This window comes from Pleurodeles waltl, chromosome 5 (genome assembly GCF_031143425.1).
Source record: "Pleurodeles waltl isolate 20211129_DDA chromosome 5, aPleWal1.hap1.20221129, whole genome shotgun sequence".
Taxonomy (NCBI): domain Eukaryota; kingdom Metazoa; phylum Chordata; class Amphibia; order Caudata; family Salamandridae; genus Pleurodeles; species Pleurodeles waltl.
The window spans coordinates 1,185,108,403-1,185,180,491 of NC_090444.1; positions in this window are offsets into that span (position 1 = coordinate 1,185,108,403).

Consider the following 72,089-nt stretch of genomic DNA (forward strand, 5'->3'; position numbering starts at 1 on the left):
TACTGTCGTCAGTGGATCCCAAATTTCTCGGTTATCTCCAAACCCTTGATGAGACTGACAGTTAAGGAGGTTAAGGATGACTCAGATACTCTAATTATGTCTGAGAAATAGATGAGGGCGTTCATTGAGCTGAGGGAGTGCATGTGCAGGGCTCCAGCTTTAGGTATACCTGATTACACAAAGCCTTTTATCCTGTTTTGTCATGAATGTGATGCTTGTTTTTTGTCTGTCTTGACCCAGGTCCATGGAGGTGCAACCCGACCGGTAGCATATTTTTCAGCTACTTTGGACCCAGTCGCAGCAGCCTTGCCAGGTTGTTTGCGTGCAGTTGCAGCAGTTGGTCAAAGCCTCACACAGTGTAAAGGCATTGTGATGGGACACTAAAGATACCCAATTGGAAGAGAATGATTACATTATCTTTGTTGATGGCTCGTGCTTGAGAGACTCAGTAGGAGTACTGAGAGCTGGAAACGCTGTGTGTGCAATCACTGGTATCCTAGAAGCATCTTGGCTTGAAAGAGTATACTCTGCTCAAGTGGCTGAATTGGTTGCTCTTACTAGGGCATGCCATGCAGCTGACAAGCTGAAAGTGACTATCTATACCGATAGCAGATATGGATTAGGAATTGTCCATGATTTTGGCCAGCTATGGTCCCAGAGGGGTTTCATGACCTCTTCTGGTTCTCCAGTGAAAAATGGGGAAAGAATTAAGGAGTTGCTGTACGCGATTCAGTTACCTCTTGAAATTGCCGTGGTGAAATGCAGTACTCATGTGAAATCACAAGACTTTGTGTCAATGGGAAAAGGGAGCTGCGAATCAAGTTGCAAGGTTTTGCGCACTGAACTGTATATCGTTCAAGGATCAGTGGGAATTGTTACCTGAAACAGAAAATGAGACATGCTGTCAGAGTCACCAGATCCTCGGGGTCTGCGCACGTTCCCAACATGTCCACCACTGAACAGCTCCAAGACTCTGAGAGATAAATCATAGAGGCTAAGAGAGTTCAAGAGGGGAAGAGGGGATTAGGAAGGGAAACAGCTGGGAAGGAGACCTGTAGTAAGAAAAAGGTTAGAACACACAATATGAAAATTATATCTCCTGAAATCAATACTAAACTATGATTCTAAGCATAGTCATTCTGAAAACATGAACAATCTAAGAATTAAATTTAAAATGAATAAGTTTCAAGATGGCCGGATACCTGTAAGGGAATCAAGATGGATTAAATGAAAACTTTCTTATTCAAGTACTTTCCTTTACATGAGAATCAGAAAAACATTCTGACTAAATTTTAAACCAGTCATATAAATCCTTTTTTGAGAATGCATACTAGGACCATACAATATTGCATCTAGAAACTCTGTGTACTCTTAAAATGTTTCAACACAAATTGCGCATACTGTAGATTTATATCTATATATAGTAAACACCATAAAAGGATTGTGCACCATGAATAACACAATATGGATTCAGGAAAACAAATCACATAACTTGTCAACGCAAATGTTACATGATAAATATGTTAGAATAGTGGCATACAATAAACAACATGAATTAAACTCGAGGAGAGAATCGTGCGTCTTGACGATTCGAGTGTCACCATGTAAAATGCCAAGAAATGGTAGTACGCAAATTAATATCAAAGTCAAATCATCATTAAACGAATCGCGCGTCTTGCCGATTCGTAAACCACGATGTAAATGCCAAGAAATAACAGCTCACAATGAATACCAAGATCAAAGTACAATGAAACTAATTGCGTGTCTTTTGCCGATTCTTAAGCCACCATGTAAATGTCAAGAAATGGTAGCGTGCAATGAATAACAAGATTAAATTATCATGAAACGAATTGCGCGTCTTGCAGATTCGCAAGTCACCCTGCAAATGTCACAAACACTCAAGCGAATATTTCACACGCGGAAAGTACTCTGTCAAATCCTAAAAGAATTAGGCCCAAGAACATGGGAGTTCTCGATAACGGCATCGGGAGGCCAGCACAACCACCGTCTTACCGCCCAGAACAAGGATCTCCAAATGAAGAATGAAAGTCAGATGTCTGGAAGATCAAATAGGCCACTGGGATAGGAGCTCAGGAAGTAGCTGCTGCTCTGCACCGGGACCTCTGAATAGTGAGCACTTAGAGATGGGCTGGCTCCTTTTTATAGAGTCTTGGCCCAGGCCACAACCACACCCAGGCATGTTGCAGAGAAAGTCTCCAGAAGGCCCTGGAAAGGGACCACCCCCTAACACACTCTGAAAGCCTGCAGCAATACATAGCAAATGAACAGCATTTGTAAGCACATTAAAAGTAAGTCTTCAGGATTGAACTCTGCAATGCAAAAGGTTAAACAAAAACATATCAGCACAATGCATAAATTATCATTGTTTTGAGAGTGCTTGATTTTTGCATTCTAGTCGCCAATAGAGCGCGCACTGCCCTGGTGTTGACAGTACTCCCCTCTCCCAGACGCGCTCTAGGGCCTGGTTTGCCTGGATTAAGACAATGAAAGCGTTTCACAAGTACTGAAGCATGAACATCATATGCGGAAACCCATGAGTTACTTTCAGGACCATAACCTTTCCATGAGATTAAGTACCATAGATTACGCCCTCGTAGTTTAGAATCCAACACTTTCTTAACTTCATATTCTTCTTTTCCCTGTACTAGAACAGGAGCTGGATGAGGGTGGACCTTTTGGACTGCCCTTTCCAATAGGGAAGTGTGGAACACTGGATGAATCCATAAGGATCTGGGCAATTGTAGTTTATAGGTTACCTGGTTGATTTGCTGAAGGACTGCGTAAGGACCTATAAATTTGGGATTAAACATGTGCTTCTTCTTGAAGTCTATATGTTTTGTGGAAAGCCACACTTTGTCACCTGGTTGATATTGCGGTCCCTCACAATGTTTCTTGTCATAATACCTTTTGTATTTTTGTTTGGCTTTTTCTAAATGCTGTTGAATCAGTTTCTGGGTTTGATGCAAATGCTGATTGGTTTCTGGCACAGCTGGAGTAAGAGAACTTTCTTGAGGAATTGTGATGGGCAGGGTGTCAGGATGATAGCCAAATAAACCAAAAAAGGGTGTAACGCCAATAGAAGTATGGAATGAGTTATTGTAAGCTAACTCAGCTAACCAGAGCATAGATGTCCAAGAATGAAGTGCCTTTTCAACTTAGGCACGTAGGTATTGTTTCAAAGTCTGATTTAGTCTCTCCATTTGACCATCTGTTTGAGGATGGTGACTAGTAGATAGCGTAGATGTCACCTGGAGTGTTTTACACCATGTCTTCCAGAAATTGGAGGCAAATTGCGACCCCGATCGGAGAGGATAACTTTTGGCAGTCCATGATAACGAACCACTCTGTTCAGTAAAATAGTTGCCAGTTCACTAGAAGTGGGCAATTTTTTACAGACAATGAAATGTCCATATTTCGTGAGACTATCTACTACCACCAGAATTACTGAATGCTGTTGAACCACTGGCAGACCGGTAATAAAGTCTAAAGAAATGTGCTCCCATGGACGACTTGGGGTTGGAGGCGGATGTAACAACCCTTTTGGTTTTGAATGACTTGTTTTAATGCGAGCACAAACTTCGCAGTTGTTTACCATTGCTTTTACATCTTTTGTTAGGGTAGGACACCAAAAATATCGTTGGATCAGTTCAAGAGTTTTAGGAGTACCTGGGTGACCTGCTGTCGGTATAACATGCAACCAATGAAACACTATCTTGCGAAGTTTGGTAGTGGGTACGAACAAACGAGTGTCATGAAACAGTAGTCCTTGCTTGATTGACCTTTTGGGATCTGCTTGGGCCCATGTTTGCCATTTTTCAACAGTGAAAGAGTTGCGAATTTCTTCAAAGAAATCTTCAGTTTTTATGATACATAGAACCTTGTCTGGAGCAATGATAGCTCTGGAGGCTTGAAATGCAGGCAACGTGGTAGACTCTTGACGGGACAAGGTGTCAGCTTTGTGATTATCTTTACCAGGCCAGAAGGTTACTACAAAATCAAATTTGGAAAAAAACAGCATCCAGCGTAATTGCCGAGGGGTCAAAAGTCTGGCAGAACTCATGAATTAAAGATTACGATGATCAGTATATACTGTGACAGTGTATTTGGCACCCAACAAATGATGTCTCCATTCTTTAAAGGCGTCACGAATCGCCAGAAGCTCTTTTTCAGCAATTACATAATTCTGTTCGGCCCTGTTCAACTTCCGAGACCTATAATCTACAAGATGAAGTTGACCAGTGTCTTTATTTCGTTGTGATAAGACGGCTCCTATTGCTATATCTGAAGCATCAGCTTCCACTATGAAAGGTCGATTCGCATCAGGATGAGTCAAGACTGGGGCAGTGGAGAAAGCTTTCTTCAAAGTCGAGTAGGCTTGATCAGCCTCTGGGGACCATACAAACTTTTCTTTCTTTCTTAGTAGCTTAGTGATTGGAGCCACTGTCTGGGAGAAATGATTTATGAATCTCCGGTAAAAATGTGCAAACCCCAGGAAACATTGTACATCACGAACAGTCTTTGGGGTGGGCCAATCAGATATGGCTTTTACTTTCTTTTCTGCCATCACCATACCTTGAGGGGTAAGAATAACCCCTAAACACTCAACTGTGGTACCATGAAACTCACACTTGGTTAGTTTGCAATATAAATGGTGCTTTCGAAGGGCTGCAAGAATTTTCTTGACATGTTGGACATGTTCGTTTTCATTGTCAGAGTAGATCAAAATGTCATCGATATAGACTATGGCAAATATGTTGAGGTACTCTCTAAGAACGTCATTCAAGAAAAATGTAAATGCTGCTGGAGCATTACACAGACCAAAAGGCATGACGGTGTATTCAAAAAGGCCATATCTTGTCTTGAACGCTGTTTTCCATTCGTCACCCTCTCTCATTCTGACCAAATGATAAGCACCTCGAAGGTCAAGCTTTGTGTAGATTTTTGCTCTCTTTACTTGTTCCAATAATACCGGAATTAGGGGTAAAGGATATTTATTCTTGATGGTGACTTTGTTCAAACCCCTATAGTCGATGCAAGTTCGAAGTTCTCCATTAGCTTTTGGAACAAAAAACAAAGGCGAAGCTGCAGGAGACTTAGAGGGGCGAATGAAGCCATTCTCCAAAATCTGATCTTGGTATTTTCGTAAATGTTGATTTTCATGTTCTGACAGGGCATATACACGACAGTTGGGAAGTATCGCACCTGGGGCTAGATCAATTTGACAGTCATAAGATCTATGAGGAGGTAGAGTCTCTGCGCCTTTCTCATCAAATACATCTTTGTAAGATGAATACTGTTTGGGCAGCTGAATTTCTTTCTCCGCGGCAGTAGCTATGTAAGAGTTACAAACTTTTGGTACTTGAATCTTTTGGAGACATTGTTCGTTACATAGCGCAGATGAGAACACAATTTTTCATTCTGCCCAATTGATCTCTGGAATGTGATGAGTTAACCATGGCAAGCCGAGAATAATCCCATATTGGGGAGCATGGATCACATCAAGAATGATTTTCTCTTTATGTTTCTTTTTTTGATTCTTATCTTCACAAATCATCGACAAGGGGATAGTCTGAAGAGTAACTGGACCTCCAGACAAGAGTTTTCCATTGACTGCCTGGATGATTTCTGGGGTCTTCTTTTCAATACATGGGATCCCCCATGCACGAACCAACTGGACATCAACAAAGTTCCCAGTAGCCCCAGAATCGACTAGAGCTTTTTTTAAATAGATCTTTTTCTTGACCTGAACTCTTATTTCCAGTTTAAGATGTCTAGATTGTGAAGGGTCCACGGTGACACCCAAGAGCAACCCTTCTCTGCATCTCGGGTGTTTTAGTTTTCCAACACGACTGGTGCATTGGATGTGACCTTCTGGACCTTGCTTGTTCTTTGGTTTGATTGGACAATCTTTGGCAAAATGACCCTTCCGCCCACAATAAAGACATTGCCCATTTTTTCTGCGTAGGTCCTTTTCATCTTTGGTCAAAGGTCTTCTGATGGTTCCAATTTCCATCAGTTCCGGCGTTCTCTCTTTCGGAGTTCTTGAGTCTCTGTTATCATGAACACGACATGAATATTTTTCAATCTTGTTGCTCGTTCCTTTACGTTCTGCTAAACGATGATCAAGCCTCAAGACAAGGTTTATTAATTCTTGACAGTCTGCAGGTTGTGGGTCGATTTGCACTAAGATATCTTTTAGTTCCTCTTTGAGTCCCTTGTAAAACAAGACCGCTTGTTTTTCTTCAGGCCAGGATGTCTCGGCAACCAGCCGGTTACAGTTGGCTAAATACAACACTAGGGGGGTCATTCTGACCTCGGTGGTAAAAGGCGCTTACCGCCGGTCAGAAGACCGCCATAACATCGCCGCGGCCGCGGTATACCGCCACGGTCATTCTGACCCGCAACTGGCAAACCGCCAAAAACCCGACATCCACAAAAGTCTGCCACACCAAAGGTCAGCGAAAAAATGGCGATGACCAAACCTCCACCGTCACGCCAACAGAAATACGCCCATGCCATTACGACCCACGAATCCACGCAGCGGTCTTTCAAACGCGGTATTCCATTGGCGGTACACACCGCCGCGGTCAAAATACACACACCCTTACAAAACACAACCACATTGGACAATTTGAAATACACACACCTGATACACATACATACACCACTCCCACACACTCAATACAATATAAAACACACACCCACATTACCCACAAACCCTTACTTCCACAATTGCGAATCAAGGACAGAGAGAGACAGCACTGCTTAGAGTAGACCATCACACAGAGACTAATCACAACATCACCCACACAATTACAACGCACAAAACACCATACACCACCACACACATCACTCCACAACACATACAACATCCCTCACCTCATCCACACCACCCCATGGCACTCCAAAGACACCCCAGGTTTTCTGACGCAGAACTCAGGGTCATGGTGGAGGAAATAGTACGTGTAGAGCCCCAGCTCTTCGGGGCACAGGTGCAGCATACAACAATTGCTAGGAAGATGGAGCTATGGCAAAGGATAGTCGACAGGGTCAACGCGGTGGGACAGCATCCACGCAATCAGGAGGATATCAGGAAGAGATGGAACGACCTACGGGGGAAGGTGCGTTCCATAGTATCAAGGCACAACATTGCAGTGCAGAAGACTGGCGGCGGACCCCCACCTACTCCCCCAGAATTCACAGCATGGGAGGAGGAAGTCTTGCACATCCTGCATCCTGAGGGCCTCGCAGGAGTAGGCGGAGGAATGGACTCTGGTAAGTCAAATCTTAACTACTACTTCCCACCCCCACCCCATCTGCATGCCAGCACATACCCCCACCCTCACTCCCACCCCATCACACCAACTCCTTCCAAATGTACCACCATCACAACCCACCCATCCCAACACCTAGACCTGCATGCGACCACAAAGCATGGACACCCATCACCAAAGCATGCCCACTGCACATAACCATCTCCCCCACAAGCCACCCTCACAAAAGCCCCCACACGGGAATGCCTGCACTTGGGTACACGGACACCCATCCATCCCACGAAATGCCACACACAGAACCAATAACCATACCCTTATACCCCTGCAGGACCCGAACGCCACCACACCGCCACGGAGGGTCCAGAGATGTCCATCCCACCCCCAGAAGAGGCCCCCAGTGATGACAGCAGCTCTGTCGACCTGGACCCAGATGACCAGCCCGGCCCATCGGGGACCTCTGGACAGTCGGTTCCCCACAGACAGCCACAGGCTACACCAGACCTAACCCCCTCTGGGAACACCAGCACAGCTCCCACCCAGCGGGCCCATGCCTCTGTCTCCAGGACACGTCAATCAGCGGTGTGTCCGCCACTACAGGGCACCCAGGTTGACCCACCACCCCAACAACAACAGGGACCAGGGGGCAGTGGTAGTGGGCACACCGTCCAGGGGACAGAGGCCCAGGGAAACATGGGAACTGGGAGGGCTGCTGTGCGACAGGGGGGGGGACAGGCCCAGGGAACCGACTCTCCAAGAGGCCCTCACCACCATCATGGGAGCATACCACCACTCCCAGGAGACGATGGCGACAGTACTGGCCAGGTTCCAGGAGATCCAGGCACAGCAGGAGGAACGGTACATGGGGTTCAGAGAGGAACTGAGGAACATCGGTTCCGCAATGGGGACCATCGTCCTGGCCCTTAACCAGATAGTCACCACATTGCGGGACCATGTGGCACCCCAAAGGGCCCCTGTCACTAGCCCAGGCCAGGAACAGCCTACCACCTCCGCCGGCGCTAGTGGACAGGAGGCCCCCACACAACATCAGGCCACCAGAACCCCACCTCCTGCTGAAGAACAACCACCCCGCAAGCGGAACCTGAGATCACACAAGAAGACAGAGTAGGATTGCAAGACCCCGCCAGCATAAGATACCCCCTGATGTCATCCCACTGTCCCACATTGTCACCCTGTCCAACCTTGAACTGCCCCTGCTCCATCCTTCCACAGGCATATGGACAATGCACCTGTGAAACTGAGAACTGGACTCTGCCATGGACATTTCTCCACCCCCACCAATCACCGTTTTACTATAGCACTTATAATAAATCACTTATTGCACTTACAATTACAGGAGTCTGCTTTTATTTTACTATTATGTATCACACATAACGGTGCAATTATGTTCTGTTACATTGTAATGACAACATACCAATGACAACAAGCTGTAGTCCATGGGCAAACAAAGCAGAAGTCACGCAGTTGGTCAAACAGTGAAAAGTGAAGGGAAAGTCACAATTCAGTTAAAAGGAAATGGTGGGAAACACAGAAAGTACAGACGCAGGAGGCCTGAAGTAAATGTAAAATGGCGTGGGTGAATCTTACCTGTGTGCTACTGAATATACTGTTGTATAACTGTATCCCTGTTGGCCGTGTCGTCCCCGTCGTCTTCCTCCTCTTCACTCTCCACAGGCTCCACAGCTGCTACAACACCACCATCTGGACCATCCTCCTGCAGGAAAGGCACCTGGCGTCGCAATGCAAGATTGTGAAGCATACAGCAGGCCACGATGATATGGCACACCTTCTTTGGTGAGTACATTAGGGATCCACCTGTCATATGCAGGCACCTAAACCTGGCCTTCAGGACCCCGAAGGTCCTTTCTATTATCCTCCAAGTTCGCCCATGGGCCTCATTGTACCGTTCCTCTGCCCTTGTCCTGGGATTCCTCACTGGGGTCAATAGCAAGGAGAGGTTGGGGTAACCAGAGTCACCTAATAACCACACACAGTGTCTCTGTAGCTGTTCCATCACATAGGGGATGCTGCTATTTCGCATAACATACGCGTCATGCACTGACCCAGGGAACTTGGCATTCACATGGGAGATGTACTGGTCTGCCAAACAGACCACCTGGACATTCATAGAATGATAACTCTTTCTATTTCTGTACACCTGCTTACTGCCTTTGGGGGGTACCAAAGCCTGTCACTAGCCCATCAATGGCACCAATGATGTTGGGGATATGTCCAAGGGCATAGAAATCACCCTTCACTGTAGCCAAATCATCCTCCTCATGGAAAACAATGTATCTCCGCATGTATTTCATCAGGGCAGACAACACTCTGGACAAAACCTTAGAAAACATAGGCTGAGACATCCCTGATGACATGGCCACTGTTGTCTGAAAAGACCCACTTGCCAAAAAATGGAGTACTGAGAGAACCTGCACCAGAGGGGGAATCCCTGTGGGTTGGCGGATGGGGGACATCAGGTCTGGCTCCAGCTGGGCACACAGTTCATGAATAGTGGCTATGTCAAGTCTGTAACGAAGTATAATATGTCGTTCTTCCATTGTCGACAGGTCCACCAGCGGTCGGTACACGGGAGGATTCATCCTTCTCCTCGCAAGTCCCAGCGGACGGTGCCTAGGAAGGACAACATGGAGTACAGAGTGAAGCAAGCCACAGGTTCGTTCACACAGCTTGCACAGTAAATGAATCGCAATGCAGTGAAAGGCGTGTAGGAGTGGCAATACACGGCCTAGGCCTGTGTGACGCAGTAGAAATTAAGCCATGTGGGCCTTTGAAATGGCAGCTGCCTGACCTGTGAAGTGTGACAATGGGATGTGAGGTCAATGCGCTGGCGTGGCACACCGTGGCGGTAGGCGGTCGAAGACCGCGGTGCGAAGCCGCATTGGTTAACATTGAACCCTATGGGTCTCAGGAGCCAATGACGAAGTGCGCCGGCGGTCGTGGTACGCACCGCAGCGGTGCGCACCGCCGCGGGCGTGACCGCCATTTTCTAGCTGCTTAATCACTCGAGACCTGATCATCCACAGGAGAGGACCTATACTGCAAGTGCTGCTGTGACCTCGGTCTGGGAGATACTATGGCTGCTGCGCCGGGGGAAAGGGCCCCTGCCTTCACTTCAGAAGAGTTGGAGAAATTTGTTGATGGGGTCCTCCCCCAGTATGCGCTACTCTACGGTCCTCCAGACCAACAGGTGAGTACACTGGGTGCACGTTGAATGGGCTATGCCTGTGTTGAGTGGGGTGTATGTAAGATGGTGGGGAGGGGAGCGAATGAGGAGTGCAACGCACGACAGATGAGAGCATGTGCCACATGGCAAGGTTTGGGAGGGGGGGCCACTCACATCTACCATGCAGAAAAGTGATGATATTTCCTTTCCCACCCTGTACATGTCACATAGGTCAGCGCCCATCAGAAGATTGAGATTTGGCGTGCCATCGCCAAGGACGTCCGGGCCCTGGGGGTCCACAACAGACGGGGCACCCACTGCTGAAAGAGGTGGGAGGACATCCGCCGCGGGACCAGGAAGACCGCCGAGTCTCTGCTGGGGATGGCCTCCCAACGTAGGAGGGGTGCCAGCTGCCAATTGACCCCCCTGATGTCCCAGATCCTGGCGGTGGCCTACCCCGATTTGGATGGGTGCGTGGGGACATCACAGCAGACACAAGGGGGTGAGTATCAGCACATTCTGCTATCTTTGCGCGCAGTGGAGGTGTATGGGTTGGGGAGGAGGGCTGTGGGTGACTTTAGGCCAGGGCGCTTTCTGTAGGCTAGTCCCCTCCTTTAGGCATGGCCCTGTGCCCCCGCCCCCCACCTCTGTAGGGTGCCAAGTCGAGCTATCCATGGTCCTGCATCACCCATGTGTGCATTTGTTGTCCATAGACCTGTAGGCCTAGTCACAAGTACTGACTAGTGTACCCCGATTGCGTGGCGTAGTGCAGGGGGCTTCTGTGTCTGTCCTCTCCGCCAACGGTGTTGCCAATGCATGCACTTAACCTGTCTTCATTTCTCCCCCCACCCATTTTCTTTATCTTCCTGTGCATGTGTGCATTAGCATCATCAGGCGGAGGAGAATTGGCATCGGAGCACGAGGGAGCTGCAACTCACATGGCCCCAGAGGGCCATGCTACAGACACCGAGTTCACCAGTGAGACGGAGGGCGAGGGGAGCTCCACAACGGGGACCCGTGGAGACGTCAGCGACACTGACACGTCCTCGGAAGGGAGCTCCCTTGCGGTGGCGGCAACATCCGTGCCCACCGCCACAACAGGTACAGCCACCACCCAGCGCACCAGCCCCGCCCTCCCAGCAGCCCCTCAGCCTTCGCTCCGTGCCCGCTCGCCCAGGAAGGCGGGCATCTCCTTCGCCCCAGGCACCTCAGGCCCTGCCCCAGTTACCCCTGCTGCCCTCAGTGAGGAGGTCATTGACACTCATTGTTGGGCAGTCTACCCTCTTGAATGCCATCCAGGGTTTAGAAAGGGAGGTGCATCGGAGCAATGCATACCTGGAGGGCATTCATTCGGGTCAGGCTGCCCATCAACGATCGTTCAATGCTCTGGCCTCAGCACTGACGGCAGCCATTGTCCCTGTTTCCAGCCTCCCTCTTCTAACTGCCTCCACCCAGTCCCAGTCTCCTGTTCCTCTGCCTATCCCATCCACACCATCAGACCAGCCTGCACACACCTCAACACCCAAGGGCAGCTCATCCAGACATAAGCACCACAGATCCCACAAGCATTCACACAAACAACATCCAGATGCAGACATGGCAACAGTCACTACCACCTCTGTGTCCCCCTCCTCCTCGTCTCCCTCCTCCCTCCCTGTGACGTCTCCACTCACACCTGCATGCACACCACCATCAGCCAGTACTTCCATCACCAGCTCACCCTCCAGTACAGTCCGCACACGTGCAGTCACCACCCCCACTGCCATTTACACGTCCCCTGTGTGCTCTCCCAGTGTGTCTGTCACCCCCTCTTCCAAAACACACAAACGCAGGCAGCCACCCACCCAACAGCCATCCACCTCACGACAGCCTACGTCACAAGCACCTGCACCCAAAGACAGCACACTTGACTCTCCTACAACCACATCCTCTTCCTCCACTCCCATACCCACTGCACCTACCCTTCCCATTGCTCCTAAAAAACTTTTCCTCTCCAAAGTTAACCTCTTTGCATCACCTGACCCACCCCCCCCCATCTGGTAAGAGTCCTAAGAGCACCTCAGCCACCACCAGCCCTGCATCGAGGGCGACCATTGTGCACGGGTTTTGGAGTCCACCTTTTCCGAGTGCAGATACATCGGCCAGCAGCAAGGGGACAGCCATCCCACCCCCTGGGAAGAGAACCCGGAGGACACCCACGGGCCCAGGACTCCATTACAGGAGGGGCCAGCAACCGCACGGTTGGAGGGCGACTAAGCGGGGAGTCCTGGCCAGGTCGGCTCCCTTGAAAGACAGGACAAGCACTGCTGAAGAGGGCCCCGACAAGACAGGCACCGCTGAAGAGGGCCCCGCCGTGAAGAGCACCGCTGAACAGGGCCCCGCCAAGACAGGCACCGCTGAACAGGGCCCCGCCAAGACAGGCACCGCTGAAGAGGGCCCCGCCAAGACAGGCACCGCTGAACAGGGCCCCGCCAAGACAGGCACCGCTGAAGAGGGCCCCGCCAAGACAGGCACCGCTGAAGAGGGCCCCGCCGTGAAGAGCACCATTGAACAGGGCCCCGCCAAGACAGGCACCGCTGAACAGGGCCCCGCCGTCTCAAGCACCGCTCCGCTGGGCCCTTCCTGTAAAGCACCGCTCCGCTGGGCCCTTCATCTCAAGCACCGCTCTGCTGGGCCCTTCCTGTCAAGCACCGCTCCGCTGGGCCCTTCATCTCAAGCACCGCTCCGCTGGGCCCTTCATGTCAAGCACCGCTCCGCTGGGCCCTTCCTGTCAAGCACTGCTCCGCTGGGCCCTTCCTGTCAAGCACCGCTCCGCTGGCCCCTTCCTGTCATGCACCGCTCCGCTGGGCGCTCCGCTGGGCCCTTCCTGTCAAGCACCGCTCCGCTGGGCCCTTCCTGTCAAGCACCGCTCCGCTGGGCCCTTCCAGTCAAGCACCGCTCCGCTGGGCCCTTCATCTCAGGCACTGCTCCGCTGGGCCCCGCCGTCTCAAGCACCGCTCCGCTGGGCCCCGCCGTCTCAAGCACCGCTGGCCCATTGACAGTGCAGGTTCTGTGTCGAGCTGGTGTTCACGCTGCACTCTGAGCACCCTGCCTCCTCCAATACCAGTGGAGTCGGTTATCCATCTGATGGACTGTGGCTTTGAACTCCCCAGGATGGCACAGTGGGCAACCCACCCACTGTAGAGACTTGAGAGACTGTGGCTTTGCACTCCCCAGGATGGCACAGTGGGCAACCCACCCACTGTAGAGACTTGAGAGACTGTGGCTTTGCACTCCCCAGGATGGCACAGTGGCCAATCCACCCACTGTAGAGACTTGTGAGACTGTGGCTTTGCACTCCCCAGGATGGTACAGTGGGCATGGAGGCCCCTCGTGGATCTGGCGTCGTGGACTCAACTGGCTGAGGTGCCCCCCCTTCCCTTCCCCCTGAGGTGCCTGTAGTTCTATCATCTGATGCCCCAGCAGTGTTCTCTCCAACGGTATCTGGTCTCCTGTGTGGGCTTTGCCCATGTGTTTGTGGACATTGGCCCACGGACTGTGGAACTTTAACAAAATGAGCTGGACTTATTGCCTATGTATTTAGATTTCGCACTGTTCATTTTTTTTTTTTATATTTCAAATAGATGATTTTCCATGACTTCAATGAACCTCTGAGTTGTTGCTCTGCATTGGTGTGTAGATAGTTGGGGGGCGGGGGGGTGGGTGTGTCGCGTATGTGTGTGCCCGTAAGCTTTCCTCCTCCCCCCTCCCCTGTGTCGTAGGTGCAGTACTCACCGTTGTCGTCTGCGCCGGCGTTCGTACTCGTGGTAGATGAGCAGGTAGACAATAGCTGGTAGGATGTTTAATTCGGGTTCCATGCTGTCCAGGTTCCTCGTGGAGTGTGTATAGGTGAGCGTTTTCCCGTTCGTAGTCTGTTTCCGCAGTGTTTTTATCGGCGGGGCTCCCGCCCCGGAAAAGGTGGCGGATTGGTGAGTTGTGATAGGGTGGGCGGTACATTGTCTGCCGCCTGCCTGTTGGCGGTGACCGCCGCGCTGTTTGTCTGTCCCGCCATGGTGGTCGGAGTGTTAAAGTGGCGGGCTGTGTTGGCGGTTCCCGCCAGGGTCAGAATTCCTTTTTTTTAACCGCCTGCCTGTTGGCGGGTTGGCCGCCGCTTTATCACCGACCGCCAGGGTTGGAATCACCCCCTAGGTCTTGATTCCCTTGGCGTAAATCTAATAATTCACGATCTGCTGACTGTGTTACAGTTCTACGATCAAAAACTCTCTCAAACTGACGAACAAAATTTCTCCAGTTGTACAACAAGGGACTATTTTTACGCACAAGAGGAATTGCCCAAGTAGCTGCATCCCCAGCCAAATATGATAACAATAAAGCTACTTTGGACTGGGCATCAGGGAAAGTATGTGGTCTGCAGGTGAAGTGTAGTCCCACTTGAACCAGGAAAGATTGCGCTTTCAAAGGGTCACCTGAGAAACGTTCTGGGGGAGCTAAAGGAATTGCGGAAGGAACAGTTAGGGAAATGTTTGTCTGATTAGTTCCAGAAGCCTGAGAAGAAGTACTTGGCCAGGACACACCTGTTGGACTTTGTTCCTTCTTCTCTACCTTATCTTGCAACTGACTCACTCTGTCAGCTAAGCTAGTTGTCAATTCTTTGGATGATACCACCTCTGCCTGGAGCTGGGTGATAGCCATGACTAACTCATCTAGCGTGGCCATGCTGAGAACATACACAAACCAGGAGGATAATAATTTGTGGGCTCACTATTCTGTCAGAGTCACCAGATCCTCGGGGTCTGCGCACGTTCCCAACACGTCCATCACTGAACAGCTCCAAGACTCTGAGAGATAAATCACAGAGGCTAAGAGAGTTCAAGAGGGGAAGAGGGGATTAGGAAGGGAAACAGCTGGGAAGGACACCTGTAGTAAGAAAAAGGTTAGAACACACAATATGAAAATTGTATCTCCTGAAATCAATACTAAACTATGATTCTAAGCATAGTCATTCTGAAGACATGAACAATCTAAGAATTACATTTAAAATGACTAAGTTTCAAGATGGCCGGACACCTGTAAGGGAATAAAGATGGATTAAATGAAAACTTTTTTATTCAAGTACTTTCCTTTACATGAGAATCAGAAAAACATTCTGAGTAAATTTTAAACCAGTCATATAAATCCTTTTTTTGAGAATGCATACTAGGACCATACAATATTGCATCTAGAAACTCTGATCTTCTGTGTACTCTTAAAATGTTTCAACACAAATTGCGCATATTGTAGATTTATATATATATATATATATATATATATATATATATATATATATATATAGTAAACACCATAAAAGGATTGTGCCCCCATTAATAACACAATATGGATTCAGGAAAACAAATCACATAACTTGTGAACTCAAATGTTACGTGATAAATATCTTAGAATAGTGGCATACAATAAACAACATGAATTAAACTCGAGGAGAGAATCGTGCGTCTTGCCGATTCGAGTGTCACCATGTAAAATGCCAAGAAATGGTAGTACGCAATGAATATCAAAGTCAAATCATCATTAAACGAATCGCGCATCTTGCCGATTCGTAAACCACGATGTAAATACCAAGAAATAACAGCTCACAATGAATAACAAGATCAAAGTACAATGAAACGAATTGTGCGTCTTTTGCCGATTCTTAAGCCACCATGTAAATGTCAAGAAATGGTAGCGCGCAATGAACAACAAAGTTAAAACACCATAAAAACGAATCGCGCGTCTTGCCGATTCTTAAGCCACCATGCAAATGTCAAGAAATGGTAGCGTGCAATGAATAACAAGATTAAATTATCATGAAACGAATCGCGCGTCTTGCCGATTCGCAAGTCACCCTGCAAATGTCACAAACACTCAAGCACATATTTCACACGTGCAAAGTACTCTGTCAAATCCTAAAAGAATTAGGCCCAAGAACATGAGAGTTCTCGATAACGACGTCGGGAGGCCAGCACAACCACCGTCTTACCGCCCAGAACAAGGATCTCCAAATGAAGAATGAAAATCAGATGTCTGGAAGATCAAATAGGCCACCGGGATAGGAGCTCAGGAAGTAGCTGCTGCTCTGCACCGGGACCTCTGAATAGTGAGCACTTGGAGCTGGGCTGACTCCTTTTTATAGAGTCTTGGCCCAGCCCACAGCCACACCCAGGCATGTTGCAGGGAAAGTCTCCAGAAGGCCCTGGAAAGGGACCACACCCTAACACACTCTGAAAGCATGCAGCAATACATGGCAAATGAACAACATTTGTAAGCACATTAAAAGTAAGTCTTCAGGATTGAACTCTGCAATGCAAAAGGTTAAACAACAACATATCAGCACAATGCATAAATTACGTTGTTTTGAGAGTGCATTGAGTTTTTGCATTCTAGTCACCAATAGTGCGCGCACTGCCCTGGTGTTGACACATGCACAGGTTACGCATTGAGGGTGATTGACACAATGGAAGAATTAAAATTGTTGCAGGGACGTGCCAGCAGAGAGGAGAAATGCTCTTGGCTAAAAATGCAGTGTGTTCAAAGACCAGATGATTTGTGGGTTTCAGATGAGGGGAGAATGGTTTTGCCGAACAGTCTTCTGTTACAATTTGCAAAGTTTTACCATGGGCAAGCACATATTGGGAGGGACGCCATGATCAGGTTGTTCAAAATTGATTGGTTCAATCTGAAATTCAGACAAGCCGCAGAAGTGATTTGTCACCGGTGCATCATCTGTTAGCAGATGAATGCGGGGAAAGGGACTGTGGTGAATTTGAGCCACATTGGGAGAGCAGGAGGTCCGTTTAGCAGAATGAAATTGGATTTTATTGAGATGCCTGTGTGTGCAGGTCTGAGATACGTGTTGGTGATTGTGTGTATCTCTAGTCCCTGGATTCAAGTTTACCCCACACGTAGGAATGACAGCCTCACAGTAGCGAAGTTGCTGCTTAGGGAATTGATACCACGTTTCGGGTTTCCAATCTCTTTAGAATCAGATAGAGGAAGTCACTTCAACAATGATGTGGTTAAGCTCTGGTGTGCCGCCCTGAACATTGAACAGAAGTTGCATTGCAGTTACCACCCGAAGCATCAGGACTAGTTGAGCAGATGAATGGTACTCTAAAGTCGAGAATGGCAAAAATGTGCGCAGCTACAAATTTGAAATGGGCTGATGCATTGCCCTTAGTGCTAATGTAAATGAGAAATACAACCAACAAGAAAACAGGACTGTCTCCTCATGAAATTCTCATGGGCCGAGCTATGAGATTGGCCGCAGTGCCTGCGAATGCTCTTGTGAATAGTACAGATGATATGGTGTTGGACTACTGCAAGGGTCTGGCTGACGTGGTCCGCTCTTTCTCTCACCAGGTGGAAGCAACCACACTGCCACCGATAAATGATCCAGGTCACAACCTGAAAGCTGGTGACTGGGTTTTTGTCAAGAAATACGTGAGGAAGTCATGTTTGGAACCACGTTGGAAGGGGCTGTATTAAGTGATACTGACAACTACTACTGCTGTGAAGTGTGCGGGAATTCCAAACTGGATCCATGCCAGTCACACAAAGAAGGTGACATGTCCAACTGATGAGGAAATTGAGTTGTCGAAAATAACAGCTACAGAAAAGGAAGTCTCAGGGCCGGAGAAAAATCGAAGGGGAACTGAGACTAGAGGAGAGCCCGTTGAGGACGGCTTTGTCACTCAAACAGTAAACGAGATCCAGACGGGTGACGGTGAGCCTATCTCAACTGAGGCACCAGGAGGACCGACCCAAAGAGAGGTTCTCCCAGAAGCAGTCAGATATGGATTTGAAGTTGAACCCCTGACAGACCCAGAAGGCAAAGGAGTTGAGGCGGAAGGAAGTCAGAGTGCCCATACTCCTACTGAGCCGCTTGCAGGTCCAGCAAGGGATAACACCATAGCACAAGAGGAGGGTGTTGAACCGCAACCAGGGAAGCCAAACTATGAAGGGAAACTGAATGGAGATAAGTGGCCAGAACAGCAAGTGACAAAAGGAAAGGTGGTTGTTGATGATTGAGGAGGAAATAGATACAACAAGGAAAGAAGGTCTGAACGAAGGAGAGTTGCAAGGTGACCGCAAATTGAAAAGAAAGAGAATAGCAAACAGAAGATACGCAGGTCCTGAATGGGCTTCTGCAATGTCAGCTGAGTGGCAACAAGAGTTCTTGACATTTTGCTTTGATCGAGAAGTTCCAGGTCAATACTATGGTACCTGAGTTTGGCCACAAGGAGAAGAGACTGTGTTAAGCTGCAATTGAGTTGAGAAACCAGAGGAAAGGGACTGATAAGTTACCGAATGTGTCATTGTTAACCTGAATTGCCTTTTGAAAACTGATTGTGACAAGCTGCTAACCGAATTGACAAAGACCCTGGGAGCGAATGAGAAAGCTGAAAATACGTTCTAAAGGGAGACTTTGCTTAGCCTTGCCGAAAGAAAAAAAAAAAAAAGGAGCTTTTACCCATCCTCAGTTGATTTGTTGTTTACGTTTGTAGCACTTTACTTTCTGATTCTTTACAGATCATGCCTAGCACGGAGATGATAGTGAGAGGAGTAAGCGTTGTAAATATTTGGGTGTTGCTCTGGGCGTTGTGTGTGTGATATTCATTATAGCTTTGTTTGTGGAGATGCGATTGGTGGACGAGAATGAAGCTAACAATTCCACAGTTTCTGAGACTGCTTCACTAACACCTTGGGAGAGGTTTGAGCAAGATACGAAGTATCTGCATGAGAAAACTAACACAAAAGGGGAACTGTCTACTAATGTTTTCTATTGCTTGCTGAGTGAGTATGTTGACACTATGGATGCGAAAGCTTGTTATGTGTGTACACAAATTCCTGTTTCGGTACAAGAGGGGGTTACATATCAGAATTTGCCACTAACTTATGGGATAAGTTGTAGTTTGCTACTAACTCGTTTCTATAACCAAGAAGAAGTGCAATATTTTTACTCTAACTCTGATCTTGCATTCTCTTATGTGTCTATCATGGAAGACTTGAATAGTGTAGCTAATTTTATGCCATAAAGCTGAATAAAGGGTTCTTTGCACACCGCAATAATTTAACATGCTTGCTTACACCTGTAGAAAAAAGCTTTTTAGATCACACTGAAGATAGAAGAAGGGCTTTAAAGGGGAAATTAGGAAAAGGCTTCCAGCAACGATCATTTCTTAATAGTGGTAGTTACAATGGAATCAGGGAACAAGGGAAACTAGCTTTAGACGCTCAACATGTAGGTAAGCTTTACATAACATGACCAAAGTCATATTATGATAATGTGTTTGTGGGAACGAGTGAATGTAAGCATGTGTTTTTGTTTCAGAATAAATGGACATTCATGTTAAATGGAATGGATCAAGCGATCCCAGGGGTCTATTATATTTGTGGACTTAATGCTTATTACCGTCTTCCAAAGGGATGGTATGGGACATATTATTTGGGAATAGTTTTCCCAAAGATTTACCAGCTAGAGGATTTAAAGAAATTCACGAAAGTGACTGAATTACTTCTTGCTAGACAAAAGAGAGAAACTGCTGCTGTGTAGTAGGGGACATATTTGGAGCGATGATTCCTTCAGTAGGGGTTGTCTTAAACTCCATAAAGATTCGGAAGTTGTCTACTATTGTGGATAACATATTGACTAATTTCACGGGAGCTATACTCCTGATGGATACTGAACTTGCTGCGGAGAGGCTTGCTTTAGACATTCTTTTAGCGAAAAGTGGCGGAGTGTGTATGATGCTTAATGAGTGTCACTGCTGTGCCTACATACCTGACAATAGTAATGAGATTAGAAGTATGCTTACTAACCTAACAAGAGATAGTGCAGATTTGAAGGAATTGAAGGAACCAGGAGTTTGGGAAAAGGTTGGAAAGGGACTTGCTCATGTGGGAAGCTGGTTTAGTAGTATTTGGCATGGGATATTAGGAAAATTAATACAGGGAATAGTGATTATTCTGGCTTGTTTATTTGGGCTATGGTTATCATGCAAAATTAGCAAAAGGATTAAAGCAAAATTGGCAAAAAGTAATGCGAGGAGGGAAGAAAAGAAAAAGGAGAAAATGTTCAGAGCAAAATATGAAATGGCAAAACCAAGGGAAGAAATAGAAATGAAGGAGATAAGAAAATTAACGAATTGTGAAGAAAGGATTTGTGTGATGACAAGAGTCATCAGAGGAGGGATTGCTGGAGTGTAGCATTTATATTCAATATTAACGTGATATGCTTGCAAAGTAATGTATAACGAAATTGAAGAGAAATGGAAGTAATGCACTACTTATGTCCGCGTTTGAAATGTGCCCATGGGGAGTGGCCACCAATGTATACGATGATTAATGAACTTGGCTAATAATGAATTATTAATGTACTAATGTGTGATTCTGTTTTAGCATTATGAGTTATATGTTAAGGGTTTGTTGAATTTATCATTAGGCCTTAGTTAGCAAGGGTCTGGGCCTAGCTGCCTGGCCTCATATTAAATGTGTTTTTCTAACGTGCCATGTGATGTCTTCCTGAAGGACATAAAACTGTACTTTTCCAGAAGCTAGAGATGAGTGTAACCATAGTAAATTCTTTCTCATGAGACCTGACTTGCTCAAGGAGACATTCTTGCTGAATGCAACAGAGTAATTCGCAACAGGTACAAGGTCGCCCAAACTGGTAAAGACAATGGAGCTACTGACTGAAACGAGGTGTGTAACTTTTCTATACCTGAAATTCTACCCAGTGAAGATGTAAATCACAGGAGCCAATAAACTGCATGAGAACTGTTTTGAGTGAAAATTCTAGTAAGGTGATCAACGGACTATTGGATAGAGATAATGATGCACCAAATGCTGGCCAATTGGAAATTAGAGACTTGTCTGGCAAATTCAATTTAATGACGTGTCACAAGGAGAAATCAGCCAACTTTTCTGCGAGTCATTGCGTGCCTTTTATCCCGCCACTCTGCCCTGCCTTGGGACTTTGTTGCCTGATATCCTAAACCATCCTCATTCTTCCCTTTTTCCTATAGCGTACTTCCTCTCCTTATGAGGGCAGTGTTCCTTACTGCCCTGTCTTGCCGAGACTTTGCTTATCCTGTCCTGACTGATGGCGAATCGGCTGCTATCCTGAGGACGAAGACTGATTCTGTATGCTGACCAATTACGGAGGGTAACTATATGATGATGAAATTGTAATTGTCTGTTTCCCTTTTCTTTCTAGGTATCAACTGTTCTTTTGATAGAGACCATAGTTAGATGTTTTCTAAATTTGTGTTACAAAATTGTTTTGCATGAAGCCCAACATGCTGATGCTAATTTGAGGTTAGTTAAGGAGATCACTAAACGGATACAAATAGGCAAATGACGGAATCTTTGCTTTGTTGAATAACGTGCAAATGATACTCTGCTAAAATTGATTCATGTTGACGTGCTTTGTTCTAATGTTCATGAGCTTTTCTCTGCTTAAGTCATATTCAAGCTGCCACATAGTGACACTGTTAATGTGTTTTCTGGCATTGAGACTAATAAACTTGCTAGTAGAGTGTAACCAATAGGGAATAAATCTCATAAATCTTACTAAACTCGAGTGTGGTTATTCATGGCTAAAAGTCATGTTGTGTTTCAATTCTTATTAGTGCAATTAACTAATTTGATTGATTTGTTATGGTGAATATTGATGAGGTTCTTGATCTGGTGATTGAAATGCAGAATAGATATCTCGTCTTAAGATGTCTCCAATCAGGGTCAAAATGTTCATTGTCCTAAAATGAGTCCCCGTTCAAGTAAAGTACCTAGGTTGGGACGCGTTATCAACTTGCTAAAGGAATGTTTTTTACCTTGAGGTTCTGAGTGACATCATCCAGAACTGGAGCTTTGCTTTTGTTTACTTCGTGTCACTGAGAGCCCTCAGTTACAAAATCCCAATTATTGTGTGTGTGTGTATATATATATATATATATATATATATATATATATATATATATATATATATATATGTATTATATTCACTTTAAAAAAATGAAGATTACAGGGACGTTACAGTTAGGCTCACATTTTAAGCGTACAAAACCATAGAAATTCATCAGCTATAGTTAGAGTTACCTAAAGTAACTATAACTCATGCCCTAAGGTAACTATAACTTGTGCATGACTTTGTCCCTTTTTTGGATCATCGCCTGTTACTGTATTCTTTCATGAGTGCTCACTTTATGCCTTGTCATAGTTGCTGTGCATTCAAAGACAGAGGTCAAATATCATTTTCTGTCTCCTGAGGGAGCTTGGTGTTTACTTTTCTCTCTCTAACTTCAAAGTGAGAGAATTTATCTGACAATCTAGGGGTGTAAAAGGAAAGGTTTTTTTCTAGCACACACCAAAATTTAAATTTATGTAAATAAACTGTGCAAATATTTCAGAATATATCAGATTTAGGAAAGCATAAATGAAGCACATTTTTTGTAATTCTCCAGTGTACTGGAAACATTGAGTATACTCAAAACAAATCAATACATTGAGTAATGCCATCTCCACACATTATTGTTTGTATGCTGTCTAGTTTTATCAGTAAAATCATGTGTCACTCTACTCTACTCTACAAAACTCTATGCTACTCTACTTTATTCCACTCCTTGATAGGTAATGCCACTCTATTCTACACCACTCTGGTCTATTCTGTGCCACTATGCTCTACTCTGCTTTACACTGCTCTACTCCAATCTACTCCCACTTTACGCCACTACACTTTATGTCACTGCACTCTACGATTCACTACTGTACTCCAATTTACAACACTCTGCAACACTCTACTCCACTCTGTGCCACTCCACTCTATCCCACTCCACTCTACTCCGCTCTATGACACTCCATTCTACTCAACACCACTCTATAACACTCCATGCCACTATACTTGTCAACACTCCACTTTAAAATGTTTCACCCTACTTCGCTCTAGGACACTCCATTCTAGGACACTTTACTCCACTTTGCGCTATGTCACTTCATTCTACTCCACTCTTTACCAATCCACTCTACTCCACCCCATGACAGTTTACATCTGACTACAACACATTACTCAGCTCTACTTATTTTTTTTTCCAAGTCAAAATTTTGTCTGTGCAAAAAACCATATCCAACGGAGTTCCATTTTCAGAATGTTCCATCAGGTGGATATTCCCCTTACCTAAATGTTATGAATATGAGTATTCCTTAAAACTGAGAGTTTAACAATTTTCCATGACAACTACAGGGATTGAATTTGAATCCCTCTAAAGTCGTGAATTTGATCCAAACAAAGGAGTAATCTTAAGTGAGACAGTTTTGTACCTCCCTGTTGGGTATTGTGAACTACGCCCACTGTTTCCAAACATTTCAGGAAAACATCATAATATCATGCTTCACATTATCCCTATTATGCTAGTAAATGTTCCAACTTGTAAGCTAGTGGCTTCATAAAATGGACAATGTTTTAAAACTAATACATTTGTTTCGACAAAACTAGGAAATGATGGTCAGGAGATGTGCACTGTGAGCCCTACACCAGAGACAGAGAAGACAGGAGAGGGTTTTTAGACTGTCGCCCTATTTGATCAGACAGAGGGGGAGGTGTATGCCAGATACAGTGTGATCAAGACTATGGCACATGACTAAATTTATGAATGAATGTCTACAGGACCTCATACATTGGCAAATGTGTGCTATATAAGATCCATCCATTGACCATATAATTAGAGCCTATGCTAACAAGGTAGACTGAACCCAGCCAAGTCATTCCTGTACATGCTCAGCTTTTGTGCTTCCTACACCTCTTAGCATCAGAGAGGTATAAATATAAGAGTGCCCGTTCAACAGTATTTTTTTTTTGGATGCAATAGTGTCCAGGATCAATATACATGTCACTTTTTCAATCAGTCCAGGTAATTTACAGACAACAAAAGTGCAGTTTTACCACATTGTGCATTTTTCATATGCCGCTGCCTCAACTGCAGAATATCCATACAAGAACAGGAAAAACATCACTAAATAATCAAGTGGGGTGCAATGCTGAATACATTAACACAGACATTGTTGCCTGTTACCCTGACAGACTTGTGAGGTCTCTATTTTGCAGAGTTAACCAGGCCTGCATGTTTAATGAGTATCTGCACAAGGTGTAGGGAGTCACAGATAACACTCAACAGACCCACCAAATGTTTGAAAGTGATTGTTGGAGTAGCATTGTCATCACCTCTGTGTTTCCCCGTTTTAGGGTCAAGCGCAAAGCACTCTGGCCCCTGTTGTAGTCTCTCTGTGGGCTTTTAACCATGCCCATGTCAAGCCCATCAGTTTGGCTGGCTCGTGGGCTTGCCTTTTAAAATTAGTTTGATTTAATTAGTGAAAGGCGTGCATATGTAATGCCTTTTCCAGTGTTTAGCCTGCCTCGAGCGCACTGGCCACCTACTGAAAACATACGAGGCTCCATGTTTTTCGTATGGTTTCTGCATTATTTTTTCTCTTTATTTCATAGGTAGCACGATCTCGCTGGGCAGTAGTCGAGGGCTTTGCATGACATCGACCCTGTTACATGAATATTTGCACTTTTGCCAGTTACAAGGAAAATTGCACTTTTGCCGATACGTTACACTGCGAGCGAACTTCCGTTTCATTTGTGTGTTTACTTTGCGCTTATGGTGGCCGTCGGCTCTCTTGTGTGAAACTGTGTTACTTTTCAGTTTATGTGGCAAGAAAAGTCTGGTTAGAAGTTTACAACACTAATAGCTTTAACTTGAGTAAACGTGAGACTCATTGCATTGCAAATGCTTGTTCTGCAATACCACTACATGTTGTTTCTACTGCATCAGAAATGTCACTCATACTGCCTGTCGTGGACTCAAAGCCATTACGTGCAGTTTTCTATAATTCCTATTTACTTTGAGATACTTCATAAATAGCCTTATGCTGTTTCTCATGGACTCCCAGCATAGCATTTTCTTACTTCCGAAACTTTGATGCCAATACTGCTGCATCTTCTTTTTGGCATGCTATTCCTGTTAGTCCTCTAATACATGGCCATACAACAGTTATTAATGGCTGGGCGTCACCCTGGTACTCTAACTGTGGCAGATGGGATTGTTGCCAAAGTGATGACAGCTATACTTGGTGGCTCAGTCACTCCCTCTGCTGCCTCCATATCCTTTGGTACGCTTGCATGACTTCCAGAGTCTGATGTACTTGCTTCACTTTTGTAGGTTTGTAGTCTGTGCACTGTCTCTGACCCCTCCTGATGTGTCTCTAGAGTGATAAAACAGGCCTTTAAATTTTGTTCTCATCTTATCACATTTGCTGCACAGTCAAAGACAAAGGTCAAATGTCAGACTCTGTCTTCCAGGGAACTTGTTGTTCACTTTTCTTTCTCGGACTGCAAAGTGAGAGGTTTTATGTGACAATCATGCTGGCTACTGGGGGTGTGCTGTACAATGTAATTTTTTTATGACACCCAACAAAATGTAAATGTCTGTAAATAAACCGTGAAGATATTTCAGAACATGTCAGAATTAGGGCAACACAAATGAAGCACTTTTTTTGGTAATTCTGAAACAAATATTTTAATACGATGAAAACAAATCAAGGTGAGGACATTTCCACACATTATCGTTTGTGCGCTGTATACTTTCCTCTGTAAAACTGTATGCCTGTGCAAATGTAATGGTCATTTCAATTGAAGATGTGTTGTCTGTAATGCCAGTACACCTCCACACTATGCATACTTCCATTTACCCTATTCCACTCTGCTCTGCACAACTCCATACCACTGCACTCTACTCTGCACCACTCCACACGAAGCCGCTCCATGCCACTCCACAATGCATCACTACACTCTACTTTGCACCACTCCAGTCTACACCTCCCTACCCTACATGCTCTATTCTATGCCAATGCACTTTGCCCACACTACTCTACTGTGCATCACTGCACTCTTTGCCACTGCACCCTACACCACTCCCCCTCCTTGCAAACTCCACTCTATGCCACTCTACAGGGCAACATTGCACTCTGTGCCAAGGCATTTTGTGCCAATGCACTCTACTCCAAGGCACTCTACTCTGTACCACTTCACTCTATGCCAGTGCAGTCTACGCCAATCAACTCTATTCCATTGTAATCTACTCTGCACCACTGCACTCTATGACCACTCTCCCCTACACCACTGTACTCTACTGTTCACCACTCCACTCTACTCTGAAACAATCCACTCTGTGCCACTGCACTCTGTGTCAGGCAATCTACTCTGCACCACTCTACACTGCATGAAGACAAGCCGCTGCATTTTACTCTAACCACTGCATTCTACACCAATGCACTCTACACCATTTTACTTAAAACCGAGGCACTCTCTGTCACTGCACTTTATGCCAATCTTCTCTGCTCCACTGCACTCTATGCCACTATACTCTACTCTGCAACACTCTGCACCAATGCACTGTAAGCCAACTGTACTCTATGCTATTGTATTCTATGCCACTGCTCTCTACATCACTCTACTCTGCACTACTCTACTCTAAGCTACTGCACTCCATGCCAATACACTTATGGCACTCTACTATATATTGTGGCACTCTATGACAGTCTGCTCTGCAACACTGTACTCTCTGCCGCAGCATTCTCTGCCACAGCACTCTACTCTGCCCCACTCTACTCTACACCACTCCCTGCCAATGCCCTCTGTGCCACAGCACTCTACGCACTCTACGCACTCTACGCACTCTACTCTACATCGTTCCACCCTTCACCACTGTACTCTACCCTGTACCAATTCCACTCTACTCTGCACCACTCCACTCTATGCCACTTCACTCTACACCACTCTACTCTGCAAGACTGTACCCTCAACCACTGAATTCTATTCCACTCTTCTCTACACCACTGCACTCTATGCCACTTCACTCTACCCTGCACTAATCTACTATACACCACTCTAAAGTACTCTGCACCAATGCACTGTATGCACTAAAGTCTTCATTGCTCCACTCTACACCACAGTACTCCACTCCAATCCACTCTAAGCCACTCTAATATATCCCACGCCTTTCCACTCTATACCATTCCACGCTATGCCACTGCAATCTATCCTGCGCCAATTCACTCCACACCACTCTGTTCTATGCCACAGCACTGTACGCAATCCACTCCACACCACTTTACTCAAAACCAATGCCTCTCTACTCTGTGCCACTCTACTCTGCGCCACTCTATTTTGAGCCACTGCAGTTTATGCTTCTAGACTCTATGACACCTCACTCTACTCTGCACCACTCTACTCTATGCCAAGGCACTATACTGCCAAGCACTCTATGTCACTTCACTCTATGCCACTACACCCTATGCCAACCCACTCTATGCCGCTCTAATCTACTCTGCACCATTGCACTCTATGACACTGCACTCCTCACTACTCTATTCTGCACCACTCTACTCAATGCCAGTGCACTCTACCCCAATTTACTCTGCACCACTACACTCTTCACCACTATACTCTGCACCACTCCAGTCTAGGCCACTCTACTCTACTCTGCATGGCTCCATTCTACTGCACTCTACATCATTACTCTATGCCACTGCAATCTACCCTGCACCATTTTACTCTACACCACTTCACTCTACTCTGAAACAGTCTACTCTATACCACTGCACTCTATGCCACTCTACTCCACTCTGCACCTCTCCACTAGGTGCCACTCCACTCTATGCCACTGCACTCTATGCTGCACCACTCTACTCTACGCTACTGCACTCCATGCCAATGCACTCTACTCTAGTATGCACCACACTATTCCATTCCACTGCTCTCTACACTAACGCACTCTACACCACTTTACTCAAAACCAATGTACTCTATGTCACTGCACTCTATGCCAACTACTCTCCACCGGTGCACTCGACACCATTGTACTCTAAAACACTCTATACCACTGTTTACTATGCCACTGTATTCTATACCACTGCATTCTACACCACTCAACACCATTGCGCTTTATGTCAGTGCACTCTATGCCCCTCTACTCTGCACTACTGTACTTTGCAAGTGCACTCCTTGCCAACGCACTCTTTACCAATGCACTCTATGACAATGCACTCTGACATTGCACTCCATTACACTGCACTCTTTGACACTACTCTGCAAGACTGCAATCTATGCAACTGCACCCTATGGCACTGCCCTCTACTCTGCACCACTCTACTCTATGCCACTGTACTGCACTCTACGACAATGCCCTAAATGCCACTACACTCTACATCAGTCCACTCTATTCCACTCTAATCTTTTCTAGACTTCTCTACTCTGCACCACTGCACTCTACAATAATCTACACCTCTACACTCTACCATGCACCACTCCACTCTACACCACTTCATTCTACTCTGAAACAATCTACTCTACACAACTGTGCTCTATGCCACTCTACTACCCTTTGTGTTACTCCACTCATCACCACTGAACTCTAGGCTACTCTACTCTGCAGCCTACACCACTTTACTCAAAACCAGTGCACTCTATGCCACTGCACTCTACACCAATCTACTCTGCAACACTGTACTTTACAACAATGCACTCTTCACCACTGCACTCTGTCATTGCAAATCTACACCACTAAACTCTACTCTACATCACTTCTCTCAATGCCACTGCTCTCTACACCACTCTACTCCACTCTACAACACTGCACTCTAGCAATCTGTTCTGCAACACTGCACTCTCAGCCACTGAACTCTACGCCACTGTATTCCACTCTACAACACTCCATTTTATGACACTACACTCAGGCGTTCTAGTCCTCTAAACTCTACTCCACTCTATGCCACTCCACCCTACAACACTCTACTCCACTCTATGCCCCTCTTTGACACTACTCCACTTTACAACACTCTGCGCAACTCCCTCTATGCCACTCCATCCCACTTTTCTCTGCTCTGTTATATGACATACTGCACCACCCTGCTTCACTTTAATACTCCACTCTATGCCACTCCACTCTATGACACTATGGGGGTCATTCCGACTCCGGTGGGAGGCGGGCGGCGCCCGCCGGGCGGAGACCGGCAAAAGACCGTACCGCGGTCAAATGACCGCGGCGGTCATTTTGACTTTCCCGCTGGGCAGGCGGGCGACCGCCAAAAGGCCGCCCGCCCAGCGGGAAAGGCCCAGCAACGATGAAGCCGGCTCCGAATGGAGCCGGCGGAGTTGCTGGTGTGCGACGGGTGCAGTGGCACCCGTCGCAATTTTCAGTATCTGCTTTGCAGACACTGAAAATCCTAATGGGGCCCTGTTAGGGGGCCCCTGCAGTGCCCATGCCAGTGGCATGGGCACTGCAGGGGCCCCCAGTGGCCCCACGACACCCATTCCCACCAGCCTCTTCCTGGCGGTGTAAACCGGCAGGAACAGGCTGGCGGGAAGGGGGTCGGAATCCCCATGGCGGCGCTGCTTGCAGCGCCGCCGTGGAGGATTCCCTGGGGCAGGGGAAAACCGGCGGGAAACCGCTGGTTTCCCTTTTCTGACCGCGGCTTTACCGCCGCGGTCAGAATTGCCCCTGAAGCACCGCCAGCCTGTTGGCGGTGCTTCCTCCGTCCCCGGCCCTGGCGGTCCATGACCGCCAGGGTCGGAATGAGGCCCTATGTCACTCCACTCTACACCTCTCAACTCTACAACACTCTACTCTCCTCTACACAACACCCTCTATGCCACTCAACTTTGGTTTACACTACTCCATGATACGCTATGCCACTCCACTCTATAACAGTTTACTCCACTCCGACACTCTAGTCCATTCTATGCTACTGAACTCTACTCCACTCTAGGCTCTTCCACTCTATTCCATTATACTCCTTCCACAACCCTCTATACAACTCCATTCTATGCCACTCCATGTCACTCCACTTCACTCCAATCCTCGCCACTCTACTCCTGCCACGCCATAACACTTCACTTTACTCCACTTTACACCACTCCATGCCACTCTCCTTTACCCCACTAACTGTTAGCCATGCAGAACAGCAGCCACACTTGTGTACAACATGGCTAGAACATACTGGCAAAGCCAATAGCTCTTCCATAGGCGAGACCTACTGGCTTTGCCAATGCTTGTGTTTACTACCACAGCATAAATAGAGTTTCTGGAACGTGTTCATATACATTTTTCATTGCTTTTGGTGCACTGAGAGATGACTTTTTAAAGTCATAGACCCCTTGACTATTTAAATTGTAATGCCTTATTGCACAACGTGTTAGGACATCTTGTTTTTTGTCTTGTTCTGTATTGAATTGCCATACTTATCTGCATGTTAGCAAAATGCCAGTCCTCTTCAGAATATAGAGCTCTCAATGGACATTGAGTATATTTTAAACATAACTTTAGCGAGATTTTCAAAGAAGGTAACTAACATGGGCTTCAAGTATTATTAACGCTAGTAACTTTTGTCATACAGCATATTAGTTTTAAACCCATTAACATCTCATAGAATACGCTTGACTACTTGTGCAAGAGGGCCATTGGAATTATGCAAATTTGCAGCTGTGGCATTTTCCGTATCAATTATAGATTTGCCGTATTTGCCACATATTCCATTATCTGGTGCACAATCTGCAGAATTTAACTTAAAATAAATTTTGTTTCTAGCGCAAACATGTCAAAAGTTACTAAAAACAGATGTTGCTGCAGAGCAGAAGGTCCTTTACAAAAGTTGACTGGTTTCCTTTCTGTTGCATAGTGTCTATTTGGTTGTTAAACTGGTACTAATGGGTTGAAACCTTTGCTCAGGCCTGTGTGAAATTGACAAAAAAGGGAGGCATAATATCACAAAATTTGCCGAACTACACCACGTAATCTGTCTTTTCTTGCTGCATCATTTAGTCAACATTGCCCTACAATTTGTTTTTCCCTTGCCACATAATTTCAGTGGCCCTGACTATTACTCATAGGATCAATGTGTACAAAGGGAGAAATGTGCTTATATTTTGGAGATCACTACTACCTGACGGCCCGGAACAGAAGTGACTAACAACAGTATACAGTCAATACACTGTACAGTAAACCCCTGATGGTCATATTTATGGGAGGCTTGCACCACTGTTGTGTCACTTTTAATGACGCAATGGCTGCACAAACCATTCAACCATATCTATGAAGTCACGCAATGCCACTTGCGTGGCTTTGTATTGCCTCATAGATATGGAGTAAGGGAAAAATAATAATCTAAATTATTATAGCAACAACAATGATTCGTTCACTTTGACCTTCATATTTGAGACAATCCTACTACAGGTAGCAGGGATGCCCAAAAAATAAACTAGACTGAAATGTACAGTTTCAGAATTGCTACATGAACAACCAAAAGGAACATTTATGATCACATGATTATATAAATCAATAAACAAATACATAACAAATACAAATACAAAGAAAGAAATCACATTAAATCTGATTGCACTCTGTAGATATAGTTAGGATGACCAGAGATAGTAATTCTTTGCATTTTTGCGCCCTAATAACTCTCCAACCATTTGACAAACCACCACAAGCCTTTCCTGATCTATAGCATTTTCTATATTTTGTGATGAAGTAAATGTATGTGGTGAATTGTTAAGGGTGTGCAAAGATAAAAGTGGGGTCTCAAAACACTTTGTTTCACCAATGCGTTTTCTATAGACTATTGTAGTTGATGTAGTACACAAAATAAATGAATGGATTTACATAAAATTTGACAGAATTATATATTATGGTGCACAGATGATCTTTTGTGGGTAATGTAGAAAAGCAGGGTGAGCATTTCATAAGTCATGAGGCACTTTAACTTAGTGATATCTGTACTTTTGCAAAATTTTGTGAAACTACAACAATACATGGCAATAGCAAGTAATTATCGGACTCAATAATGACTGCCTTTACAATAAGTTTAAGGCAACCATGTTTTTTTAAGGCCACTTTGCTAGCGCCCTGGTTTAGGACCTTAATATAGGTAAGTATTAGGTTTTGTATTTTTCCCTACCTATTACCACTTTGCTAAAGTGGTAATAGGTAAGGAAAAATAGTTATAAGTTTCTATATATTTATAATAAATGTTCGGGGTACCACAGTACTACCTAGGAAGTAAAGTGGTACATCAAAAAATAAAAAATTAAATAAACATCTTAAACATTTGAAAACCACTGTAACACACTATGGCCTGATTACAACTTTGGAGGAGGGTGTTAATCCGTCCCAAATGTGACGGATATCCTAGCCGCCGTATTACGAGTTACATAGGATATAATGGACTCGTAATACAGCGGGTGGTATATCCGTCACATTTGGGATGGATTAACACCCTCCTCCAAAGTTGTAATCAGGCCCTATATTTCATAAATATAGTGTGGTATAAGGTATTTACATGTTTAACATATTTAATTATGTAAAAACAAAGTATGTGGAGTACCAGGGAAATACCTAAAAAACGACAGCACAAATACCACACAACTTTTAAAAAAAAACAGTTCCTAAAAAATACGGTACTTACTAGGTACTAGCACAGTACTCCGTAAACATATTTAAAGGTATGTAAAAATATATTTAAAATATAAATACATTTCCCTACCTAAAGTGGTAACAGGTAGGGAAATACAATAAAAACAACTATTTACCTATATCTTAGGTCCTGAGACAGAAGACAGCCAAAGTGTCATAAAAACAATATGGCTACCTTTTCATTTTTTTAAAATAACCACTACCCAATTATATACTGACTTGTCACTGCCATGTATCACAGTATACATAAACTTACCACGGTATACCATGGCCCAAAAAATAAGTAAGGCCTAGCAGTATTATTCTTTTATTGCAGTAAAAGTACACCATTTCACTCTATGTCACTCCACTCAATCCCATGGCACCTTATGCCACTTTACTATATGCTATTGCACTCTTCGCCACTCCACTCTGTGCCTCTTCATTGTATGAGACTCTATTCTACACCACTCCACGCTATGCTATTACACTGTACACAACTCCACTGTATGCCACTACACTCTATGCTCCTACATTGTATGCACTTCAACTGTACGTCACTGTACGTCACTGCAGGGTACGCCACTCCACTACATGCTACTCCACTATGCACTATTCCCTTCTACACTATACGACTGTATGCCACTCTACACTATGCTATTCCACTGTATGCAACTCCACTCCACTGTATGCTATTTCACTGTATGCCACTCCACTCTATGCTACTCCACTCTACGTCACTCAAATGTACGTCACTCCACTGTATGCTATTACACTCTACCACACTTCACTGGATGCCTCTCTAGTCTACATCACTCCACTGTATGCCACTGCACTGTATGCTAGTCCACTATACCCTTCTGCCACTTCACTGTACGTTACTCCATGCTACACTATTCCATTTTATGCCACAGCACTATATGCTACTCCTCTCTACGCTACTCCAGTGTATGCTACACCAATCTACACCACTCCATTCTACAGTAGTTCATTGAACGCCACTGCAATCTACGCCACTCCAGAGTATGCTATTCCACTCTATCCCACTCCACTGTATGACACTCCACTCTACCCCATGTTAATATGCATAAAAACAATGTCATTGTACACCATGATATGTGCCAGTACAACAATGAACTCGCATCACTGTTGTCAAATCCGCCAGACATGACCTCCCCATCAACTCGAATTCAGAAATATGTGGTCAGGCAAGCCCTGCAGCCTAGGCCTGAAGCAACTGATTGACAGATCACAGGTGGGGTAACACATTGGGTGTAGACAAATGCTCGACCAGGAAAAAAACAAGATGATTTCCTCAGATAGGCAGCGACACCACAATAGTTGTAGGAGATTCAACCCCAATAAAAGACATTTGTGTTCCCAAAACATCATAATAGTCAGATGCCACAAGAAGTTAGGAATGCTCAGCCAATCAGAACACAACACACACACAAAACACGCAGTAATCACGTGCTCCCCATGCCGGACATCTGGGCATATTACCTACTGGCCCGTATTTTGTCCACGAACTTTCGAGACCTATCTGAGCACTTTATCAGATGGTCAGATTTACGGCTCCACGACTAGGCCCAGATTCCTTTCTGCAAAGAATGTATAGAATTGTCTTTTAACCCTTCAAGAATTGTATAAAAAGACACTCCAAACTCTATAACTTTGAGAGACAGTCATCAGAACCTGACTCTGTACTGTGCTGTCCTGGCCACTACGTTTAATGAAACCAACTGTTCCTGTTTTGCCACAACCTCTTGTCTTTCATTTCTTTAAGGTAAATCAGCCACTCCCCTCTATAGCACTCTGGTCCAGGCTACTCCACCCTACACCACTCAACTATACACTACTCCACTACATGCTATTCCACTCTGCGCGACTGCACTCTATGCTATTCCACTCTATGCCGCTCCACTGTACGCTACTCTTCTCCACTGTGTATTACTCCACTCTACAAAGCATTAATACACTCAGTGCCACTCTACTAGACTCTATTCCACTCTATCCTGAACACTCCACTGTCCAAATTTGTACTTGACTCCATGCTCGTACTCTCTATTGTACAACACTCTACTCCACTCTCCTACAGTTTCCAACACTGTACGACACAGAACTTCATCCTTCTATATGAGATGCCACTCCCATTTATAATAGTTTTCTTGACTCTTTGCTATGCCACTTCAATGTACACCACTTCACTTTATGCTAGTCCACAATAACCTACTTCACTCAATGCCACTCCACTGTGCACCAGTCCACTATATCTTGTTACACTATGCTCTTCTACCCTCCACTCCACTCTTCTACACACCACTGTGCAGTATTCCACTGTATGCCATTCCACTGTATGCTACTTCAGTGTACAGTTATGCACTCTATTCCACTACAGTGTACACCACTCCACTCTACGCTGTTCTACTGTATAACACTATTAGCACTGTATGCACTATACTCCACTCTACGCTCACCTAATATATGCCACTGTACTACACTATATTACACTCAACAACATACCACTCCACTCCTCTCTATGATACGCCACTCCACTATATGACAAAGCACTCCACTCTACCACACTCTACACCACTGTACTCTGATTCTCCACTCAATGATACTCCACTCTAAAACACTCTACTCTATTCTGTGAAAGTCTACTACACCCTACTGTTTTGTACTGTACAAGATGCCAGTCCACTGTACAGCTTGCTGCTCTACTCTATGATACTTGACATCACTATATGAGGCACCATGCCACTAGACTATATAATACTTTGCTGCACTGTATTATACAACACTTCACTCTACTCTACTCCACTCTATCCCACTATACAATAGTCCACTCTACGACAGTAAACCTTACAACTTTCCTCCATGGGATTGTAGAACGCTAATAACACTCCACTCGATAAAACTGGACTGTACAATCTGAAATACATTTTTTATTTAAAAAAAATTAAATTGAAATTCAATGAAAAAATAAAGGTTAAAGCTTATTTATAGTTAGGGAAATGTTTTTCCTCTATACATTCCAAACTTAAACTACACAAATCTTAAAAATTCTAAACTTGTAGTTATAGATTTGATTTACAATTTATCCACCACCTTCAAATTACTATAAGTGGCACACCTCATTACACAATCGTTTCAGCTCGCTAACCAGACTAACTATAACTTGCCACTCTACCACACCCTGTGTTCTCACAAATAATGACACTCCACTGTACAGCACTACACTGCATGAGACTCTCTGCCGCTCCACTGTACAACACTGCACTCAACAACACTGACCTGTAGGATACTCTACTCCACTGAACTCTACTCTATGCCACTAAACTTTACAACACTGTGCTCCACTCTATGCCACTCTACTCAATGACAGTCAGCTCCACCACACTCAGTTTCACAACAATCAACTGTACAACACTCAAATCTACTATATGACAAGCCCCAATACTGCACAACACACCTTTCCACTCTACGATACTCCACTCCACCATACAACACACCGCTCCATTTTACAATGCTTAACTTGACTATACGCTACTTCACTCCACTGTACTCAACTTCAATCTATTCCACTCTACAATCCTCCACTCTACGACACTAGACTCTACTACACTCTCTTTCACTGTACTGTATGACACTCCACTTTAAGACATGCCAAAGAATGACACTTCACACTACGATGTAAAATACACTTTTATTAAAACTCCACAATCCTCCACTCTGCGACACTAGACTCTACTACACTCTCTTTCACTGTACTGTATGACACTCACTTTAAAACATGCCAAAGAATGAAACTTCACACTACGATTTGAAACACATTTTTATTAAAAAATAAAAACCATTAACATACAATGAAAAAAACAAAGATTATGGATAATTTATAGTTAGAAATAATGTATTTATTCCTTCTATACAAACCCAACTTAAAATACACAAACATTACAAATTACGACGTTAAAGCTATAACTTCAATTTATAATTTAATTATCACCTTCAAATTCCTATAAGTCATGCACCTCCAAGCACAGTCTTGACACCTCACTCGCCACACTACATTAACTATAACTCATGCCTCTTCTATGTACTGATTATACTCTTGCATACGACATCACTTATACCATGTGAAATCATAGCGTTCATAACAACACTTATAACTTCTTAAATTATATAATTTGACACAAAAAAGTGCATGCTATAGTGGTGAGTTATAGTTAATGTTGTCTGGTTATTGGGCTGAAAAGCGTGTGTAACAAATTGTGCTACTTATAATAATCTATCATGTCTTTTAAAAATGGTGATTGAGCTGTGGTCTATATTTTCTATGGGAAATAGGAACTTTACTTCAGAAAGGGTGCAAAGCCCAAACGCATTGTCCCTGACTTCATGGCAATAAATATCTTACACTGTGAGGAGTGTCTTGCATTTACTGAAATTGGTGGGTGAACATATATATAAATATAAATAATTACATATTCATGTATTTATATATAAGATATAATATAATATTTTCAAGATATGATATATGTACTTATACAGGTATATACATATATTCATACATATATAGACAAAGTGTGTCTTTTGTAAACAGCCCTTATGAAAGACGTAGGTAACACTGTTAACACCGTATTGGGGAAATGTTTGAATCAGCGATTATGCTTTTCTCATAATTGCGTACAAGTTGGGCTAATTTGCAATTGTTTAAGCATGGTATATGTTGCAAGCAGGAAGGAGCACACAGTGCACAATGGATTGATGAGAGAAGTACTCTGCTGGCCTTGCAACAACAAGTATTGTGGACACTACAGCCAACTCTATACTGGATGGAAAAGATTAATGGTTCACAGACTTGGTTTCAGTTTCACCAGTATTTATGAGGTACACAAAGCAAGTTTTTGTTCACGGATGGGGTCACCTCAGACCATGAGTACCAGCTTGCGCCATAAGGGTATATTTTGTGTGTAAAGCGCTTGTGCAATATATTAGAGTAATAATGTGACCACAAGGTGATGAACTCTATTAAAAACAATTATGAACTGGTATGCACATTTCATTTTGAGAATGTAAGGCGCTGAATGAATAATAGTTTTATTTGTTGTATTGGAGGTATATAAACCAAAATGATGGACTGTTAGCCTGTGATCAAGGTCTTAGTGACGAAAAACATTTGACTTTTGGAAATATAGGTTAATGAGCAGCTGATTTCGAGTGCGGTCCTTTCCTTGACACTGGGACTAGAGGTTTTGGATATAAATAGATCGCACCCTAAGGTAATAATAACTTGCGCCCCCACAATGCATAGTTTTCTCATCAATAATTTTATTGTAAATGTGTATATATATATATATATATACATATATATATATGAAAGAAAAGATGTCCTGATCTGCGTGTTACGGCGCACTTAATTCTCCGGTGGTGCTGGTTTGAGGCAGGACAACCATATTTTCAAAAAACAAGATTCTCTTTCTGTTTTAGCAAGAGAAAACCGCACTCTGTCGTTGTGCCAAAAATACCTTAACTTTTAATACATTAGTGAGATCATAAACAAACAAACAGGAATCCCCTGACGCGTTTCGGTCTCACCAGACCTTGTTCACAGGTCAACTGTGAACAAGGTCTGGTGAGACCGAAACGCGTCAGGGGATTCCTGTTTGTTTGTTTATGATCTCACTAATGTATTAAAAGTTAAGGTATTTTTGGCACAACGACAGAGTGCGGTTTTCTCTTGCTAAAACAGAAAGAGAATCTTGTTTTTTGAACATATATATATATATATATATATACACTTATATGTATATATATATATATATATATATATATATATATATATATATATATATATATATATATATAATATATATATATAGATGATATATGTATATATATGCGCACATCCTCTTGAGAGCCAAATACAAATGCCTCAACTATTCTGCCATCACCCATTCATTGTGATTAGGGATGTTTTACATCTAATTTCTAACATTGATTTATTTCCTTTATTCATGTATTTATATATTGTTTTATATGCTGCAGGCTCCGTCTTTCTGGGTTTCAGAGTGCTGAACAAAATGTTACTAGAACAAGAGAGAAAGATATAATTACACACACTTTGAAGCATAACATTATCATACAGGGGATAGTCACTGTTTGAGCAGGGCATGGTATAGCCATAAAGATGTACAGAAAGTCAAGAATATGAAAACATGAGATACATTGTAATGTAAATGTAAGCTAAGTACAGTTCAAATTATCATCAGTTCACGAGATGTGGAAATATGTGTAGGCATATAAAGAGTATTTGCTGTCCAAGTATGAACAGTCCTAATTATAAAACAATTTTAGGTGCAGACCCTAAGAATCAGTGAGTTAGAATAGGACGTAACAATAGAGTAAATTGATGGTGTAAAAGAACTCTTGCAAGTCACTGAAATCTTACCAGTGTATAACTAATGAAGAGTATAGTACCAGAATACTGAGGACCCAGTATTGTCTGAGAAAAATATAATGTCCTAAATACTGTTTACATAATTATGCCCCCACTTAAGTTAACAATCAAAATCTACCTCAATGGAAATATATTAATCTTTATAGGAGTCGTGCAATCAGGTACAATAATGTGGAAAGAACAAAAACTTAGAATAATACCAGCAAGTCGTTTCTCAGCGCACAAGAGGATATTCAACAGGACATATTTACGGTGGAGTTATGAGAGCAACATAGTGAGACTGAATCTAAACATCAGCAGTGAACAGTGAGGTCAAGTATGCTAACATTCTTATCACATAGAAACATTCCAAAAATAATCCTTTTCAAAGAACTCCAAAAACAAATTGAAGGAGTCAGAAAAAAGACAGAACTCCGTCGCCAAATGCTGTAATTCAAAAAGCACTTTATTGGAGTCCTTCAAAAATCTGTACGCCATCAAGCTAATTACAGATGACAGCAGCAAATCGTACCCCACACCACCAGCACAAAAAAACACGGGAGGATAAAACCCCTGATTAATCTTCTTGTAAACATGACCTGGCAGTACACTTTCTGCAGCTGGAGCTGCAGGCACCTTAGAAACTTGATGTCTTCACCAATCAATAACCCACTGTAAGATACACAGTTTTGCAGGTCTTTATCTTTTTTGTAATTAGGATAATCCATTCATCAGGAAGGAGAATGGAAAATTGCCTTGATACTTAGTGTGTTAAGCACATTAAGCAAATGCTCTGTGAGCCCCAATCTAGAGCTTCATTAGAAATCTGCACTCTGCCCATCTGGGCTGGGGTCTTTCTCCTCAAGGCGATTTTGGACGATTTAATGCCATATACGTGGGAGAAAGAGGCAGGTGAATAGAATAAACACAGTTAATACTTGTACAACTTAACCTTCAAATAATATTATTTTGTTATTTGCTAAATCAATCGAAAGAGGCATTGCTTACCAATGACTGAAATTGTTTGCACCCTACCCACGACTAATTAAAACAATATATATGTATTGTTTCTAAAACAAATACGTATCTGCTAGAAAAGAGATGAAAATAGCTGATTTTAAAGGTCTTACTCTTAAATGTTGAACCCATTTATTATTATCATTCTGACCTTGAGTTTGTCTCTTGATTTTTTGTTTTCTTTTTTTCCCAAGTTACAACCACTCATTAATATTGTTATATGGAAGCATGCCTCCTTTCACTGATCTTCTAATCATACAGTATCCTAATTATATATTTGCTTTTTCATAGTCTGCTTCAGTTCACACAAACCAATATGCTGCCTAAAATTGTCAAGTTTAGGTAGTAAACAGAGTTACAAATAATTTAGAGTGTTTGTCTTGGCAGGGCTTTCCTTCACCGGGATCTTTGACCTGCTTGCAGAAGTAACATTTAAGGATCTTGTGATCATCCTGGATGGATTCCCCACAGCCACTGGGTCGTGTCTAAGGGCCATATGTATAAACACATTTTCCCATAGACATAGAATGGGTAAAAACCTTTGATACATCTGGCCCTAAGTCACTAATATTATAGCAGGAGTGCAGCTAGCCCATTGTTAGGGACCCACTGCACCCAGTTATTGGATATTTTACCATCCGGTCACAGGACGTGGCGGATGGGGTGCATTTCCCCCTTCACATTAGGGCCCATGGTACCTTTGTTACACCATTGCATTAAAGCCTGTTTCAAGGTACCCCGGTACTGAGAAGGCTGGGCCAAGCCTCACCAGTGCTATGTTGTTTGGGTGGGGGAAGAACATAGGAGGAGGACCCTGAGAAGAACAGTGCCCCTCTCCTCCTTCGTTTCTAGGAAAACGGTAAAATAGTGAGATTTAAAGTCCACAATTGGATTTTCTTATTGGTATTATTCTAAACACTGAAGAAAAGTCATTTCAGTGGTGCATTGTAAAGCAGTGTGGCCAGACCTATTTTTAATCTATATAACATTTTACTGGAGTTTAGTGTATCCCTCGCATAAAATGAATGTGACCTGCATTACAACTGGTACTTTTAAGGCCCACCGAAAATTACACTTAGGCGAAATAGAATCGGATTCACAAAGTATACTTACAGGAGGTTCCGAAGCTGAACCCAAATGATATTCTTTCAGAATATCATATGCAAAATATTGTGTGTGCAAAACTAAGGTAGCCAAAATATCAAATACCACAATACCATGAATGTAATTATATATAGGTGAGTATAGATTGATATTCTAAACGCCACGTGAAATATGTATATTAAAAATAAATATCCGTAAAGTACATAGATGATTGGAGCTCCTGAGATACTAGCAGTCCCAATGTTAGCACATAACTTCGAGTTTCGTACTTTTTAATAGCATTACTTTCATTTGTGTTCTCGTTTTTACTATGATTTCATTTCTCTTACTACTTTAAGTTTTCAGTTTCGTAATACTTCGTTTCCCTCGTTGGCCCCTTTACTTTCACCCATTTTATTACATTTTTATGTTGTTTTCTTCCCCATTTTCTTTCGATTTGGGATAGCTCCCAGATCCCACGTCCTAACTTTTTGTTGTCGCAAGGGTAGCTTTTGTACTCAGAGTTATTCTGAAATGTACAAAATCAGTTGCTGTATTTAATTTCTGCCACATATATTCTAATCTCTGGTAATGCCCATTAAAAATAGCTACCTATCTATGCAGATCAGCTTCACACTCTTTGTCAGGCATAGTCCAGAATTATATGATGGACATTGTGGTTGAAGGCTGCTAATAGGTCTAATTAAACCAAACTGCCAGCATCAGTCCCCAACCTCTTGAAAGAATGTAAAAATACTACCTCTGTCTCGTTATTGGGTCAGAGACGAACTGAATCAAACTGGTATGTGTATCCACAAAGCTTTAAATTAAAGCTGGCCTAAGATGTTCATCTCTGGGTCTTGTTAGATATCATTTATGGATCTGGGGCACTCAGTGCTGCCCAATTCTAGGGTAAGTGTTACTGGATAACAATACCAATGGTATTTGTCCATGGGCAATGATAGCACTCATAAGTGCCAGGAATCCTATTTTGGAATTTGACTTTCAGGAGGCAACACCGTCGAGCAGTGCATACTCAATAAAGGGGTTTGTGCTGAGAACTGAAAAACAATGTGACCCCTTCCTATTAAGCAAAGTAAATCAGGATGTCCAACTAAGTTTAATCTCATAATAAAGAATAAGGCTTTGTTTACAAAGAAGATCAATTGAATGGTACAATCAAGCATTTCTAACCCAAAGTATTCAGCACGCTTGGGGACAAACTAATATTTAGAAATGTACAAAATGCATGAAAAACAAGCTGGAATTTGTTTGGGAATGAAAGTCCTCCACAGGATTGGAAAAGATGTGTCATGTGCATTCTCTATGGCCTGCACTGTGGGTATCCACTACTGAACCTGACAATCAGCACATCCATTGGAGATTGGCCTTGTATTCATTGTACTGTTCATTAGCGACCAAAGCGTTATTGGAACTGAACACACAAACTCAGTGTGACAAATACTCTTCATCCCAGGATATGAATATCTGGTGGTGATGGCAGCCTGACCACAGTTCTGAGGCACATAGGGGGTCATTCTGACCTCGGCGGTAAAAGGCCCTTACCGCCGGTCAGAAGTCCGCCATTCTACCGCCGCGGCCGCGGTAAACCGCCACGGTCATTCTGACCACCAACTGTGAAACCGCCAAAAATCCGACATCCAAGGAAGGCCGCCTCATCAGCGGGCCGTGGAAAACTGGAGATGACCAAACCTCCACCGTCACGCCAACACAAACACGCCCATGCCATTCTGACCCACGAATCCACGCGGCGGTCTTTCAACCGCGGAATTCCATTGGCGGTACACACCGCCACGGTCAAAATACACACCCAGCTCCAAAACACAGCCACATTGGACAATTTGAAATACACACACCTGACACACATGCAAACATCACTCCCACACATCCAATCAACTATAAAACACACACCCACATCACCCACAAACCCCCACTAGTTGGAAATCGGAGAGAAGGAGATAGAGATAGAGAGAGCGAGCACAGCAAACGAAAAACCCAACACACACAGGAACCCAACTTCATTACCCACACCACATTTACGCACACATCACCACATATCACCACGCACATCACCACAAACACCACCCCACACCTCATCCACACCACCCCATGGCACCCCAAAGACACCCCAGGTTCTCGGACCAAGAACTCAGGGTCATGGTGGAGGAAATTATAAGGGTTGAGCCCCAGCTCTTCGGCACACAGGTGCAGCACACCACTATAGCAAGGAAGGCTGAGCTATGGCAAAGGATCGTAGACAGGGTCAACGCTGTGGGACAGCATCCCAGAAATCGGGAAGATATCAGAAAGCGATGGAACGACCTACGGGGGAAGGTGCGCTCGATGGTGTCGCGACACAACATCGCTGTGCAGAAGACTGGCGGCGGACCCCCACCCACTCCACCCCAATTCACAGCATGGGAGCAAGAGGTAGTAAACATCCTGCATCCTGATGGCCTCGCTGGAGTACACGGAGGAATGGACTCTGGTAAGTCGAATCTCAACTACTTCACCCCCCCCCAACCACCAGCATGCCAACCCCCCCTCACCCACAATCTCAACCCCCAGCACACAACCTCCCTGCCAATGTCTCACCAGCACAACCCAGCCTAAACAACACCAACCCCTGAATGCCAACACAAACCATAGACAGCCACCACCAAAGCATGACCATTGCACATACCCATACACCCCCCCCCACCACCCTCACAACACCTCCCACAAGGGAATGCCAGCACTGGGGGACAAGGGCACTCAAAATGCACACCATGGCACACACAGAAACAATAACCATACTCCTTTACCCCTGCAGGGCCCGAACGCTAACACACCGCCACGGAGGGTCCAGATTTGTCCATCCCACCCCCAGAACAGGCCCCCAGCGAGGACAGCAGCTCTGTCGACCTAGAACCTGATGACCAGCCCGGACCATCGGGGACCTCTGGACAGACGGTTCCCCACACACAGACACAGGCCACAGCAGACCCACCCCCCTCTGGGAACACCAGCACAGCTCCCACCCAGCGGGCCCATGCCTCTGTCTCGTGGACATGTCAATCAGCGGTGTGTCCGCCACTACAGGGCACCCAGGCTGACCCAACACCCCAACAACAACAGGGACCTGGGGGCAGTGGTAGTGGGCACACCGTCCAGGGGACAGAGGCCCGGGGAAACAGGGCAACTGGGAGGGCTGCTGTGCGACAGGGGGGGGAGGACAGGCCCAGGGAACCGACTCTCCAAGAGGCCCTCACCACCATCATGGGAGCATACCATCACTCCCAGGAGACGATGGCCACGGTACTGGCCAGGTTCACTGAGATCCAGGCACAGCAGGAGGAACGGTACATGGGGTTCAGCAATGAACTCAGGAACATCGCTACCGCTATGGGGACCATAGTCCAGGCCCTCAACCGGATAGAAACCACATTGCGCGACCATGTGGCACCACAAAGGGCCCCTGTCACTAGCCAGGAACAGCCTACCACCTCCGCCGGCGCTAGTGGTCAGGAGGCCCCCACAGAACGACGGCCCACCAGAACCCCACCTCCTGCTGAAGAACAACCACCCCGCAAGAGGAACCTGAGATCTCACAGGAAGACAGAGTAGGATGCCAAGACCCCCGCCAGCATAAGATACCCCCTGATGTCATCCCACTGTCCCACAGTGTCACCCTGTCCAACCTTGAACTGCCCCTGCTCCATCCTTCCACAGGCATATGGAAAATGCACCTGTGAAACTGAGAACTGGGCTCTGCCATGGACATAACTCCACCCTCACCCATCACCGTTTTAATATCATGTACCAATATCTAGCACTAAAAATAAATCACTCATTGCACTGAAATCATTCAGGAGTCAGCCTGTATTATTTACAAATGTATAACACATTACTGATCAATAATGTTCTGTTATTTTTGTGATGACAACATACCGATGTCAATAAGCATTAGTCCATGGGCTAACCAAGCAGAAGTCACGCAGTGGGTCATACAGCACTGAAAAGGGAAGGGAAAATCAAACATCAGTTTAAAAGAACTGGGGGGAAATACACAAAGTAAAGATGCAGGGGGCTTTCACTAAATGTTAAATGGCGTGGGTGATTCTTACCTGTGTGCTACTGAAAATACTGTTGGATAACTCTGTCCCTGTTGTCTGGGTCGTCCTCTTCGTCTTCCTCCTCTTCACTCTCTGCAGGCTCCACAGCTGCTTCAACACCACCATCTGGACCATCCTCCTGCAGGAAAGGTACCTGACGTCGCAATGCCAGATTGTGAAGCATACAGCAGGCCACGATGATCTGGCACACCTTCTTTGGTGAGTACATCAGGGATCCCCCTGTCATATGCAGGCACCTAAACCTGGCCTTCAGGAGGCCAAAGGTTCTTTCTATGATCCTCCTAGTTCGCCCATGGGCCTTATTGTACCGTTCCTCTGCCCTGGTCCGGGGATTCCTCACTGGGGTCAATAGCCAAGGCAGGTTGGGGTAACCAGAGTCACCAATTAGCCACACACGTTGTCTCTGTAGCTGTTCCATCACATAAGGGATGCTGCTATTACGCATCACATACGCGTCATGCACTGACCCAGGGAACTTGGCATTCACATGGGAGATGTACTGGTCAGCCAAACAGACCACCTGGACGTTCATAGAATGGTAACTTTTCCTGTTTCTGTACACCTGCTCATCGTCTTTTGGGGGTACTAAAGCCACATGGGTCCCATCAATGGCACCAATTATGTTGGGGATATGTCCAAGGGCATAAAAATCACCCTTCACAGTGGGCAAATCAACCTCCTCAGGGAATACAATGTAGCTCCGCATGTGTTTCGTCAGGGCAGACAACACTCTAGACAAAATTTTTGAAAACATAGGCTGAGACATTCCACTGTTGTCTGGAATGAGCCACTTGCCAAAAAATGGAGGACTGACAGAACCTGCACTAGAGGGGGAATTCCTGTGGGTTGGCGGATGGGGGACATCAGGGCTGGCTCCAGCTGGGCACACAGTTCATGTATAGTGGCTCGGTCAAGTCGGTATCGTAGTATGATATGGCGTTCTTCCATTATCGACAGGTCCACCAGCGGTCGGTACACGCGAGGATTCATCCTTCTCCTCGCAAGTCCCAGCGGACGGTGCCTAGGAAGGACAACATGGAGCACAGAGTCAAGCAAATCACAGGTACGTTCACAACAGCATGCCGAGCACACGATTATCTATGTATTGAAAGGCGTGTATGTGTGGCAATGCAAGGCCTAGGCCTGTGTGACGCAGTACAAATTATGCCATGTGGGCCCTTGAAATGGCGGCTGCCTGACCTGTGAAGTGGGACAATGGGATGTGAGGCCAATGCGCTGGCGTGGCACACCGTGGCGGTAGGCGGTCGAAGACCGCTATACGAAGCCGCATTGGCTAACATTGAAGCCTATGGGTTTCAGGAGCCAATGACGAGGTGCGCCGGCGGTACGCACCGCCGCGGTACGCACCACCGCGGGCGTGACCGCCATTTTCTATCTGCTTAATCACTCGAGACCTGATCATCCACAGGAGAGGACCTATACTGCAAGTGCTGCTGTGACCTCGGTCTGGAAGTGACAATGGCTGCTGCGACTGGGGAAAGGGCCCCTGCCTTCACGTCAGAGGAGTTGGAGAAACTTGTGGATGGGGTCCTCCCCCAGTATGCGTTACTCTACGGTCCTCCAGACCAACAGGTAAGTACACTGGGTGCACATTGAATGGGCTATGCCTGTGTGGAGTGGGGTGGATGTAAGTTGGTGGGGTGGGGGGCGAATGAGGAGTGCAACGCACGACAGATGAGAGCATGTGCCATATGGCAAGGTTGGGGAGGGGGGGCAAATCGCATCTAACATGCAGAAAATTTATGAATTTTTCCTTCCCACCCTGTACATGTCAAATAGGTCAGCGCCCATCAGAAAGTGGACATTTGGCGTGCCATCGCCAAGGAAGTCCGGGCCCTGGGGGTCCACGTCAGATGGGGCACCCACTGCCGCAAGAGGTGGGAGGACATCCGCCCCGGGACCAGGAAGACCGCCAAGTCACTGCTGGGGATGGCATCCCAACCTAGGAGGGGTGCCAGTCGTACCCTGACCCCCCTGATGTCCCGGATCCTGGCGGTGGCCTACCCTGATTTGGATGGGCGCTTGAGGACATCACAGCAGACACAAGGGGGTGAGTATCAGCACATTCTGCTATCTCTCAGCGCAGTGGAGGCGTCTGGGTGGGGGAGGAGGGTTGTGGGTGACATTAGGCCAGGGCGCTTTATGTAGTGTAGTCCTCTCCTTTAGGCATGGCCCTGTGCTCCCGGCCCCCACCTCTGTAGGGTGACAAGTACAGCTATCGATGGTCCAGCATCACACATGTGCGCCTTTGTCGTCTCTAGACCTGTTGTCCAAGTCAAAAGTACTGAGTAGTGTACCCCGAATGCGCGGCTTAGTGCATGAGGCTCCTGTGTCTGTCCTCTCCGCCAACGGTGTTGACATTGCATGCACTCAACCTGGTCTTCGTTTTTCTCCCTCCACCCTTCTTCTTCATCTTCTTGTGCATGTGTGCATTAGCATCATCAGGCGGAGGAGAATTGGCATCGGAGCACGAGGGAGCTGCAAGTCACAAGGCCCCGGTGGGCCCAGGAACAGACACCGAGGGCACCAGTGATCCGGAGGGCGAGGGGAGCACCACAACGGGGACCGGTGGTGACACCAGCGACACCGACACGTCCTCGGATGGGAGCTCCCTAGCGGTGGTGGCAACATCCAGGCCCCCCGCCTCTACAGGTACAGCCGCCACCCAGCGCACCAGCCCCGCCCTCCCAGCAGCCCCTCAGCCTACGCTCCGTGCCCGCTCGCCCAGGAAGGCGGGCGTCTCCTTCGCCCCAGGCACCTCAGCCCCTGCCCCTGTTACCCCTGCTGCCCTCAGTGAGGAGGTCATTGACCTCCTTCAGACCATCATTGTTGGGCAGACTACCCTTTTGAATGCCATCCAGGGGATAGAAAGGGAGGTGCATCGGAGCAATGCCTACCTGGAGGGCATTCATTCGGGTCAGGCTGCCCATCAACGATCGTTCAATGCTCTGGCCTCAGCACTGACGGCAGCCATTGTCCCTGTTTCCAGCCTCCCTCTTCTGACTGCCTCCACCCTGTCTCTGTCTCCTGTTCCTCAGCCTATCCCATCCACACCATCAGACCAGCCTGCACACACCTCAACACCCAAGGGCAGCTCATCCAGACACAAGCACCACAGAACCCACAAGCATTCACGCAAGCAACACCCAGATGCAGACATTCCAACAGTCACTACCACCTCTATGTCCCCCTCCTCCTCGTCTCCCTCCTCCCTCCCTGTGACGTCTACACTCACACCTGCATGCACACCACCATCAGCCAGTGCTTCCATCACCAGCACACCCTCCAGTACAGTCCGCACACGTGCAGTCACCACCCCCACTACCATTTACACGTCCCCTGTGTCCTCTCCCACTGTGTCTGTCACCCCCTCTTCCAAGACACACAAACGCAGGCAGACACCCACCCAACAGCCATCCACCTCACGACAGCCTCCAGCACAAGCACCTGCACCCAAAGACAGCACACCTGACTCTCCTACAACCACATCATCTTCCTCCACTCCCATCACCACTTCTCCTACCCTTTACCTTGGTCCTAAAAAACTTTTCCTCGCTAATCTTAACCTCTTTCCCTCCACTGACCCACCCCCTCCATCTGCAAAGAGTCCCAAGAGCACCTCAGCCACCACCAGCCCAGCTTCGAGTGTCACTGTGGTGCATGGGTTCTGGAGTCCACCCTTTGCCAGCAGTGACACTTCAATCAGCAGCAAGGGGACAGCCAGCCCCCCCCCAGGCAAGAGGACCAGGAAACTAAAGGGCCGCCGTGAGAGGACTGACACGGCTGCCCCCAAGGAGCAAAGTTCGCCCACTTCACCAGCCACAACATCTAGGGGAGGCAAGGGCCCGAGAGCCCCATCTAAGGAGCGAAAGGGCAGCAGGGCGGAGAAGTCAGCCAGCAGGAGCGCGGAGCAGGAGGGGCCCACAAGCCCCATCCCGGGTGTTAGGGAGGACACCAAAGGGCCCAGGACTCCGTCACCGAAGGGTCCAGCAACAGCACGGTCGGAGGGCGACTGAGCAGGGAGTCCAGGCCAGGTCTGGCTCCCTTGACTTACTGGACGAGCACCGCTGAAGAGGGCCCCGCCGTGCAGAAGAGCACCGCTAAACAGGGCCCCGCCGTGCAGAAGAGCACCGCTGAAGAGGGCCCCGCCGTGCAGAAGAGCACCGCTGAACAGGGCCCCGCCGTGCAGAAGAGCACCGCTGAACAGGGCCCCGCCGTGCAGAAGAGCACCGCTGAACAGGGCCCCGCCGTGCAGAAGAGCACCGCTGAACAGGGCCCCGCCGTGCAGAAGAGCACCGCTGAACAGAGCCCCGCCGTGCAGAAGAGCACCGCTGAACAGGGCCCGCCGTGCAGAAGAGCACCGCTGAACAGGGCCCCGCCGTGCAGAAGAGCACCGCTGAACAGGGCCCCGCCGTGCAGAAGAGCACCGCTGAACAGGGCCCTGCCGTGCAGAAGAGCACCGCTGAACAGGGCCCCGCCGTCTCAAGCACCGCTCCGCTGGGCCCTTCCTGTCAAGCACCGCTCCGCTGGGCCCCGCCGTCTCAAGCACCGCTCCGCTGGGCCCTTCCTGTCAAGCACCGCTCTGCTGGGCCCCGCCGTCTCAAGCACCGCTCCGCTGGGCCCTTCCTGTCAAGCACTGCTCCGCTGGGCCCTTCCTGTCAAGCACCGCTCCGCTGGGCCCCGCCGTCTCATGCACCGCTCCGCTGGGCCCTTCCTGTCAAGCACCGCTCCGCTGGGCCCCGCCGTCTCAAGCACCGCTCCGCTGGGCCCCGCCGTCTCAAGCACCTCTCTGCTGGGCCCTTCCTGTCAAGCACCGCTCCGCTGGGCCCTTCCTGTCAAGCACCGCTCCGCTGGGCCCCGCCGTCTCAAGCACCGCTCCGCTGGGCCCTTCCTGTCAAGCACTGCTCCGCTGGGCCCCGCCGTCTCAAGCACCGCTCCGCTGGGCCCTTCCTGTCAAGCACCGCTCCGCTGGGCCCCGCCGTCTCAAGCACCGCTCTGCTGGGCCCTTCCTGTCAAGCACCGCTCCGCTGGGCCCCGCCGTCTCAAGCACCGCTCCGCTGGGCCCTTCCTGCATGCATTGTTAACGGTTCACTGTGCCCACCATGCCTCCTCCTTGACCAGTGGAGACTGTAATCCACCTGATGGACTGTGGCTTTGCACTCCCCAGGATGGCACAGTGGGCAACCCACCCACTTGTGAGACTTGAGAGACTGTGGCTTTGCACTCCTCAGGATGGAACAGTGGGCAACCCACCCACTTGTGAGACTTGAGAGACTGTGGCTTTGCACTCCCCAGGATGGAACAGTGGGCAACCCACCTTCTGTAGAGACTTTAGAGACTGTGGCTTTGCACTCCCCAGGATGGCACAGTAGGCATGGTGGCCCCTTCGTGGATCTGGCGTCGTGGACTCATGTGGCTGTGGTGCCCCCCCCTTCCCTTCCCCCTGAGGTGCCTGTAGTTTTTTCATCAGATGCCCCTGCAGTGTTCTCTCCAGAGGACTCAGGTCTCCTGTGTGGGCCTTGCCCTTGTGTTGTTACACTTTGGCCCACGGACACTTCGATTTTCTTTTGATGTGCAGGACTAATTGCCTCGGTTATCCATTGCACTGTATATAGAATTAGTTAGATATTGATTTTTTGGCTAGTTGACCATTACTTTTCAGAGCCTATTTTGTACATACATTTTTATTCACAATTTAATTATGTCTTTGCATTTTTCAGGGGGGTTTGGGTGGTGTCACTGTGACTTGTTGCTCTGCATTGGTGTGTACATAGTTTGGGGGGGTGGGGGTCGCATATGTGTGTGCCGTAAGCTTTCCTCCTCCCCCCTCCCGTGTGTCGTAGGTGCAGTACTCACCGTTGTCGTCTGCGCCGGCGTTCGTACTCGTGGTAGACGAGAGCAGGTAGGATGTTTAATTCGGGTTCCATGCTGTCCTCCTTCCTCGTGGAGTGCGTAGAGGTGAGCGTTTTCCCGTTCGTAGTCTGTTTCCGCCGTGTTTTTATCGGCGGGGCTCCCGCCCCGGAAAAGGTGGCGGATTGGTGAGTTATGATACTGTGGGCGGTACATTGTCTGCCGCCTGTCTGTTGGCGGTGACCGCCGCGCTGTTTGTCTGTACCGCAGTGGCGGGCGGAGTGTTAATGTGGCGGGCTGTGTTGGCGGTTCCCGCCAGGGTCAGAATTCCATTTTTTGGACCGCCAGCCTGTTGGCGAGTTGGCCGCCGCTTTATCACCGACCGCCAGGGTTAGAATCACCCCCATAAATTTTTATCAGTATCTCAGTAGGAAGACTCGCTTCCAGCTCTCCCCTTTAAAGGCTCCTCCATTCCTCATATTTAGTGTCCCTTTCCGATTCTTGTGTGAGACGCGTGTGATTGATGTGCGTTTTGTCTGTGTTTTTGTGCATTTTGTGTCTGTGTCTGTCTGTGCACATTTGTGTGTATGATTGTGTTTGTGCCTGTGTGTGTTTCCCTGTAATTAGGTGACCCAAGAGACTGCCCTTTGTCTTCTGCCCAAACCTTTGTTCAGGACTTGCTTCCTTAAACCAACATTAGTTGTTAGGTGGGGAGGTTGTTATTGCTTCACTTTGGCTGTTGTATGTTTTCCATCCTCTGGGAATCTTGCCCATTCCCTCTTCCAGTGTTGCTAGCAGTCATCTAGCAATGATGACTTCTGTTGGAGCTCTGTCCCGAGTCAATCCCATCCACATCTTGATCAGTCAAAACATATCTGACTTTGGACTCCTTCCATCAGAAGGCTCTAAGAACAGGATGCTAATTTTTTAGATTTTGAAAGAAGCATAGTGTTGCCTGACTCACTCTTGCCTGCTCCAGCCACCAAAGATTGACATGATCTGGACAATAAAGTGACTTTGTTTATCTGCCCCTGGCAGATGACTGCCAAGTGCAAAATCTCTGCATGGTGATGTATTTGTGTCAGGCTTGTAACAAGCTTAGATTCCCAGAGCCTTGCTTCTCTACCCCATGAGATATGAGGAATTGACCTGCACAGTTAGAAGAAGTGGGAGACCTGCACAAGGTCCAGCTGGCTGAAGATCTGCATGGGTAAAACCTCAAAGAGCTGAGATCACCTAGATGAAAAGTATCCATGCACCCCAACTGACAAGGAACACTTTTCTTCTCATCTGTCCATAAGCCACCAATTACCATGTGTGTATCTACTTTTCACAGCCCAGTGGGGCTTGGGGATTTAGAGTCTACACGCTCCTTGCATGGTGGCCTGCCTCTACTATCTAGAGCTGGCTAACTTGAGTCCAGAGCTTTTTGAACCATCTCTCTAGCTCTTACAGTGTCACAGTTATCATTGTTGAAATTCACAGTGAATCCCTATTCAATTTCTAGTGAAAACTGGTAAAGCTTTGGAGTTGCATGGGTGCCCCCTTTCCTTGGATGCCCTGGCTGCCAGAAAATCCTGACCACAACCACCCTTTTTCGACACTCTACTTTTGTTTTTCCAAGTTCCTAGAATGTGCGCATCCAAAAGTACATCTGCCCTCATTAAAAACTGAGAGACCTGCTGGATGTTCTAGTTGCCTGCAATTAGATTTGGACAGTCTCTAGTTTGGACTTTGACTACTCGATTTATGGTAGTCTTTGGCGTGTACATGCAGACTCTTATAACTCTAACCTTCATCTTTGATTCTCCTGAGTAAGACACTTGTTGATTAGGGTGGGTCTTTGAGTGAATTGATTTTTTATTCATGTTAGCTGGGGTTTAAGCCCACTGTGAAACCTAGTGTTGACCCCCAGTTAAAGAGACCATTAAAGCAGGAGGCCAGACATATAATAACAAGGTTGCAATGTGGTATTCATTTTGTACGGTACATCTGCCAAATTGTCTGAGACTTTGTTCATCAACATTGTATTAAAATCAAATGGCCCTGAAGTCCTCGGAGGGAATCAAAGTGCAGCCCTCTAAGATTACGCCTAAAGCGTAAACTCTGTAAAAATATTTGGGAATGTGTTTAGGCCCTAGAAACTGCTTGTACGTACCTAGTTTTATCTCTGTACCGTATGTTACCTCTATCTGTAAACAAAAATCCAATTGTGTTTTTAAGACACTGCACTGACCAGGTGTTGATGTTATCAATGTTTTGTAGTGGAACTTGCTGTAAGTGCCTAAGCTTTGACTTCATGTCTTCACTACTCCTGAAGAGTCTAATGCCCAAAGTGTAAGCTACCTGAATGTTAGGTTTTAAATATTCTGCTACAAAAGTATCATAAATATTGGCTATCAAAATGTCATGAAGGTGAATGTATGTAGGTAAGTATAGATTTACTATATTTCACACGTATATCGTATATGTATATATATATATCTATATATATGTATACTCATGGTTGCCAGTAGGCAGTTATAGTGAGGACCTAGTTTCCATAGGAAAACCTTTTTTGTTCTGCCAATAACTTTGGTACCACATGATGAATCTTCACGAAATTTTCAAAACTAATACAACAGTCAGTTCAGCTGCTGTCTTGAAACTTTCGGGGTGATCTTTCAAGTGGGGACCAAGAAAAAGGGGAGCGATCCAAACTGCATTTTCCCTATTCATTTCCCATTCATTCTACAGCCCGGTCCACTGAACAGAATTACACCAAATTTGGCAGGAAGCTAGCTCTTGCACAGATTGTGCTTTTTAAGATTTGGTGTACATCTGTTCAGTAGTTTCTGAGATATTAAAGGTTATAAACGTAGATATGTAGAGATGCAGACAATCCGCATAGTCAACTGTCCCAATGCTGAAATCTGATTGTCTGCCAAAACTTCAATGCCAAAAAAAGAAAAGGGGCCGGGTTAGAAATACTTGGAGCCCCTAGCCTTGGTCCAGAGGTCCCCCTGGGACCCTGCCGGAGCTAAAAAGTATGTTTTTCCTAAACAAAAATCTTGGAAAAATAAGAGGAAAAAAAGTGTGGCCTCCGGCACTCTTCATTTATTTTGCCCCCGGGTGGGCCACTTTCCGGGGACATTGCGAGCAGATGGGGGTCCACATGGACCCCCGCCAGACCCAAGGAACCACCACTTCCCTGGGGCCAAATAATTATTTTATTAAAGGAAGAGGGGCCCACATCCCTAGGCTGATTTTGGCCCGGGAACCCTATCCCCCGAGGCCTGGCCATACATACATTTGTTCCAAGGGCATCATCAAAGGCTATCCCCAGGGGGTTTGGAGGATCAAAGAGTGGGGCCATGCAGCCCCCCCTCCCCCTGTCCTTTATGAAATCAGCCCAGTGGTAGTCTTCCTGGGTCTTCTAATTATTGACTACATTCCTGTTGCCATATTGTTTCGATCGGACTGCTGAATTATTGAAGATTTTCTTACCTCTGGGTCCCCCCATGGGGCCTAGTGGGTCAGGGTATCCCTACCCTCTCCCCCCTTATAGTTTTATTTTTATATAACTTCAGGACTGAGGACTAAGGCCCAGAAATACAAAAATGCAATTTTGCATTTCTTAAGTAACGACTTCATAGAAATTGCTATTTAAGAAATGCAAAATACTATGTACACAGATACCGATCTTCTAATAGCGATTCTTACTATGTAGGAATCGCTATCAAGAAATAAATATTAAGAACTCCCTTCACATTTTAGTCAATGGGCCAGGATTGCATTTCCTAAATAGCGTTTTCTTATAAGAAATTACTATTTAGGAAATGCAAAAACAGGGATGCACCTGTAGAGCACACGTATGCTCAATGGGCATATGTGTGTTCTGTTACAATTTAAAACAAGCATTTGCAATGCAATGGGTCTCGAGTTTACTCAAGTTAGAGTTAGCATTGTAAATTGCTAAATGGATTTTTCTTACCACAAAAATTGAAAATGAAAAGTAAAACAGTTGACATAAGTGAGATGATTCACCACTACCACAACCACAACCACCATGAGCATGAGCACGAAGGAGAGACAAAAAATGAAACAGAAGTTCGCTTGCAGTCAAACGTATTGGCAAACGTGCTATTTTCCATGTAACAGGGTGGGTGTCCAAGACGGTAACAAAACCGATCCACGGATGGTCAAAGGTAAAGCATTTACCAATGATAACAAAGGATTTTTGAAAGGCAAGCCCATGAACGAGTGATAGTGATGGGAGTGCTGTGGGCATGGTTTAAAGTCCACAGATTGAATACAACAGGTCAAAGCACTGACACACCTGACCTAAAAAGTACTTTGGGGTGTTTTTTTTTTTTTATTCCACCTGGTTACCACCAATTTCAAGTCAGTGGTAATTGATGTACTAAATGCCTAATTCGCATGCAGGAAATGATCTGTTCATCAGAATAGGAATCACAAATACGGAATCCCTATTTGTGATTTCCTCTTCTGGAATCGGAAATTGCAATTTCTACAAGGTAGAAATCACCTTTTGTGATTCCTTAAGGGCGTGTGTCCCTAAGAAAAGGCTGTTTTTCATTTCTTAACAGCCCGAAATACCGATTCGAACCACTTAAGAAATGCCCGGAGTCCTGTAATGACTGTGTAGCCGGGTAGATGACGATGCGGCCTCCACGTCGGAAAAGAGCGGTTTGCGCGGCCGCGCGAACAGCGTCTCTAGTTGCCTTGACGACCGGGGAGCCGGCGTCAGCAACGCAAACCCGGATTTCCGGGTTTTGAAGGGAAAGAAAAAGGAGGACGGACAATACGGGAGGGAGGTCGACGCTGAGAGAGGAGCCTGCCGTCGGGAGCGAGACGAAGAAGAAAACTCACCGGAGTCGCCGAAAGGAAGCCCAGAGGATTCCGACCCCGCCAGGGACACGGGAGAACGGAGAAGTCCAGAAGCGAGTATAGAGACGCCAAAACGCCGCCACGTCCCAGGAGGGGCGTGGCTCTCTAAGGTACGGTCCCTTCTGAGGGACAGACAATTTCTCACTTGAATCGGGACAGGGAGGAGGAGGGGGATAGAGGACTGAGAGGAGGGAGGGGAGGAAGGGAATTGAGGGGAGAAGAAAAGGAGAACGGGCAGAAAAGCAAGGCACGAGAAAACACTTCATTTTAGTAGTATGGCGGGCAAATATAAACAGAACTGACGCCATAATAAAACCAAGGGTGAACTGAGGGTGACCATCTCACATTCTGCCACTCTTTATTTCCCACATAAGCACTCTCTGTCTCTCTCTCTCTCTCCCTCTTTCTCTCTCTCTCTCTGTCTCTCTCTCTCTCCCTTTCTTTTGTCCCCTTCTAATTCTACAACAATTCCCATAGAGTACAATCAACCCGACTTACCTTCCCTTTTCTTCTTTTCCGGCCCACGGGAGACACCTACCAGGATCTTTGCCAGTCAAGAAGGAGAAAGAGAAAAAAAAAAGAGAAATTGGCCGGAGAAAACACCAAGAAACTGTCACCGCAATAATAATAATAACAATAATAATAATCATAATAACTTGTAAATAAATACCTTATCACCTTATCGGAGTCTCTGAGTCCTTCCGTCACCGACCCACGTAACAGACTGTCAGTAACATTTTTCTTATGTTGCTGAGAGCCAATCAGACTGCACGCTCTCGCAGTGCCAAAGTTATTAGCAACACAAAAAAATTATTTTCCTATTGAAATGCGATCCTAACTATAACTGTCCAGTGGTGACCGTCAGTAGGTAAGATTTATACACACAGACACAGACACACATATCATATATATCTTCAAGGTATGTAGATGGAAATTTAAAAATAGAAAAGTAGCATCTTCATACTTACCTAAATGTGCATATCTTCTCAATATTTTGATTATTCAGTATTTTGACTGCAATATATTGGTAGCACAGAATACGTGCAATAGTATTGGTGAACCCGGAACATCAGTGGCAAATGACTGTACCCACATCGGACATTTCCCAGTAAACCTTTCCTACCATAGTTTCTTAAGAAATTAACATTACACTTTAATACACTTGGAAGACCTCACTAGCAAACTGTGAAATCTCTTTTAGAGGGAGTATTCTCAAGAGTATAGGTCTCAGTGAAAACACTTAGGGCCAGATGTACAAAGCCTGTTTGCATTTCTTAACGGTCCAAATCGGTATTTCGGGCTGTTGAGAAATGCAAACTGAACTTTTCTAATGTAAAAAGCCCTTTATGGAATCACAAATTGTGATTTCTACCCTGTCAAAGTCGCAATTTGCGATTCCCAGAATAGAAAATGCAAATAGGGATTTTCTATTTGTGTTTCCTATTCTGATGTACCATGCATTTCCAAAATGCTATTTGGGCATTTTGGAGATGCAATCACCACCAACTTGAAGCCAGTGTAACCAGGTGCAATTAAAAAAATCCACCCCAAGATGCTTTTTTGATTGCAATAGAGCACACACATGCCCCTTAGGCATATTTGTGCTCTACAGGTGCACCCCTATTTTCAGATATTTCTATCTTTGTACATAGCATTTTGCATTTCCTAAATAGCAATTTAGGGCCAGATGTAGGAAGCCTTTTGCGCCTCGCAAACGGTGAAAAACGCAGTTTGCGTGGCGCAAAAGGCCTTACGCGATGCAGAGTCACATTTTGCGAGTCGGTACCGACTCGCAAAATGTGATTTCGACTCGCAAATAGGAAGGGGTGTTCCCTTCCTATTTGAGACCGCATCACGATGTTGAGTTGCTTTGTGACCGCGAAAGCGGTCGCAAACAAACTCGCAGTTACCATCCACTTGAAGTGGATGGTAACTCATTCGCAAAAGGGACGGGGTCCCCATGGGACCCCTTCCCCTTTGTGAATGCCACAAAAAAGTATTTTTCAGAGCAGGCAGTGGTCCTATGGACCACTGCCTGCTCTGAAAAAAATGAAACTAAATGGTTTCGGTATTTTTTCTTTTTGCAGCTCGTTTTCCTTTAAGGAAAACGGGCTGCAAAAAGAAAAAAAAACTGCTTTATTTAAAAGCAGTCAAAGACATGGTGGTCTGCTGTCTCCAGCAGGCCACCATCCCTGTGAGTGCCTATACTCGCTATGGGGTCGCAAACTGCGACCCACCTCATTAATATTCATGAGGTGGGTCTTTGCGACCCCATAGCGAGTCGCAGAAGGTGTCTGAGACACCTTTCTGCATTTCATTTTGCGAGTTGCAAATTGCGAGTCGCTAGTACTCGCAATTTGCAACTCGCAAAATGAAACCTACCTACATCTGGCCCTTAGTAGCTATTTAAGAAATGCAAAATTGCATTTTTGTGCATCTGGCCCTAAGAGCTGTATACATAAGGGGACACATATTACTGAGCATCTGGTCTTTGGCACCTGAGAATGAAGTATCCTCTCTGCTCTGCTCAGATACAATACCCATATCTTGTGTCTATCAGATGAAAGTTATTACAGAACCCAAGAAGAATGCACACAAGTTGATCAGGTGGAAACTTTCTAATCAATTTAGGCAGATTATGCAAGGGCCAGCAGTGTTAAACCAAAGACCAGTTCTATATATGAAATTCAACAAAACTCAGATGCACAATAAGCTCAGAAAGAGGTGGGTGTAGGGTTGTGCGTACCAATGAGCTGAACAAGAGTTGTGGAAAATGTTTGACACTTCTCTTTGGGGGTATGTTGGTCTTTTCCAAGTTGACATCAAGTAATCATAAAAGTGACTGGAGCCCGGGCCCTGGGATCTAGTCTGCAGAATTACACTGTAGTCACAGACCTAACTCTGAGGAAAATGATGTTGACCAGTCATGCTCCTCAACAAAATTCCAGGTACTGATTGGTGACCAGCCAGTGACCACCATCATTGACACCAATCCTCCCTCATCATTGCCATTGCCAAAGAAACAAACAGAACCCTGACTAACCAGCAGACAATAAGACATTTCAGAATTAGAGTTTATGCATATCAGCACTCCAGCCCATTGCCTCTAGTGTGCATAGTTGTCATTGACAACATTCATGATGACATTACCACCCAAGCAAAGGTACATCACCCAAGGAGAGGTATACACACTGCAGAGCTGCCAGGCAGCTGAGACTTTGGCTCATTCAGTTTGCATTTTGGATGCATGTTACTGAAATGGATGGCCTCCATGATTTGCTGGAGCATTTTCCTTCTCAGGAATATGTTTGAAACAAGGTCAATAAATAGTTTCACGCAGCAGAGTGTGGAGATATAGGCATCAACTACACAACAAATCAATTTAGAATGGCACTCTGACTAATATGGTCTCATGACAAGCACCTTACACTGCAGACAATAAATTAACCAAGTGTCTTCTATGCTTGTGCATTATCCCGGGATCTTAGACCCATTCAACAACAACTGCTTCTTAGCATTTACCGCCACAACCACACCAGTGCAGAAACTGTACCAAATACTTCACACTTCACATTTTACCGCATTCTCAGGCCAAAAGCAATGCAAGGGCAAACCCTATTTATACCCACACATCCACTGCGAAGGAACAACGCTGGAACTTCAGCAATCTTCGGAACGAACCATGGGACAGAATTTGGGCTGGGAAAATTTGGAGTGGGCAGGTCACATGGCAATAAGACTATCTCCCTAACACGGAGCCTAACTATGTCTACCCCATTGTGGGAGAAACCACTAATCTGCTGCCAGCTTTGTTGGTGCTTTTTCCTTCTCAGGAATATGCTTTAAATGAGGTGTGGAGACATAGGCATCAACTACACTGCAAATCCATTTAGAATGACAGTATGATCAATGTGGCCACACAAGGAAAACTCCACTCTGAAATAAGGCCCAAGGGTTTGTATTACAGTTTAAGGCTCAGAGTAATGCAAATAATTCTCAAGATAAGACTGTAAAGGTACAGAATCATCATAGGCTGTCCAAACCTCCTAAAGAAGTTCTAATTAACTAAGACTAAGCACTCTATCAATGCTACACATAACAGCAATAAGAACATTTCAAAAGGAGGAAACAAATGTCTAATTCTGTTAATCATCTAGCAGTTTAAATTCCACAATTTCATAACCTGGGCAAAGGTAACCCTATGAATTAGCAAGTCCATAGTAACATGTGCTGGGTCAAACACATGTAGGCAAAAAGGCAAAAGTATAAAAAGGACTAAAGGAATTTGGAAAAAAGAAATCCAGGGTAACAGGTTACTATCTAAGGTTGGCAAAAACCAAGTAAAACAGAAGGCGTCAGCATTTCAGAAGCTCGATCAAAAGCCTTCTTCTCTGGGTCAGGGGAAAAATCTCTACGTCTCAGCAAAGCATTTTAAAGGGGCAAGAGTAAAGAAGACTGTACCTCTGAGTCCAAGGGGTTCATCAAGAAGGGTGGGATGGTGCAGACTGCTGCAGATGGGTCTGGAGAGAAAGGCTGCAACTGCTCCAAGTGGGAAACTGTATATTAAAGTTCACAGTGCAAGATGATTAATCTATCCATAAATTCCCATGACGCAAAAGGTATAAATGTCCGATGAAAGACAGTCATGTGATACAGAACTGTAATATCGATGAAAGTTCCCATTACCAACATGTAGAAAACATTCATCTTTGCTCATCCGTGCGGATTGAAACATTTGTATACATAGTCCATTCTACAGTTCCTGAATGTGCTAGGTTCAAGGTTATTTTCTTGGGCTCAGTATGTGTAAAACAATGCCACATCTATGCCCAAGCTAACATTCTCATGAGAATAAAGTCTAAAATAAAGGTGCACTTTAGCAAGAATGACTAAACATTTTCTGCACACCTAGAAAACAGAGCTTAGCAGCCCTCACTTGGGCTAAGCAAAGTGAAATAAAATTCATTTATGCAATTAACATTCAAAATTATGAATTCAAAATTAATGAGCTTAATCAGTGTTCATGTCACATTAGATTTAAAACAAAATAACTTGGGCATCAAATATGGTGCAGAACTACAAACTTAGGCCCAGATGCACAAAAAAGAGGTGCACCGACAGAATTTGCAGTGCCACGCCACTTTTGAAATGCTGGGATGCGCTGTATTTACAAAAATATGGTGCACCCCTTTGTTTCCCCCTGTGCCGGCGCTAAATTTAGCTCCCAACACAGGCATCCTTGCACCATAGTGCAAGGGTGTCGGCATTGAGGGGTGTGATTGTTTATGTGAAGGAAGGTGCAGAATGCAGCACATATAGAAAAAGCAAAAACAAGGAGTAATAAAAGTATTCCTTCTAGTTGAGCCATGCTGACGCCATCCCTGAGGTGGTGTTAGTTTTTGGAGCTGCCACAGATTTACAATTTCTTGTAAATCTGTGGCAGTATCAAAAGCAATGGGAGTTGCGAGTGGAACGCCCACAGCAACACCCATTGCATGCCCCTCTGCACAGAAAACTGTATCGGAGGGGCCCATATTCACAAGGAGGCCTCCTTGTAAATATGGTGCAGTGAATGGCGCCACCGGAGCGTCACTAAAAGTGATGTCCATATGCGCTAGGGCCATGTAAATCTGGCCCTTCAACTTTTACATGCAACATTTTAAACATTTCCCTCCTGAATTCTCTTATCGTATTAGTGCCCACTATTGCTTAACATGATGAAGAACAACATAGGAACACATTAATTTGTTGAACATAAAGTTTTAAGGCTATACCACAACACTTTACTCTAGTGACCTACAGTGTATACACATAATACTGCTTTCAGTGCACCACTTTACAACTAAACTCTTAGCACTTTGATTAACAGAATGTATACATTGTCACATATAGAGGATCACTGTGACATCAGGGACAATACTAACATTTCTGCTACATCCCTTGAAAAATTGAAGAAACTATTCCAAGGAATAGGATGTCTAAAAGGGAAGAGGGTACGAGAGCACATTAATCACTCAATACAATTCATAGCACTGCAACAAGGCCATTTCTTCTCCAGCCAAACATCTAGGAAAAACTGCAAAGGTTGCAGGAGGCTGATATCAATGAGAGAGTACAAGGGCCCACTCTGTAGGTGTAACGTTTGTAGTAACTTATAAATCTAAGCAGCCTAGAGAGGTGAGACTGTGAATATGCCCCTCCTGAATCAGCCAATCAAGCATGAGAGGCATTTCACTCCGAAGGTTGATGACATATTGAGTAAACTAAGTGGATCCTGATGGTTTTCAAAGATGGAACTTTGGCAATCACGAAATCCTTCTAGGTCCCAATACCTCACAACTTTTTCACCTCATCTTGGCCTACACCATTTCAAAAGACTGAACTTTGGTAAAACTAGTACAGCAGATGTCTTAAAAAACACAGCACAAAGGAAGTTCTGTCACAACTGACTGAGGTCATCAATGTGAGTGACAATGTACGGCTTTACACTCCATCACTGAAGAACATTGTGCTCAACTCCACAAAGTGCTGCAAAGACTCCATGATTGTGACCTCACACTTCACCAAGGACAATGTGAGTTTTTGCAGTCTCAGACAAGTTTTGTTTGGTTACCATTTTCGGAAGGAGTGACCTCAGAACCTGCCAAGGTGAAACATTAAATTAGCATTTCCCCCATCATTGGTGGCCAAAGTGAAGAGCTTCCTGGGGATGGTCAACTATTGTGGGTGGTTTATTAAGAATTAGACTTCCTTTACTATTCCTCTCCACAGGCTCACCACAAAGGTGCCTACACTATAGTAATAGAAAGAGGCCCATGGCATGTTGTTTTAAAAAACTAAAGATGCATTGTTGACCAATACAATCTTAGAGTATTTTGACTCAGCCAAGGAGATTGAGCTTTCCATATATGCTAGGTCTACAGGGTTGGAGTCTGTTCTGTCAGAAAGGCTGACATGTGGAGAATGGGTCCAGTGACCCCAGCAAGCACTCACCCCTACTGAACAGAGGTATTCATAAATTGAAAGAGAAATCATCATCAGCAATAGGAGGGAGGGTTAGATACTGCAAGTGGGGGAGGGTTAGACACTGCAAGTTTAACTTATATGGACATTTCTTAACACAGTATATGGATCATTAAACCCACCTCTCCAAGGGTCAGCATTGAAACCCCTGCCTAAATTCGAGAAGTGGAATCTGCAGCTAGTAGTAAAATACAAACCTGGCTCCCAAACCCCAGAGGACTGCGTGTTCTGACACTGTAGGACGCTCCACAGGATGAGGACAATGCCCAAGAGACAGAGGAGTACACAATGGTTTGTAGATGAAAGGTCTAGCCTCCTACCCATGTCATTGACAGAGATCATCAAAGAGATGGTTGGAGAAGATTGCATTCATATTGCCCTGGGAACTGCCAGGGAAGGAGACTAGACTGCTCCAAAATCTCAGGTTTCACACCAGATCCTGAATGCCAACAAAACTGGACTCACTCCACAACTTCTGGCATGAGCTAGCATTTTTTGGCAGAAGAATGCCTTCTCATAGGACACTGACTGGTGATTCTGTGATGTCTCATGATGCATGTGATCCACTTTGCTCATGCAGGACATCAGGGAATATTGAAAACAAAAATAAGAATCCAAAACAAAGTCTGGTTTCCCCAGTTAAACAAGATGATCAAGCAAGATATCAAGACATGCTCGATGCACCAGGCCACCAAGAGCCAAGATGCCCTGGTGCCCATCATCACTGAAGATGTCCCACGAGTGTTGTGGGTTACAGCTGGTGCTAATTTTGGAGGGCCTCCAGAGAGTCAATGCTGGTGGTCACTGACAACTACTCCAGGTATCTACAGGCTGAGGTCACGAGTAACACCTCCGCCATGGGGGTGATACTAAAAATAATGGCTGGCCACATGGCTTATTGCAAGACATGAGGACAGACAACAGTCCAGGGGCACAAGTTGAAAAACTACCTGCAGTCACTGTGAATCAAGGATAAAAAAATAATACACAATGGGGAGGTTGAGAGTTTCATGTTAACTTTATAGAAAGTGGTTTGAATAGAACATGCCAATCATTATCATTAAGAGTGGGCACTCTACTTGTTTGTCAAAAAATACTGGCAGAGGACTCATGTGCCCACTGGACAGTCCCCTAGTCCAGTCAGTCCTAAATGGGTAGAATGGTCGATGATGCAGTTTCTCATCATCCAAGCTGAACCCCAGCCCTCCTAGATGATGAGTCGATGCTGCTGAAATGGACATAATGAAGCCCTGCCGCTAATAGGTGTCAAGAAGCCAAATTGGTTGACTTGAAAGGTGGGAATATGATGTTAGTTCAGGATTATCATTCTAGCAGCAGGTTTTTCTTGTTTCAAGCCATCTCTATGATATGTTATGTGGGTCCGTGGTACCATGAGATTCCAAAAGATGAGGCAGTGGTCTGTTACAGGGGCAGAACACCCAGCTGTAGCCTGTGTGTCCTGGTGGGTAGTTCCCTCTCTGCCACGAGCAGTAAAGCTGCCTCTGAGACGTCTTCCTGAAGAGGCGTGGAAAGATGGGCCTGTTGTAGTTCCAATTCAACAGGAAGGATTAATCTTGTGCTGGTGAAGTACAGGGTCTGTCATGAAGGGAACACCCTCAGTATGATCTCCAAGCTCACCCCACACCTTCCATGACACACCAAGACTATGAACAGTAAGAAAGGTTTGGATATGGTGATGTCTGTTCTGTGTAATTATTTTAAAGCATAATATTTTTGCTATATATATATATGTGTTGCACATGTGCAGCACTATGTGGGACCAACAAGAGTTGTGGAAATGATTGACCCTGCTGATTGGGGATATGTTGGTCCTTTTTAAGGTGATATTAAATAATTGGATACCTGAATCTCAGTGGTCATTCCCGTCAGTGAAAACGAAAGATGGCAATAGATAGCGAAGGAGGGATGTACATTTGTCTTATCCCTGACTCAGATCTTTTAAACCTCAATAAATAGGTTCTCCAACTGGTAATATGAAAGTTCCAGAAGTAATTTTTCTGACATTTTTCTGATACTTCATATTAAACTTACACCACTGTACTCAGTTTCCTGGTCATTATGGGGCTATTTTTGTATGTCCCCCTCTAACTTCTCTCCTTTCAGATTTAGTTGAAAGTAGTTTCTAATTCAAAGAAGTACTTGACTCTTTGAAAAGGGTGCATTTTTTCAGGTTGACAGACAGACATTGGCATGCATGACAAAAGATCACAGATAACGCTTGTCTGCAGCTGTAACTTTATTTGCTTTTTATCTTTCAGGACAATGACAAGTGCTCCTTTCGACAGGATTACTTCAGTCTGCCTCTGAAGTGCAACACTTGAACACACCACACTGTTTGCTAAATCGCTGGAATGAAAGTTTGAAAACGGTACTTGTCTAGAGATATTCCAAAACAAGGGGTGCTGGCTCTTAACAGATTACTGGAGAGTCCAATTTGCAGAGCATTACTTTTTCACACCACTAATGGAAAATTGACCCTGCTGGCTGGCGGCCAGCAAAGAAGACCTACCTACAAGTGAAATGCTGTGCAAAGTGGAGCACTTCCATCAAAGACGGACACCGTGAGCCTATGAACCGCTATGTTTCGGACGTGACGGAAGGCAGGAGAGAGCAGTGATTTTAGGTGTAAAAATAGTGCAGGAGCACAAAGGGGCAGGTGTGAAAAGTGGCACTGCACCCAGTACAGTGCCCCGTTGCTTGCCCCCAAGGCCACCATGTGTGCGCCGTATTTAAAATATGACACACCATGGCGCAGGGTAGGGGTCAATAGCGTCAGAATTTTTGACGCTATTAATGTACTGTTCAGGATTAATAGTATATAGGGGCCCATTGTAACCAATGGTGTGCCCCCTTTTAACACCTGCTCTGAATAGGAGTTAATAATGCTGAAAAATATGGTACAAATTTTTTTGGCTCCCCTAACACGGAAATGCCCCCCTTGGGTACATTATGCCTGGTGCAGGCATAATGTGGTTCAAGGGGTTACACAGTGGAGCAACGCATGCATTGCTCTACTTTGTAAATATGGTGTGGCGTTTTTGCCATAATATCGGCAGATTAGTGTAAAAAAATAATGCTAATGTGGCGATATATGGCGCAAGGGGCTCTTAAATGTTCCCCTAAAGTTTGTCCTAGCAACGCAGAATCTTTTTTTCACCACCCTACACTTCCTGTTTCTTTATCTCACTCCTGCAGATTTCTTCATCCTTGCTTTATCCCTTTATCATTATGTTTCTTTCTTTCCCGTCCTCCTTCTTTGACCATTGTCTGCCTTTCTCGATCTAGCTCTGGGGCAGAGTTAAATGATGAAAAATGAGTTTCATTCTGCAAAAATGAGTGCTGATGCCCACTACATGCAACTTCCTGCATAAAAGGAAGCACCTGGGGGCCTGATTTCAAACCCTCCACATGAAATAATGATACTGTCCCCTTGCTGCCAACTATCTGGTATTTCCCAGCAGGTCCAGCAAAGGTGGTGGGCCCTCAGCTGTGAGGTAATATTTTGCCATGCTTGTGTGTATATATAAACCCTTTTCCGTACCTAGGTAGGACTGAAGTGACTGCGCCAATGCCTGTGTAACTGTCCATAACGTGGGCACGACGTCTGCACCGACACATGCACCACATGGAAAGTACAGAAAGGATGACGTGGTAAAACATAGTTATCCCGTGACAAGTTCAAAGCTGACATTTCAACTTAGAAAAAAAAGACATTTTTCAGAGGTGGGTCTACTCAAATGCCAGTGCAGATGCTGGTGCAAAATACAAACGGCCTGAACTCTGCAATTCGGCCCCTGCAGTATGATCTCAATCAATTCCTGTATGGACTGTTCTGTATAGCAGACTGTGCAGCGCTTCTGCTTAATTATTATTTCCATTTGTAAAAAATGTTCCCTAGTCAGATCCAGGCAGTTTTGTCACAATATCCATTTGATCTACCGGAGATATCATATGTTTCCCATTTGTGCCGTGGCACATTAGTCAATGCCCTTCAATTAAATAGGCACTGTAATCAACGCATGTGTGTGTCATTGTGTTTTTGTTTAGTCTCCAAATCGAAAAAATGAACGATGCGCATGATTTTGGGTAATTCCGTTGGTAGAAATGGTACCTGGATAAACGTCATTGCATGGGTGTGAAACTTGGCCCCATTCCCTGCTTGACTTTTCTCCGAACTGCACAGTGTTTTTCCATCTACTATTTGTAAGCCCTCAGGAAGTGCTTCAGTGTGTATTTTGAATACAAGGACAAAACGTGGCCCAACCCTTGTTTGACCTTTTCTGAACTGCGCAGTGTTTTTTCTTCTACTGTTTGTGAGTCCTCAGGAAGTGCTTCAGTGTGTGTATATAATACCTGGACAAAAGCGCGATTCTTTCCATTTTGGGTTAAGGAATGAACTTTCTGTCTGCACACTCTATATTCATCTGATTTTTTGTCTATGAGATAGGAGTTCAACCGGACGGCAACCCTGCCCACTTGCAGAGGGTTGCTTCACCATCAGGGTGGGACAGGCCTTTTATATCACTGGGCATTTCCCTGGTGGGCTGGGGACCTTGGAGGCCGCTTTTAAGGGTTGCTCCTTGTGCATCTGTCACTTCCCCCAGCTAAGTGAAAGAGAGAGAGAGAGTGGGAGGTGGAAAGGCACCTGAGAGGGAGGAGAGAAGACGTGAGAGAGAGAGAGGGCAGATGGCTAGAAAGGAAGAAAGACAGAGTAAGAGGGAAGAGGAGGAATGTGGCTCAAGGCTTGACTAGCAATACCGGGCATCAGGCGTTTCCTCAGGAGGTTGAAAAGGTGGGGGCCAGTTCTGTTATTGGGGGTCTGATTTGTAGCAGTGCAGCAGCTTTCAAAAGCAACCGCTGGAGAGTTCCTTGTATATCAAGCAGTTCTCAGGCAACAATAAAAGTGTCAAGATAGCTCAGGTGATTAATGTACCTGCAGGAGAGAGACCGGAGTTTTTTCTAGTGACAGGTTTGACTCATCTATGGTAGTGCAGAGGGTTAATATGCCAAATGCAAAAAACGTGTGCAATTAAGATCACAGAAAAGTATTTTATATGCATTGCTCAGTGGGATACTGCTTTTTTTCACAGAGATCCTTTTGTTACTGTGCAGTTCATAAGTTGCAATGGTAATCTAGCACAGTGAGCTATGAACTTCCATCAAAGAGCTGCACACAAACTGCATGATACGGGTAAGGAAGTTATGGTTTCCCGGTCTTTCATTATCCTAATGTTGCTAATAATTGTTTGTTTGGATAGAAGTGAATTCCTATTAGTAAAGCTAACCCTAACCACTCCATTACATTCTGAACCCTGAGATCGTGCGTCTCCAGAACAAGAGCGCTTAAAAAATGCCTACCTGTATGGATGACGTGAATCCTGTAGTGCCCTTTGTCTTTTGTAACATTTTCTATACACTGATTTACACATGTATGATTTATTGTCTCTGTATGTGTTTGATGTAAAGTGCTCCGATACCTTACACTGGTATGAGAGGCACTATTGAGGGATGAGAGGCACTGTTGAAGGGTTATTCTAGCCACAAACACTTTTTTGGCCCTTCCCCGACTGGGGGCTATCCCCTAGGTCAGTGGTTCCCAACCTTTTGATTTCTGTGGACCCCCACTTTAACATTAATGGAACCCAGGGACCCCCACTGAATCATCATTGGAATCCGGGGACCCCTGCCTGAGTCATTACTGGAAGCTGGGGACCTAATTTGTCAATATTTGCTAATATTTTTTAATTTCCTAGGCTCTCGCGGACCCCCTGAGAAGGCTTCACGGACCCCCAGTGGTCCCCGGACCACAGGTTGGGAACCACTGCCCTAGGTAGATGGCTTTTCAGAATAACCGGCCATTTTAGGGTATGGCTGGGGCAGAGGAAGAGGAAGAAAATGAAGGAAAGGATTTTCACCACAGGTTCAATGAATGGAAGAAAACAAGAGCCAAACAAGAGGTAAGACACAGAACGACATGATGACAACAATTTAGTAGTCCATTTATCTTGAATTTTGACATATTCTGAAGAAAAGGTTTTGAATCGCAGTTTGGGATTTGTTCCAACCCCTAGAATTGATTGCGTCCTGTTAATCTGAACTTGCTGCATTCTTTAGAAAGATCAGACTGAAAGCTGTCTTTTTGCAGCACTCAACAGGACCACTTGAAATTATTACAGGCCTTCACAAGTCCTCCACCTTCAATCCACCAGATACTACCATAAAGGTGGAAGAGCAAATGTTTGAAACAGGATTTCTAAAGGAGATCTTGAAATTAAAAGAGGGTAGGGTTTTGCAACACCCAGCAAAGGATGGGATGAGTGCAATCAACACCCTCTCAACAGACCAGTCTAAAGGAGGAACTATTGTTATAATGAAAACAGAAGATTATATGAAAGAATACCTCAGGGTCTTATCTGATACAACACAAGAATCAAAACAGACCCCATACCAGCCTTGAGTAGAAAAATCAGAGCCAGAGTACACAAAGCAGAAGCATTAGGATAGATCACACCTAAAGAGGCTGATTTCCTCCAGGAGAAGAATCCCAAGATTCCATGCTTTTATATTCTCCCTAAAATTCACAGGGTCATTATTCCACTTCAAGGTAGAACTATTATCTATTATCTCCGGCAAGGGAGAAGCCGGAAAATTAAAATATCCCTCACATTGAACCAAAGCTCTAATGGAACCAAGCAAGCGAAGCAAGTCATGGCAACCCACCTCAGAAGAGCTTGTTTGTTACTTCCATCCAATTATCCATCCAATTCAGCCTTCCATCCTTCTATCTACCTGCCGATATCCACTATTTAACCTTTACATTCTGTCATCAATTAAATTTTTTATCCATCATTCAGTCTGTCACCATTCCATTCGCCCCATCCGTCCGCCCATCCACATCAAAACCTATCCTTCCATCTTCAGACCTATCCATCCAACCTATCCATCCAGCCATCCACCCTCTCACTCAGTCATTCATTCTTTCACTTATCATCACCATTTCATCCACCCATTCATCTATCCTTTCAATCATCAATCCATTATTTTACTCATCCATCCACCCTTTCTCTCCAACGCCCATCCACCCTTTCACTCAGCCATTCATCCTTTCACTCATCCATCCACCCTTTTATCCATCAATCCACTCATCCATCATCAATGTATGCTTTCACTCATCCATCCATCCACCCATTCATCCATTCACTCATCCATCCATTTATTCACTTTTTCAGTCATCCATCCCTACACTCTTTCATCCAGCCATCCATCTACCCTCCCTTTCACTCAGCATCCATTCTTTTATTCATTCGCCTTTACATCCATCCTTTAACTCACCCATTCATCCTTTCACTCATTCATCCTCCCTTTCAGTCCATCCATTCATCCAGCCTTTCATTCCATCCATCTATCCACTCATTAATCCATCCTTCCATTTGCCTTTTGCCTCATCGATCCATCAATCCTTTCACAAATTCATTCATCGATGCTTTCATCATCTATCCATCCACCATTTCACTTGTCCATCCATCCATTCACTCTTTCACTTATCTATCTTTACAACCATCATTTCACTCCTGCATCTGGGCATCTATCTGTCCATCCGTTCATTCACCCATATATCCAAACATCCATCCATAATCCTTTCACTCACTCACCCACCACTTTACGGTAATTATGAGCCTTCATCTGCCGAGCTGCAGACAGAAAAGGCCCATCAAGAGCACCCATCCCTGCTGTAACTGCTAAAGCGGGGGGTTGATGACGCCCCTGGTTTCCAGTACCTGAACTTCTATATACCTTTTGTGATAATTTTCTATGTCCATTGGTACAAGAAATGCCATCCTTTGTAAAGGACACAAAAGATGTTCAACATTTATTAAATACCCTGGATATTGAGGGAAAAACTATAACTCCAATTTCCCTTGATGTGGAAGCCTTATATACCAGCACTCCCCACAAAGCAAAAAGCCTGGACCTCTATCACACCCATACATTACATTATGGACTGTGCAAAAAAAAGCACTAATGGAAAATTATTTTCTATTTGAAGAGGCACTATAAACACAGCGCCAAAGCACTTTGATGGAGAGTACTTTTGCCCCACTTGGCATGTTTGTACACACATAACTTTGAGACAACTTACATCTATACAGATACAAATCCCTACAAAAGTGAGATTATGCTATGGAAGCGGGTTATAGATGATATTCTCATTATCTGGAAAAGTGGCACAACACATATTGAAGATTTTTTTGTATGTGAATCAACAGACTTGACACATCATTGAAATTCACACAAACGGTGTCTCAGAAAGAAATCTCCTTTCTTGACTTCATAGGCAATAGAAAAATAAAGACCTTCCATAAAAAACAGACAGAAACAGACTTCTGCAGTTCAGTATCATCCATCCTAGATCTTTGTGTTTGGACCTAGCTTTTGCCGCCAGTTCCTGAGACTACGAAGGAACTGCAATAGACTTAGGGCCTGATTACAACTTAGGAGGAGGTGTTAATCCGTCCCAAAAGTGACGGTAAAGTGACGGATATACCACCAGCCGTATTACAAGTTCCATAGGAT